The sequence below is a fragment of the Gymnoscopelus braueri genome (assembly GCF_963280865.1).
Source record: "Gymnoscopelus braueri genome assembly, chromosome: 24".
Classification (NCBI taxonomy): domain Eukaryota; kingdom Metazoa; phylum Chordata; class Actinopteri; order Myctophiformes; family Myctophidae; genus Gymnoscopelus; species Gymnoscopelus braueri.
This window is the reverse complement of record NC_137626.1, coordinates 22,472,305-22,544,393: the sequence shown is the minus strand read 5'-3', so window position 1 is coordinate 22,544,393 and position 72,089 is coordinate 22,472,305. Positions and strand designations below refer to the sequence as shown.

Sequence of the window (72,089 nt, the reverse complement as noted above, 5' to 3'; positions counted from 1 at the left end):
TCATCAAAAAGAATAAAGTATGCATGTAATCTCTTTAGCAGAACTTTTGTCAACAATGGTTGTTTAAAACGTGCTCAATAAATAAAGCTTAATTTGATTGGATTAACATGTACATTTCTTTTTGCAATAATGAGATTTTATCAAAACATTTGTTTAATACAACCTTTCCGATTTATTCCAGTATAATGCACACAAAAACAGTCTGATGGAAACAGCAACTGAATCATACAGTATATGACACATAACTATAGGCCTATATGAGTATGCAGAATGAGTTTAATTTGGCCCAAGCCCAATTCAAACAAAGTAAATTATTTGCAGAAATGAGGAGCTAAGATGGTATATACGCAACTCTGTTCTTAATGGACTATGTAGTCAATCAGAACGTACTTAGTACTTACATACGTACATATGTTTATATCACACACATTTTAACATTTAAAATATATATTTTTAAAATGACTTAAAAATATATTATATATATATATATCTGCACACACAAACATTTTCTGAATATATTACTTTCTTATGATATACAATCCACCTGATAGTGATTAAAATGGTTCAACATGCACTTTGTTTACTCAAGTCTGGACACTGATCCATTCTCCAATACATTCATCCCTCCATGCATTCATTCCTTTTTTCACAATTCTCCTTCCTTAGTGAATGGAGCACTTCACACAACCATATCTTCATATAATTGGTCCTTACTAATGCTCATTATAAGATAAGACCATTTCGGTTTGATAGGAAGCATGTAGGACGCGCCTCGCAGCGGCTCCGCCTGAATGTGACTGTAAAGTTATTTTTTTGCACTACCTAACTTTTTTGACCGACACAAATCTTCATTAGTACCTTTTTTCTCCTTTTGATACATTATTTTTCATCCAAAAACAAGCAACAATGGCTGATAAGAGCCGTAAACAGCGCACCGAGCGTGCTAAACCTCAGACGCCGTCTTCTCCAGAGGAAAGTGGGGACGCCAGGGCGGTGGCGGAGCTAAATGCTAACGAAGCTATGCTGCAGAGCATCAAAGTAATGATGGACGAACTACGTTCGGACATTATTTCCAAATTTGACTCCATCGTCGCGGAAACTGTCAAGAGAGAGCTGAGTGTGGCTCTGAAGCCGATGGAGACTAAAATAGAGGCACAAAGCCAATCCATTGTGGAACTGGAGCGCTCGGCGACGGACCAAGACGGCACGGTGACTCACCTACAGGCTACTGTGGCCATGCTAACTGAGCTGGTCCAATCTCTCTCCCAGAAATGTGAGCAGCTGGAGAGTCGTAGTCGCTGGCAGAACGTCAGGTTGGTGGGCCTGCCTGAAGGTTCGGAAGGTTCGCGACCCACTGAGACCGTGGCGAAAATCCTGAAAGATCTGCTAGCTCTGGACGACCTACCCGTCCTGGACAGATGTCATCGCAGCCTACGGGCCCGGCCTAAAGACGGCGAAAATCCTCGCCCTCTCATCATGAGAGTGAATATGTTTCAGATCCGGAACCTGATTCTACGCCGGGCCGGGGAGTGCTCGCCTCTCTCATACAACGGTAAGAAGCTGTCGATCTTCCCTGACTTCACCCAGGCTGTGCTTAAGAAGAGGGCCTTGTTTGCAGCCGTGAAAAAAGAATTACACTCATGTCCTGGCGTGAAGTTTGGGTTAATGTATCCCGCTGTGTTGCGCATCACACTAACCGACGGCCAAACACGCAGGTTCGAAGACCCAGATCAGGCGATGGACTTTGTTGCAAAGACTCTTAAAAAAGGTGTTGTTCCTGACGATGTGGAATAGCTAGTTAGCTGTTTGGCTAAGCTAACGGGCTAGGCTAATTGCTAGTTAGCCGCTAACTAGCCGTCTTGAGAAGGACTACAATTCCCAATCGTTATGTGTGTGATGTCATCGAGGTTAACTCTTAAGAACTACTTCCGGTCCAACCGGAAAGACTATGGTCGTAGACACTTCATTTCCCAAACGCCTCGGGCGTCGGAGCCACGAGTACCGGACTACATTCTTTAATCGCCAAAAAGACTACGTTTACCTGGCACCTCGGGTGCCGTGACCGGAAGGACTACATATTTACATTGACTACGTTTCCCATGTGCCTCGGGTGCATTCATCACAAGTGAGTTGCCTCGGTAACGGTTGGATGGTTGTGAGGAGGCCTGACTTCTCTCTTATGCTTTCTCTCCCCCCTTTCTTTTAGTTATGTTCTCTTTTGGCTTGTACATGCAGGTTAAATGTTTAAGGACTGGTGTATTATATACTTTTTAGGATAATATTAAGGGGGGGGGGGGTGGTATTATAATTTTTATTTTTATTTTTTATGTCTCCTTCTCAAAGACGGTTACAATAGTTTTGGTTTCGTCATTGTTGTTGTTTAAATAATATTTGATATTTAATATTAATAATTTTATTTTTTCAAAATGTTTTTTATTTTTTTCAAAATTCAAAATTTTATTTTTTTCAAAAAAAAAAAAAAAAAAAAAAATCCAAAATGTATTTTTTTTCAAAAGTTTATTTTTTATATTTTTTCAAATTTTTATTTTTTTCAAATTTTTATTTTTTTTCAAACTTCTATTTTATTCAAAGAAAAAAAAAAGAGAAAAGGATCAAAAAATCTACCTCTTTGTGGTTGCTGTGGATAGGCCATCTATGTATGGTTGTGTCGCCTATATTATTGTTTGTATGCTTATTTTATTTTTGCTTCTGACATTGCATGGATGACATTCCATAGCTGTTATTGAGTGATGCACCTGTCCTTTTATTTAGTTTGTTTTTTTATGGTTATGATGGAAATAACTTTTACTGCGGACAGTGGTTTAATGGTGTAACTCATGTGCACTTTTTGATGGTCTTGTTTCTGATGTGTTTTGGTGTTTAATACCTCTTTTGTTTTTTACACGAAAGATTTGTGTTGGTTGTACGGATTATAGGTATACTAATGTGCATTTTTATTTTGCATTTTTTCATTTATTGTCACATTCTCTTTGGAGTTTACGCTTAGGTAGCTTGAGTAAGGTGGGCTACTATGTTGTGTAACAAGGTTTTTGTAGTATTAGGGGTGGGGGGCGCGCATCTCTTTCGGGGGGTTGCTTCTGCCGTGTTTGTGGGGTGGTTTGTGGGTGGGGGGGGTGTATATGTGTTTTTGTTTTTCGTTTGTTCCTGTTTTCATCAGTCTAACATCGATCTTGTGATTCGTTGCAGTGCTGTGCCCTCGGTATACATAGCATTCCACTGGTTTAATTATGGCCCAGGTTAATTTAATGACAAGGTCTGGTGGGGGTGAAATTCGATTCACTAGCTTTAATTGTAAGGGGCTCAACAATCCTATAAAGCGCAGTAAAGTGTTGCATCATGTTAACCAGTTGGGAGCACATGTCATTTTTTTACAGGAAACCCATCTCAAGGCTTCTGACCATTTGAAACTTAAGAGGAGTTGGGTTGGGCAGATCTATCATTCCTCTTTCTCAGGCAAAGCAAGAGGTGCAGCTATTTTGTTACATAAGTCTGTTCCCTTTCAGCTTTCAAATGTTACCTCCGATCCTAATGGTAGATTTGTGATCGTTACTGGACAAATTCATAACACTCGGGTAGCCTTTGCTAATGTTTATGCTCCCAACTGTGATGATGATGCCTTCTTTAAACGCCTTTTCTCCAAGTTACCTGATATGTCCTCACACTATCTGATATTAGGTGGTGACTTCAACTGCTGGCTTTGTCCTCGGCTGGATCGTTCGTCTACTAAGGTCTGTGCACCTTCAAGGTCCTCTAGAATAATACAATCCTTCATGTCTGAATTTGCGGTGTCAGATGCCTGGCGTTTTTTCAACCCCTCTAAAAGAGAATACTCTTTTTTCTCTCATGTTCATCACACCTTCACCCGTATAGATTTCTTTCTGGTGGACGACAGGTTACTCTCAGATGTGTCTGCGTGTAAATATGATGCTATCGTTATATCTGATCATGCGCCCGTTTCCATGAATGTGTTCTTTAAGAACTTTACAACTACACGAGCACCTTGGCGTCTTAATACTCGTCTGCTCACTAGCGAGGGTTTTGTCGATTTTGTCTCCAAACAAATAGATTTTTTTCTAAGCTTCAACAGAACACCTGATGTTTCAGCCTCTTTACTATGGGAAAGCCTAAAAGCATATATTCGGGGGGAGATAATCTCATATGCTAGATTTGAGGAGAGATGTCGAAAGGATAAATTGGTTAATTTGTCTCAACGTATATCTCAGATTGATGCTGTTTACGCTGTCTCCCCTTCTCCAGAGCTTTATAGGGAGCGTCTTACCTTACAAGCAGAATACAATGTTCTCACTACAAATCGTACCACTGAACTTCTAATTCAGACAAGATCCAGGTTTTTCGAACAGGGGGATAAGGCTAGTAAACTGTTGGCACATCAACTACGGCAAATTTCGACCTCCAACCTAATCCCCCAAATTCGGTCCAATTCAGGCATTACTACCAAACCATTAGAAATCAATAACGTTTTTAAGGAGTTCTACGCCACTTTATATTCTTCAGACCAGGTCTCTGACACTGCCTTTGATGCTTTTTTTGATAATCTAGACATTCCCACCATTGAGCAACCTGTAGTTGAGGAAATGGAGAGGCCAATCACTCTGGCAGAGCTCAGTGCAGCCGCATCGAGCCTACAGAGTGGGAAGTGTCCGGGTCCTGATGGCTTTCCATCTGACTTTTATAAGAAGTTCTTTCACAAATTAGGCCCGCTACTGTTGGACATGTTTAATGAAGCGCTCGAACTTGGGTGTCTTCCCCAGACTCTTAGCCAGGCCTCCATCTCCCTTCTTTTGAAAAAAGGCAAAGATCCTCTTGAGTGTACCTCCTATCGCCCAATAAGTTTATTGAATGTGGACTTTAAATTGATATCTAAATTGCTGGCATCACGCCTGGAATCTATTCTCCCTTCAATTATCTCTCCAGATCAAACTGGATTCATTCGCAACAGGCATTCATTCTCTAACCTCAGGCAGCTGTTTAACACCATTTATAACTCCTCCCCCCCCAACACTCAAGAGGCTTTGATATCATTGGACGCCGAGAAGGCATTTGATAGAGTGGAGTGGAATTATCTATTTCATACCTTGGGGCAGTTTGGTTTTGGTGAGCGCTTTACTTCCTGGGTTAAGCTGCTCTACTCATCTCCGCTAGCTTCGGTTAAGACAAACAATGTTCAATCTGAGTATTTTCACCTTCACCGATCCACCAGACAGGGCTGTCCCCTGAGTCCATTGTTATTCGCACTCGCCATCGAACCACTTTCGATAGCACTTAGAGCTAACCCGCTCATTACTGGCATAGCTAGATATGGTTGCGAGTTGAAGGTTTCTCTCTATGCTGATGATCTTCTCTTGTATGTTTCCAACTTGCCTGTTTCGGTCCCTGCTGCCCTGGCTACTCTTAAATCTTTTGGTCAAATATCAGGGTACAAACTGAACCTGGATAAAAGTGAAATATTTCCCATTAATAATGCGGCTAGAAACTATCCACTACATAATTTTCCCTTTAGAATTGCTCAGGATGGGTTTACTTACCTTGGAATACATGTCTCGCGGGAGTATGAGGATCTCCATAAGACAAACTTTGCTCCCTTACTGACAAGAGTCAAGGCTGACTTCGACCGATGGTCTTTACTTAATCTATCCCTAGCTGCACGAATCAACTCGGTTAAGATGAATATTCTCCCTCGGTTTTCTTATCTGTTTCAATGTATTCCCCTTTTTCTCCCCCAGACCTTTTTCAGTAAGTTAGATAGCATGATCTCTGAGTTTATCTGGGATAAGAAAGTACCGAGGTTGCGTAAACAATACTTGCAGAGACCCAAATCTCTTGGAGGAATGGCTCTACCTAATTTCAGGTTTTATTATTGGTCTGCCAATATTAGAATTCTAAAATATTGGATTCAATATGAAACCTTTGATCCCCCCTCAACGTGGTTGGTCATGGAGTCAAATTCGGCTGGACCCGTGACATTGAGTGCTTTAGCACACTCCCCTATTCTTTCCTCTACCTCTCCATACACTAAGAACGTTATTGTTAAAAAATCTTTAAAAATCTGGCTCCAATTTAGACGCCACTTTGGTCTTCAGTCTTTCTCTATTCATGCCCCAGTGGCAGCTAACCATGTTTTTCATCCCTCTCTGGTGGACGGGGCTTTTTCAATATGGTCAGGCCTAGGCATTCGTACTTTTAAACATTTATACGTCAATAATGTCTTTGCATCCTTCCAGCAACTTCGGGATAAATATTCAATTTCCAGACAGCATTTTTTCAGATATTTACAGGTCCGTAGCTTTGTTCAAAGAACGTTTCCCATATTTCCCAATCTGCCTGATGACTCTGTCTTAGACACTTTTTTAACTCCACTACCATCTTTGAAGGGTGCAATTTCATGTGTTTATGAGGAGATCTGTTGTCTACGGCCTGAAACTCTGAATTCTATAAAAGCTCGTTGGGAGGGGGACTTGGGAGAGGAAATAACTGATGAGGTTTGGGATGCAATTCTGCTGCGAGTACATGGGTCCTCTATTTGCGCAAGACATGCTCTCATTCAATGTAAACTTGTACACCGTATCTACTATACCAAGGCCCGGTTGTCAAGGATTTATGATACTGTATCTCCTGATTGTGATAGATGTCAACAATCTCCAGCAGACCTCATCCATATGTTCTGGCTTTGCCCATCTATACACAAATATTGGACAGAGGTCTTTCAGTCCATATCAGGGATAGTGGGGAGAACGGTGGAGCCCACTCCTTACGGCGCGCTGTTTGGGGTGTTCCCCTCAGTGCCCTCGCTCTCTAAAATAGAAAAAGATGTTTTGGCCTTTGTCACTCTATTGGCCAGGAGACTCATTTTAATTAATTGGAAATCACCTACTTCCCCCTCTCACACTCATTGGATAAGAGACATCTTGTATTGTCTAAAACTGGAAAAGATAAGATTCTCATTAAATGGCTCCTCCAGTAAGTTTGGGAAGGTATGGGATCCATTCTTTCAATTTGTCCGGAATTTGAATCCATCTCTGATCAGGGATACGTGAGGTCTGGTGGAGCATTGATACGATGGGTTTGCTGTGGCGGGGGTGTTGTGCTGTATAGCGGATTTTAAACGTGACATTGATATGGATGGTTTGACTGATGTGTCTGTTCTAATTTTGTTTTTGTCTTGTTCGGTCTGTGTTTTCTTTATATAATTTGTTTATGTATTTATTTTATTTTTGTTTTGTACCTGTCCTGTATGTCCTGGGGTGATAATTTAATGTGATAATTGTACTTTTATATTTTATTGGTTGCATTAAGGAGCTTTTTATGCACCTGAGCATGTGTATTCAATGCTGAATCCTGCTGTGAAAAACCCAATAAACAAAGTTTAAAAAAAAAAAAGATAAGACCATTTCCGTCCTCTATCTCTGTGTCTCTTTGGTGGGCTATGGACAGTTCCCGAAATCTGCCTACCAATGTCATCGTCGATGGGGATTCTAAGCAAACAAAACTACTACCTTTCTCTTCCTGGAAAGATAGTATGCTGAAATAGAAGCCATCGTTCTTGCATTAATAAAAATAAAATAATCTTGAAATCTTGTTTGAAAATACCAAATCTGCTCACATTTATTATGTCACTGGTAGGCACTAGCCAGGTTTCTGAACTTTCCGCATCCCTCCTCTGAGACACAGACCAAATAAACAGAAATGATACCATCTTATAATGAGCACTAGTGAGGACCAATTATATGAAGATGGGTTCATATGGGAAAATGGGTTCTCGCCGCTCCAAGCTATGCAGGCGCTTACAATTTGTGCATTAACAAGATGCTCTAATCTAGTTGCACTTAAGTGCAAGATCAGAGAAGGAGTGTGTTTCCATGCATTGTAGTGCAACAGAAGATCCAAGCGTAGGGTTGGTACACTACAGTATACAGTAGTTTACATCCTAGCTCCTTCACAAGGGATAGGTAGGTATGCCGCCAGGGCTAGTATGCCCTCAGTAACACCGGTGGAAAACTCCTTCAGACTTGCTATGAGCTCTCACTCAAAATTAGCTTCCATGTCTCCAGTTTTGGACTGTGTCCACCAAAGCGTTTCTAACGTGAACGCGTAGCACAAAATAGACGCTTAGCGCCTCGTTGCGCTGCTGGGTTTCCAAAAACACGGAGCTCCCTTTGTAAACAATTAAAAAAACATACCCTGCGGCCATGAAAAAAAACATCTTGGTGGACACAGCTCCTTAGCCTATTTTGTGCACGGACCTCATAGTCATTCCATCTGGATGAGGGAAGAAGGAGGAATTACATGGAAAGTAATTACCTTTTTTTCTTTTCTTTTTTTTCCTACCATCTACCGTATTTAGACAAGTCTTAAAATATTGGATCTGTACCGCCAACGGTTAAATTGTGATTATTTTCTTCTTTGGTGTTGTTCAGCAGACAGGTGGCATGTCCTGGGATCTGTCACGGCAATGCCTCTTGTTGCAAGGGTTCTCCTGTTCAGGCTGCCTGCCATGCTTCCCAACACAGCCATCTACAAGCGTGCACGCACACACACACACACACACACACACACACACACACACACACACACACACACACACACACACACACACACACACACACACACACACACACACACACACACACACACACACACACACACACACACACACACACACACACACAAAAGATAGCATAGTCCAGAGTCAGACTCCAGAGAGTTCCAATACAATAGAATAAAGGCGAGTTTGAATGTTTGATGAGAGAAGGACAAGATGAAGAATCACTTACTTGCAAGGTAGGAGGAGGATAAACCCTTCTGCCACTGTGAAGACATGAGTTAAGTGTCAGGGACAAATATTTTCTTAAAGTTATTTAACCAGGCAATTAAGGACAAATTCTTATTTACAATGGCATTGTGACAAAAGGCAAGGCATCTTGAGGGACAGGGGTGTAGGGGCCAAAATAATTAAAACGTTTAAGTTGTGTTCTCATCTCAACCAGAATAAGCGCAACAGCGGAAGGGGCCAGCTTTCCAAAAGGTACAGTACCAGTCAACATGGTATTCCAACACAATCTATGGTAAACAAATGTCATTATACAGGAAAAGAAAGTAACCCATTTTAACTTATGGACCATTTTGCTCTTACATCACACTCGTATAACGTAAGAACAATACGGCTGCCACGTGAATATGGTCAATTATCAGCAAACGTACACTAGTACAGTTTTCACAACTTTTCAGTGTGTAATACTGTGTATTCTATCCATTCCACTACTCACTATGAACTTGCTGACTCCCTTGAGGCCGCTGAACCTCAGGTAGGAGATGTCTCCCTTGTCCTTGCCGCTGTCCTGGTCGGTGGTGTAGATGTGAGTGACGCCCGCCCCTCTGATCAGAGGAACACACTCGTCACACGGACACTTGGTCACAAACATCATGGTGGGCTCCCCTGCTTTGATCTCCCTGCTCCTGAAATGACAGTAATGAAGAATTAGACGTTAACCACTGAGCATTGATTCAACTTCCAAACCAAAATACACAGTCAGACGTTATCTACACAGCGATCCATTTGTAATGAAAATGGAGGGGGAGCGACATTTTCTAAACCACTTAAGACCTATACATCTCTGCTGTCCAGCAGCAACCAGCTAACTCCAAAATGCTCATTTTTCAGGAAATGAAAAAACTAAATATAAGTTTTTCAGGAAATTAAGAAAACCTTATATTTTTAACACATCGAGTGCCATAAACGGTCCGGACCGTTTTTGAGGATCCAAACGAGAAGTGCCGAAAACGGTCCGGTCAATTCTATTTTTATACGAGTGGCCCACGTGGGGCGCTAAAACGAAACTTTGACATCACCCAAGGAGTTTCTGAGAAGAAGAGGCTGGATGTGGCTCCATGTCAAAAATCCTTCCGGTCGGCGTTTTCAATGTTATCTCCTTGACTAAAAGCTTAATATCTCCATTTCTTTTTAACGTGGTGGAAACGAGCCGTTTTCGATCGGCGATCACGCTGCAATGGAGGATCGCGTTGGAAATATTATTGTTCCAGGCGTTAGTCGGGACCCTCCGCCGTCTCGCACGCACGCTTTGTTTACATGCACTTCCGCGTCGGGGCTTCTACAGCACGAAAAGTATAACGCAAGTGGATGAAAGAAATGCAGGCACTCAACGTATAATATTTTAATAAACCTCTGGCACCCAATGTGTTAAAACAAAGCAATACTGCCTCATCAAAGTTGGTATAGTGACTTTATATATTGTCAGATACTTGCATGTGTCATTATATTATCACCACTTTACCCAAATCCAGCTCAAGTGGAGTTAGGGGTTTTGTCCGAACAGAAATCCAGCTCAAGTGGAGTTAGGAGTCCGAACAGCTTTCAAATGGGGCTAAATTCCTAAAAGCTAACAATGGATCTCCAAGCTCACAATGCATCACAACGTGTGAATTAATGCCCTGATGCTTCATGACACTTATTATATAGGCCTACAATAATAAACAGGACTTTAAATATTACAATAACTTCTGCAAAGAGGGGTTCACAGAGTTGGAGTTTGAGTAGAACTAGCGCGACAGAAATGCTATGAACAAATTTCTTGTCACATTGCTCTCCTCATTAAACACTTCATAGATTTTAGAAATAGAATTACTCGTTTTCATAACATTAGCGTCAGTGCTAAGTTTGATAAACAGGTACACTGCATAGTTTTAACAGACTACGGGGAGAAAAACCCTGCCGTTTAGTTTGTTTATGTGCTGCTCCTCCTCTCACTGCGCAGTGTGCTCTGCGCTGTGCTGTGCAACGGCAGCAGGAGAGGAGAGGGGGGAGTTGCGTGGTTTTGACGGACAGTTTGAGGATCCAATGGAGTTGGGAGGTTTTGTTGTTGTTTTGTTGTTTTTAATACTTTTCATTGTTTCAAAAAAAATAATTTACACAGACGTGAAGGGTGTTCAATAGCGTTGATTTATGGAAAAAAAAGAATCTTACAATGGAGTTAGCTGGTTCCTGCTGGACAGCGACGATATACTTCATCATACGACAAATAAAGAAATTAGCCAATCTACAAACTCACAACGCGTGGTACCATTGAGAGCTTGTTGATCTGCTATTTTAGATATTTTTGCCTTTTTTTGGATAATATAGATATATATAACATATTATTATTTATTTATTTTAGTATGTGGTTAACATACATTTTCAAATTGTTATATCAAACAGATCAGACATATTTCCCAAAAGGAAATGTGTGTATTTAATTAATTCTGACCAGAAGCAGGAATAAAACATATCCCCCACCAGTGATAACAAAAATTAATGACCAAATGCAGAGCCATGGATTTCCCCCCATGCCCCCCAGTAAAAAGCTAGTAGTAAAAGTGCATGCATTTCCCAGTAGAGAGTGTGTGTGTGTGTGTGTGTGTGTGTGTGTGTGTGTGTGTGTGTGTGTGTGTGTGTGTGTGTGTGTGTGTGTGTGTGTGTGTGTGTGTGTGTGTGTGTGTGTGTGTGTGTGTGTGTGTGTGTGTGTGTGTGTGTGTGTGTGCACCCTGACCTAAATGTAAGTGCGTTCTGCTCTGCGTGAACCATGTATCTGTATTTGCGTCTCTGTCGGTCCTGCTGCTTGTTGTCCATCTGAGGGTACTCGGCGTACTGCGAGCCCGCTGGGTAGGCGTTGTACCCGCAACCCAGCAGATATAGGCGACCCGTACCATCACAGCCAGCCTATGGTAACAGAACAGAAGAACACGATAGAATCGCATGTTAATGTCATTGTCAGTGTACAGTCCACAGTACATTATTTGACCACTGACATCGTTTTAGACAGACAGGCAAGTGAGAATTGTTTATTTTTCCAATTGTCTTGCAAATGTACATGTATTCATGTCCATTTCCCCATGCATACTGTGGTCCATGTCACTGCAAACCCCCCACATTTGCTCTTGGGGAGGTTGTAGACAAACACACATCTCCTCTGATACACAAGGGGTCGCCAGCTGCATCTTTTTCACCTGACAGAGAGGAGTTTCACCGGGAGAACGTAACATGCGCAGAGGTTCACGCGACAGTATTTCGCACAGACTGCATTTTCCATTGTTTAGACAAGATAGTAGGGAAAAAGGTAACTGAGGGCAGAGAGAGGAGAAAGTACATGCAGGTGTCCAGCCCAGAATCTAACTGGGGACATTGCAATTACAGTATGTTGTCGAAGCACTATTCAGTAATCTACGAGGCGCCCTCAAGAGTAAATTTAGAAATGAGAAATTTAGGATGACAAGAACCTCTCTAATTTAGATTTACATTTTATTTAGTTTAGCTAAATATTGTTTGAATTTTGTTCTAGACATATGACTCAAAACCTTTCGCTCTACACCAAATCTCTTTGGCGAACATATTGCTATAGTATATACTATATTTTTGCCTAATCATAGTGTGTATAACATTAGGACAGTGGTCTAAAATGTACGTACAAACAGGCATAAACTAGTAACAAAGGCCAAGAGAAGGTAACTGAACTCACCGACTGTCCCTCTGCCCAGATGACAGCACCCACGCCCACCTTGGGGTCCTCTGGAATGAAAATCACAGTTTGTTGAAGCGGTGAGTGTTCAGATTACGATACTGACATGATACAGACCATGATACTGCCATGATACTGACCATAATACTGACCGTGATCTTGTAGATCTGCTATTTTTGCATCACAACATACATCGTACGACAAGTAAAAAATAATTAGCCAAAGCCTACCTGTCTGATAGGACAGCAGCCTTGCTTGAATGATGCAGTGGCGGGCCACTTCTTGGGACACTCCCTGGTGGGGAGACATGGAGGAGGCAGGTGGTGTGGAAAGGGGAGTCTCCGTGGTGGAAGACCGTTCACTAGGAGCCAGAAATGACACAAACAGACAGAGATGCAAGAAGAGTTAAGGAAAAAAAGGGAAGGGATTGTAGTCTGAAGTGTCAAAATGCTCTTCCTGTGACCTTGTGAAAGCAGTCGGTCTCAAACAAAGTGCCATGCATTCTCCAAAAGGTTGTCACTCATTGTTGTTTTGTTGTTTCCTAATCTCAGGTCACAAAGACCCGCCGCATTTTGGAGGAGAAGCCTTTCATGTACAGTTCACAGAACTCATTTGTGAGTTGGCTGCAACCGCACCGCACCGCTAGTTAATCACTAGCTTCATTTGCACGGTTAAACAGACAGGTCCTGGTGATAAAAAGGGCAGAAATGGCTTAGATTCCAAAGATAAAGGCCATTTGGAGGCACCTTTGTGTCTCTGCCCTCTCTTTCCTGCCCTGTCCTACTTTTTTTTGTTCTTTATTTACCCAGGGTTGCAGCTGAGCACAAGTGCTCATTTTCAGCAACGCCCTGCACTAGACACACATACTGTTACACAGCAGAATCCTGACCCGTGAGGGTGCATTTGTACGTGCTCAGAGTTCAATTAACACTCACTGTGTTTACTGTGTGTCTCATACACACAGTATTAATATATATTTTTTTATATATATATAAAAAAATGACAATACATTTGTAAGTGCAGTGTGTTGTAACCTGTAAAAGCCGTGGTGTAGCAGTGGGACTCCGGCGGCCACTGACGCCAGCACTCCCAGTAGCTCCCTCATGTTGTGCCTCAGGCTGGAGAAGTAGGGCTCCATGCAGAAGTTCTCCAGTCGCATGTGGGTGAGAACGTTGCGATGCTGCTGCTCCGTGCTGACCAGGAAGTGTCTGGAGAAGTCCTCCAGGTGTCTCCTCCGCTGTCTGGAGGACAGGAAGAGATTTGCATGGGTTAAAGCAAAAATACAATCTCACGACTGAAAATGTTTGTATGACCAAGCTAATGTGCGATTTGTGAAACATTATGAAAGGAGCCCGCCCGCACTAGTACTGATCCTAAACAATTAACACAGTATGTAAAATTATGATGTTTTATTCAAATTGTTCCTGTCGTTGTACATACTGCCAACCAGGTGGAAAAGAATCCCAGATTGAGGCTTTAACTTTTGGTTTGATATGAAATATCCGGGACTATTAAGATTTTATGGAAGATGCTTCCATACACATTGCTAGTTTGACCATTCAAATGCTCTAATCTTAAAATAATGGCCAAAAATGGCCTATCTACAAGCTCTGAATGCGTCGCTTTTGTTTTCGCTGCGCAACATACTTCCACAGAAGACATGCTGGCTTCATATGGAATCCAAATGACTGAAATCAGACTGAGAACATGGATTTGTCCCATTTTAGTTGCACAACACGCCATGCCTCTGTATGCACTGTTGTTACATGTTGTTTACAGATCCTCACTGTCAGGCAGAAACCTTGTATGTCCATATTTCAACAGTATGTTTTTTTTTGTAAATTAATGCCCTACTTCGTCATACTACAGAGTCACACAAAAGTAGCAAAAATAGCCGATCTCCAAGCTCAAGCTTGTAGGTCTGCTATTTTAGAAACATTTTGAAGATTTGTGCAAATCTTTGAATATATATACATTTTTAAAGCAAACATTTGTAACTTTGCTTCTGGGGATTCTACAAATGTCTTCTAAATCCTAACAGTTTTCTGTAAAACGTATTTTCCTTGACCCAGGAGCAAAGATTTGAGTTACAAATGCTCCCTTTAAAAGATATATATTTGCACAAACGGTCAAGATTTTTCAAAAATAGCAGATCTACAAGCTCGTAACTCTGTGCCGCGCTATGAGCTTGTAGATCTGCTTTTTTGGTTGGACCTTTTAGACAAAGTATTATAAATGTAACTGTTGTTTTACATTCTTTTGCCTAATAAAAATTTCAATCAATCAATCAATGTTATTTTTGAATAGCCAAATAAATCAAAAAATTACACAGACTCCCATTAATGGGTTAATGGGAGTCGGAAGGCAGATGAAAAAAACAAAACACCTGAAGAAGAGTTCCCCAGCGTCCACTCCTGGCTCGTCCTCGCTCAGCCGCTCCATGAAGTCGCTCCCCCTGGAGGTCTCGTCGATGAACTGCGGCAGGCCGGGCGCCAGCGGCTGCAGCAGGACGCAGATGCGGGGCTGGCTGTTGGACTTCAGCCTCTCTGCCGCCACGGCGTCCAGCGCGGCCTCCTGGGTAATGTAGTCACCGGCGTTCTGGGAATGGTCTGTGCTAGGGACCGGCGGCGACCTCAGGAGGCTGACCTCGGGGTCCCCCGGCCAAAAGGCGATCTGGCTGACCCCCGCTGGAAGAGGACAACCACAATGAGCAGTATTCAGCTAGGAAATTCATTAGTGTTATCCTAACACTCAGCCATAAACCAAACCATAATCAATCAATCAATCAATCAGACAAAATCAAGCCATAAACCAAGGCATAATTACTCAATCTATCAATCAATCTATCCATCACCATTGATTAGGCCTGTCACAGTTATTACATAATCGTCTAATCGCAATTATTTGAGATAATCTGAATTATTTTGCATAATCGTCATTAATCGTTTCCATGTTGAAAAATGTTCATACATTTTCAAATATGAAAAAAGCAGAAATAGCAGATCTACAAGCTTAAACATGTCACGGAAGTAAACAGCTGTAGATCGGGGGCTGTAGAAACATCTGTAGATCAGATATTTCTGCTTTTATAAAAAAAAATAAGTATACAATTATTAAATATGGCAGTAATTTCTTTGTATATGCAAGTTATTTGTCATATCTGCCCTGTGCAACTTGATGACGAGGCCTAAAAGGCAAACAGAAATGACATTTTTATTCATTGTTCCCATGTTCAATGCCAAAAAATCGTTAATTGCAATTATTTGTATGACAATGAACCGGCAATTTAACCCATTTAGACTGGGAAATCTGTGTCATTTTAGATTTCTTTGGCTATCATATACAAGCTCATAGCGCGGCACTCGGTGCCGCGCTATGAGCTTGTATATCTGCTATTTTTTTAAATTCGTGAAAATGTGTGCAAATCTTTGAATATATATATTTTTAAAGCGAACATTTGTAAAATATGTTGTTCCCGGGACCTCCAGAAGCAAAGATTTGAGTTAAAAATGTTGTTTCAAAAAAATATATGTATTCAAAGATTTGCACAAAATGTTCAAGATTTTTCAAAAATAGCAGATCTACATATTTTAGTATAAAATAATGGTTATAATGGTTATAGCTAACCGAAATCGAAAATGACACAGTATGCGTTCCCGTCTTAATGGGTTAAATTTTGTAATGGTGACAGCCCTACCATTGATGAGCATCTTGAGGCAGGTGGCGCAGGGTCTCCTGGAGAAGTACAGCTGACATCCAGACAGTCTGGCTGCGTGTGTGACCACGGCCACCTGGCCTGCATGGAGCTCTGGCCCCGAGCAGTGGAGGCCCACCACCTTACTGTCCCGTACCACCACCACACCTGTCCTACGCACCTGCCACACAACACACACACAAACACACTTAAAGGATCTACACCATGAATTTAAAAAAAATATTTGATATTTAATATCATATGGTGTATGTCCCTCAAACCTTTTTCAAAAGGTTTGAGCCTAAATCATCACTCAGATATACTCATCCCAAGTCAATTGTCTCTGGCTTATACAGCACTTTCAGCTGCAATACCAAAACGTCCTCTTGGGCAGGGGGGGGCTACTGAGCAATTCTGTTCAGTTAATAAATTCAGTTAATAAAAAAAATCTAAGAAAAATACAAAATCGAAAAAAAAACACTTTGAACATTTTTGAACAATTCCACCAAGTGTTTGAGGTGCCTGTTTCACCCACTTCCGGGGGGCGGAGCCAAAATCCGAGCCCGAAGTATTTGTTTGTAGACCCCCACTTAGGGGGGGTAGAAAAAGTTTCGGAGCGATTCGGGCACTTTTCATTTAACATTGGGTTTGCCATCAAAAATGTTTGTGACATCATAAACATTGCCATTCTGAGATCGCCTGTTCAGACACGCCCATTCTGGAAATCCATGAAATGAGAAGGAATGACTGAATTAAAAAGAAAACATTTTTTTTGGGTACAAGAGACACTGGGGACCCCAAAAAATACAAAAAAACCAAGAAAAAAGTGATTTTCATGGTGTAGACCCTTTAATTCTCATTTTATACTTCAAAAATAGTGAATTGTGAACTTCTAGATCGACTACTCCCAATTCACTTTTTTTTCTTTACAAGTTTACTCAACTAGTGATACACTCATTGCCATTTAGAATTGTCTGTACAGAATGTGCGTTTGAGTACCTTTGTGTGTGTGTGTGTGTGTGTGTGTGTGTGTGTGTGTGTGTGTGTGTGTGTGTGTGTGTGTGTGTGTGTGTGTGTGTGTGTGTGTGTGTGTGTGTGTGTGTGTGTGTGTGTGATAGGTGGGGTACTTACAGTCTCATTGTGGCCTGTGTCCTCTGGCTCATCTTTGGGGAAAAGCTCCATCCACAGGCTCAACAGGGTGAACAAGTTCACCTTGGGTAACCTGGGACCATAACCTGAAGGACAGACACACAGAGAAAGAGTTAAGATAACAAGTAAGGGAGAGAGGTTTTATACCAAGTTTTTTGCAGACAGACAGACACAGAATGAGAGAGAGAATGAGAGAGACAGATAGACAGACAGACAGACAGACAGACAGACAGACAGACAGACAGACAGACACACAGAAAGAGAGAGAGAGAGAGAGAGAGAGAGACAGACAGACAGACAGACAGAATGAGAGACAGATAGACAGAATGTGAGACAGACAGACAGACAGACAGACAGACAGAAAGAGACACAGACAGACAGAATAAGAGACAGACAGACAGACAGACAGACAGACAGACAGAGACACACACAGAATAAGAGAGACACAGAATAAGAGACAGACAGACAGACGATGGCAGTAAAGAGATGCCATTTAATGTCACTGTCAACCTGCACATCTAGACTCTCTCACCTTGTACTTTGCTGTCGGTTTGCGTGCTGGCATCCTGTGCTTCTGTGCGACCTCCTCGTCTGCATTGTTGACACTGTGTATGTAGACCAGTGTGGAGTGAGTCCTGGTTCATAGGGTCGCACCTTGCTGTGTCCATCCAGTCCTCCAGTCTGTAGGACGTTATTAGGGCGCAGGAAACCGGCTGAAATGGGGATAATAATGTCAACACACAGGCATAGGTTGAGCTGTGTTCCGTGAGCAACGATAACGGAGCAAAGATAAGACTTCCGGTGGACGATCTCTTCAGAATAAGAGTACCCTCTAGAGCAAAAAGGAGCCACTGAAAAACGGTTAATTTGCACATTAAAACTATAAATTAAGCATTTAAACGAAGCTATACAACACATATTATGTTTCTGTGTAACAAAAACGGTTTTTGAAACATTAATAATTTATCTAAATGGATAAATGGTCAGAAAAAGTCTGAAAAGTGCAGTTTTCAGACAACAGTGGACACTGGACAGGCGCCGGCGGACACTGCCAACACTTACGCACGCGTGCGGGGACACCTCCCCTACAACGCCACACTCTCGGATAAGCCCGAGAGGTGTAAAAAAAAGTGTGGCGGACCGTCCAGTGAGGTCAGAGGTCAGAAAAGTGCCGTTTTCAGACAATAGTGGACACTGGACAGGCGCCGGTGGACACTGCCGACACTTCTGACATACGCACGCGTGCGGGGACACCTCCCCTACTACGCCACACTCTCGGATAAGCCCGAGAGGTGTAAAAAAAGGTGTGGCGGACCGTCCAGTGAGGTCAGAGGTCAGAAAAGTGCCGTTTTCAGACAATAGTGGACACTGGACAGGCGCCGGCGGACACTGCCGACACTTCTGACATACACACGCGTGCGGGGACACCTCCCCTACAACGCCACACTCTCGGATAAGCACGAGAGGTGTAAAAGAAAGTGTGGCGGACCGTCCAGTGAGGTCAGAGGTCAGAAAAGTGCCGTTTTCAGACAATAGTGGACACTGGACAGGCGCCGGCGGACACTGCCGACACTTCTGACATACGCACACGTGCGGGGACACCTCCCCTACAACGCCACACTCTCGGATAAGCCCGAGAGGTGTAAAAAAAAGTGTGGCGGACCGTCCAGTGAGGTCAGAGGTCAGAAAAGTGCCGTTTTCAGTGCATAGCCTTTACAAATTGGACGCTGGACACGAGACAGCTATTTGCCGTGGCACTTGTGACATACGCACAAGGTTTATCATACCTGCCATTCCATCTGTACTTGAATTTTATTTCTGTTATCTATAATTTTATTTCTACTTCATTACATCAGAATAGTTACTAAGTGACTATAGCAGAACCCCAAAATGTTTAACATTCACAATTATAAAGAATATAAATAATGAATGAAAATAAACTTTTAAGTGCATACTTTTAGTGGCATGTCTATTACATCATGTGTACCTACCAGCTTAATATCAATCAGGCAATGGATGTGGAGCCATTTAAAAATGTGTGACATTTTCAAAGAGAACTCTGGAACTAATCTGAACAAGAATCAAGAGGGATTTATTTGTCACTTACTCAATACAGGTACAAGCAGTGAAATGTTGAGACCTGTTTCTACAGAGACTGTGCTAACACAACCAAACAGAATATGTCAGTAACAAGTAACAATACTGATGTAATGAAGTAGAAATAAAATTATAGATAACAGAAATAAAATTCAAGTACAGATGGAATGGCAGGTATGATAAACCTTGTGCGTATGTCACAAGTGCCACAGCAAATAGCTGTCTCGTGTCCAGCGTCCAATTTATAAAGGCTATGCACTGAAAACAGCACTTTTCTGACCTCTGACCTCACTGGACGGTCCACCACACTTTTTTTTACACCTCTCGGGCTTATCCGAGAGTGTGGCGTTGTAGGGGAGGTGTCCCCGCACGTGTGCGTATGTCAGAAGTGTCGGCAGTGTCCGCCGGCGCCTGTCCAGTGTCCACTGTTGTCTGAAAACTGCACTTTTCGGACCTCTGACCTCACTGGACGGTCCGCCACACTTTTTTCTTCACCTCTCCGGCTTATCTGAGAGTGTGGCGTTGTAGGGGAGGTGTCCCCGCACGCGTGCATATGTCAAAAGTGTTGGCATCATCAGCCGTCTCCTGTCCAGTGTCCACTATTGTCTGAAAACGGCACTTTTCTGACCTCTGGCCGCACTGGACGGCCTGCCACTTTTTTTTCCTTTTTCTTTTTACAAATTATCTCTCAATGTTCACCAACATTCTTTACTACTGGTCTGTATCAATTTTCTATCAAGTTCAGGGGCGCTTAGTTATGGAACAGTTCTCTCACACACACACACACACACACACACACACACACACACACACACACACACACACACACACACACACACACATTTTGTATACATTTTGTATCCATTCTATCTACAATTATTATTTGTAGCATATTTTGTTGTTGCTTTTATCACTGTTTATTTGCTTCTGCAATAAACAATATTATATCATGATAATTTTCCAAGAGTGACCTGGCCTAGAGGCAGCATTATTACAATAATGGACAAACAATACAAAAACAATACATTATGTAACAAACACAAATTAATATCCAGTTAAAGTGCAAAACAGGATCAGAAACTTTGCTAAGTGCACATTTAATGGGGATCAATAGCCTGTTTAAATCAGCACTTGGAAGTGATCTAGTATAAGCCATTTAAAAAGACATACATCATAAATATATTTTTAAAATAGATTTGTGTCTTTTAAAAAACATTACAAATTCGTGATCTTATTTTGAAGGCAACCGGAAACCTTATTGTTGCTAGCTCAAAAACCGGATGTCCTATCATTGCTCACGGAACGGAGCTCATAGGTTGCTTCCGACCAGCGTTGCCATATTTTGTGAGAGAAATAAGCAACCAGGTCTAGGAAAAAACAAGCCCAAAAGAAGCAACTAGGCCAGTGGTTCTCAACCTGTGGGGTCCCCAGATGACAGTAAAGTGACAATTTAAGGACTTTTAAAACCTTAAAAAAAAAAAAAAAAAAACACTGCATAAAAATTAATCAACAAACTATACTGTAAAACTGGTCAAACAATAGCCAAATTGTCAAATAATACTAAAGAGACGAAAAAAAATTGCTTGTAGATCTGCTATTTTCTAAAAATATTTTTGAAACAGTCTAACAACACAAATGCTCCCTGGCACAAAACATTTTCATGAAAATATTTGAGAACCACTGGTTTAAATAATAATTAAAACATTTGGAAACAAGCCTAAATAAGCAACTACACTTTAGTTTAGAAACAAGCCTAAAACCTGCAACCCACAAACTACCAATATTTACAAACGACTTTGCAGAAAAATAAGTCCAAAGTCGCTTATAATAAGCAGACATGGCAACACTGGGTCCAAGCTGCTTCCCTTCTCTATGGCTGCTTCAGAGTAATTTAGAAAGAGAGTAATGACAGTAGCGTCGACTCCCATTGTAAGAATGGAATGCGGAAGTTCTCTGTCTACGTCAATGAGAATGAGATAGTTCCAATGTTTGGAACTATAGCCCATAGAGGCCATAGAGGTATAATATAACTAGAGGGCGGATTGCCCCGCCCCCAGCTATCATTTCAATGAATGTGCTCACTGGCGTTTTGAAGCACCCGGAAACCTGCCGGAAGTAGAATTATTGGTTTGATTTTGTATCCCCATAGAGTTATGAGCATGCGCACTAGTGTCCTTTTTGCGTTCTACGGCAGCCCGTGTGTCAAGGATTGAACGCGATATATTTATTAAATACACTCGAGATGCCTATGTATAACTAAATGCATATGTGTTTATGTATAATATGTTTACATATTTATATCTATATCTATAAATATCTCTCAGCATGTTTTGCGCGTGCATGTATTTCTCCCCGCCTGCAGTTCCAGCTTTGGCCACTGGGGTGGCAGCTTCAATGTTTCTCAGCAACTCTGGGGGCTTGATAGAGGCCCGCTTTGCGGCGAGATCAAAGCGTGACGTTACTCTCTCTTCTACACTCTGGGCTGCTTGCGACAATATTATCTGACGTGGAAACATGGGCGGTCACTAATTTTGGCGTTGCACTGAAATTAGTGACCTATCCAACTCTGTGCCCCCAGAGGGAGTCACTATTCGTATTTGGCCCCGAAATTACATTTTTTTAGGACTTTCCTTTCCATACCACAAGTCGTTTGCTTTTTATTCTTTTAACAAATACATTTTCAATTGTAAAACAAGTTGAAAACAAGCAAAAAGTTGAAAACAGCAAGACACATAGTTCAGTAGGTCACCAATGTCGGAGTATCACATCACCGTAGCTATCCGATTATTGCTTTCAGATGCACATATAAACAGTGTATTACGTCTTAAAGCTGAACAGTACATTTGTCAGAAGCGCAGGACTGCAGTAATTTGTAATTGATGTAATTATTTTAGGCAATTAATTAGGCAACTTAAACCTCAATGACTTAAACCTCAAGCTTACTGTAAGGGCTTCCTTTAATTATTATCAATAACATATCAATATGGTAGGTTGAGGTAGGCCTAATGGATAATAATACAAAATTAATACAAATGTTGTCATGTGCCAAAGGGATATAGGTCCTATGTCAAATTTAATAACCATACAAAGACGGAAAAAGATGTGCAAAGTCTCCACCTCTCCATTTAAATTACATTTTAAGTTCACAAACTAACCCAAGTGTATTTAATAACATAACATAATTTCCCACAGCAAACACACCTCTTAGCCACCCACATAACTGTACATATATTAGTCCTCTGAAATGGTCTTCATACAGTAATCAATGTTTCCTTCTCATACATTACAAGGCCTTACGATTTATCTTCTTTAAATGCCAATTTCTCAGTGCTCATGTGACAGCGTCTTTTCTTTCAAGCCACTATGTGGATTAACTGTGACCATGCATATTATTTGATGTATTGGATTGAGGGCATTGGCAGGGCAGTGGATGTCCACATAGGTGAGGTTTCACTTGGAGTATGGGTTGACTGCGAGGTCCCTGGGTTGCCTGTGTGGTCACTGTCTGGGTTGCCTGCAGGCCTGGTCTTCAAATTTCAGAGGGAGCATGGCTGCATAGACCTGCTATTTTTGGCAAGTGTTTCCCCCAGAATAGGGATGCTGGGGTTCAAGTGGTTAAAAACCTGGGCTCAACCAACGTAATGGGGAGTGTGGAAGAGAGGTTAAGAAGAGAGCGCAGGTACTGGCAGGGTAGAACAGATGGAGAAAAGTGTCCAGAGTGATTTGTGACAGAAGTTATATCAACAAGAGTGAAGGGAAGATGAGGGAAAAGACGGTAATGAGCCATGTACGGCTTGGAAATGGTGGCACTGATGAAAAGACAGAAGGCAGAGCTGGAGGTGGAAGAATTTAGGATGCTATGATTCTCATTAGGAGTGACAAGGAGGGACAAGATCAGAAATGACTACACAGATAATCAGCCCAGGTTAGAAGGTTTGGGGATAAAGCAAGAGGTTCAGATGCTTTGGACATGTTGGGAGGAGGGATGAGGGGTACATTGGGAGAAGGATGTTGAAGATGTAGCTGCCGGGCAAGAGGAGAGGAAGACCAAAGAGGTTTTTGAATGTGGTGAGAGTGGACATGCAGGTAGCTGGTGTGACCGAGGAAGATGCAGAAAACAGAAGCACATGGAAACAGATGATCCACTGTGGCGACTACGATGGGAATTAGCTGAAAGAAGGAGACTGTCATACAATTAAGAATAAAATAGAGCTCATGTGGTTAACAAGGTTTGGGTACTAAAAATGCACTCACTTTCACCAAATGAGACACAGCTCATACAGTAGGCATGTTATATCCCCTGGCCTATAGTATAATTATGTGTATAGTGCCTATACGCAACCAGGTACAATTATGACCCTGACACCTGGCACTGTATGTGTCTGATGCTTTTGAATCCCAACACTAACAGTATTCACTCAATATGAATGCAACCAGCCAGATGGGAGTACCTAACCCACTGAGAATCAGTTGATGTGGATCAATTGCTTTCCTATTGCATCACATCCCAAAAGCCAGTGTCTTCCCTGTGGCGAAGCGGCAGATGTGTGTGCATGTGCGTCAAGTTTATTGGTGTGCTCTGTGCTGTATGAAAGAACACACGCAAGGATTCAATGGTAGGCTACTGTTTGTTAACTTTAAAACATTGCAGAACAATTCTGTCTTACGATACCACAAATAACATGTAGTGACAAGAGTGTAAGTTAAAAGTGCCACGCTACGAGCTTGTAGATCTGCAATAATTTTTTTGAAAAATTGTGAAAACGTTTGCATATCTTTGAATATGTTTTTTAAAGCGAACATTTTAACTAAAATCTTCCGTAGTCTACAACAGTGGTTCTCACACCATGTGTCGGGTATTTATCTGTGGAACCGGGTCAAACTACAATTCCAAGTGCTTGTCAGGAATCAATTTAATAATTATTTTGGGGGGTCAAGTCTGAAAAGTTTGAGAAGAGATAAATAAATGTGAATGAATACAAGAGTATATAAACAAAAAGATAAATTGCTTTTATTATTTATTACATGAATTACATATAACTTAAGATATAGTAACAGAATATCAAAAAATAAAATAAAAAATAGAACAAACAAGCAATCCGTTGCTCTTAAGTTGGTCCTGAAAGTTCAATCAACCCTACACTATCATACGCCTGTCAAGTCAAATCTCACTCCGAAATAAAAAAAAAAAAAAACCTTTTCAGCTACAATTGGCAAAAATGCCCCTCTAAATGTTCTTCTGTTTCAGTGGGCTTGTTGCGGTTTCTTTCAACAAAGCAAACCAAATTTCAGTAATCCATCACTAAACCAAAGTATCAAACAAGATTACCACAGTATATGCATACATACACTGTGCTTGCAATGCTGCAACCCTGTTTTGAAGCCATATATAACATTCTAAAATAATTACTTACTTGGTGATTTAATACACAGTTGTAGTAGATTTCAAAAACTTGTTTTGGATTTGCGGTGCGCCGTGTCCGCGAACAAGAAGAGAAAGAAACCTAAATGACAGGAAATAGAACCCTAAACAGTAAACAATTATCCTAAAGCCTGATTTAGACTTATTTGTACAACGGTGTATAAACTAAACATGTCAGCCAAACAGGACTTCTACCTTCTCTACTCTACAGTGCTACATCTTAATGCATACACACTTCCTGCATTTCCTGGATATTCTTAAGTGCTCCTGTTTCCTTACCCTACATATCCTGTCTAGCATGCATCTCGCATCATTTACTACCAACACCCAGTGATATATTAAGTCTTATCTTGTTTTATCTTATCTATGGAGCAATAAGCAACCAGTGCTCAACTTTATGGAATAGTGCATATCAAACCGACACTTAATACATTGGCCGGTGGGTCTTAACTACTATGTCCTAGAGAGAGTTCTTGTTAAAGAAAACAATTTTTACTTCTTGTCTATTAAATTGTGTGTGTGTGTGTGTGTGTGTGTGTGTGTGTGTGTGTGTGTGTGTGTGTGTGTGTGTGTGTGTGTGTGTGTGTGTGTGTGTGTTGCAGCCACAGCTCTGCAAAACATTTATAAACAACATTTTGGGTCATCTTGGGAATGTTTTTGTGACTTGGCCCCAAGGAGGTTGATAGACACAATCTTGATACAAGGTCATTGTCATAACCATTAACCATTGGTCATTTAAATGTTCCAACAGGCATTAAAGTCAACCTTTAACCCCTTGTCAACTCTTCATGCCTACTTAACACAAGGCTGAATTTTGTTTCGCTCAGCATTTAGTTAAAATAATGCAATTTTGGTTTATTAAAGTGCCGCACAAATAAAACTTAAGACGAGTTGAAGTGTGCACATTCAATCCGCAATAGCAAAAAATATATTTCATATACAGCACATTTCAAAATATTTGTATCTGTGGCTAAAAATGTGTCTGAAAATGTCATTTGGATTCTGGAGATACATTTGCCAAATATATATATGCAATATATTTGGAGATTCAAAATGTATTTTCTCCTATATAAGATTATTTTAATTCTTTGAACATTTTGAAACATGAAATATATTTTTTGAATCCTGTTTCCGCCCTGCTGAATGGTCTGTGAGACTGAGTAAGCACTGCATCCCTACCAAGCTCCAGGGGGACACCGGTCTGTGGACGACCATGCATCCAGGCCTCCACTTACTGTACAAGCCGTCAAATAACCCTCCGCAGATCAACTCAGTATTAAAAAAAAAATAGCAGCACATTCAATTGTCAAGTCAAGTCAAACCAGAAGAGGCCCATGGAAGAGCCCAGGTCACACATTCGCTGGATTTATACATCACACGACGATGCCACTTGCCGGCAAAATCAGCTCTTGTTGGGCAGGCGGCGCGTCGTACTACAGAGTATGAATTAGGCTTCATGGCTCCCCTCTCTTCTACCAAATTCCACTCAGTTCTTGAAGGCTCCACAGCGGCTGGCTCTGCAGAAGAATTCTTTGAGCATGGCACCGTCCACCTGCATGAACGCAGTGCTCTGTGTCACGTGGGTCAGGTGATTAACACAGAACCTGAAACAGAACTCCTCCAGGTCCTATGGAGAGACAAAGTGAGTCAGTTGAGCGACGGAGACAGAAAGAAAGAGGGAGACTATTATTCAAAACGCGAATAAACGAAACGAAAATGCTACGTGATTATTTCACCTTTATTTTGGTGATGGCTCATTCATACAGCTGCCTCGTTTTATTGCTTTATCGCTGCGTTGTATTCGTGTTCTGTTTGGATGTACTTGTACGCATAACAAACAGCAGTTTAAATGAATGCAAATGAATTGCACTAAATAAACACTCCCGGTGTGAACGGACCTTAAATCAACAGAATTATTGAAATCAGAATCTCAACAAATGTATTATAAAAAAGGAAAACAAGTTGCGTTGAACATTCGTGAAATTTCTTCGAAGTTGAAGTACTTGGTTTCCTTGTACATATAACTAATGCTACCTTCATTTGCAGTGGTGTAAAGTAACATTTACTCAAGTATTGTACTTAAGTAAAAAATTTTAGGTATTTTTACCTTCAATTATTTGAAAACTTTAGTTACTTTTACAGCCATTTGAAAATAGCCGATCTACAAGCTATGCGACGCATTGTGAGCTTGTAGATCAGCTATTTTCAAAAGGATTTTTATACAATTTATACATTTGAAAACTTGTGAAATCGGACATTCTGCAAAATGAGTACTTTCTACTTTTGGTACTTTAAACAATACTTTTATACTTTTACTCATGTCAATTTTGAATTCCGGGCTTTTACTTGTAACAGAGTATTTCTACATTGCGGTATTGATACTTTTACTTCAACAAATAAAAATTGTGAATACTTTTTCCACCACTGTTCATTTGTGAGCAGAGGGTGTGTGTTCGGTACCTCAGCATCATAGCGTACGGCTGCAGAGAGCAGGGTGAAGGCGTTGTCCACTGTAATGCCACTCTTAATGATCTGCTGACAGAGACTCTTCAGACGGTTCTCACAGTAGGAGGTGGCCAGGTCCAACAGACCTGAAGCATCAACACATGTTTATTACAAGAATACATCTCTAAATGTAACCTACCCCAAATTCCAATGTGCAACACTAAGACAGGGCCTTTCATCTGGTGGTCCCTGGACCGCCCGATGGAGGTCCGTAAAAGGTATTGCATGTGCTCTCTGACCATTCATTCAGTAAAGTAAAGTGATGATTCCCCCATTATTCTGTTATATTATTTAGGAGAAAGACTAACATCATTATCATTATCAGAGGTCATTTGACGAGGCTTGTGCTTCCATTCCAAAAGTGCTTCAAGCATTCTGTAACTTAGAGTGACCATACGTCCTCTTTTACCCGGACATGTCCTCTTTTGAGGTGCTGTCCGGCCTGTCCGGGGGGAGTTTATAAAATCCTTCAAATGTCTGGTGTTTTGGGATTTATTTATTTTTTTACACTGAAAGCGCTAAATATGGTCCTTCCGTAACCCTGGTTCCGCAACACGGCTGCTGACAGGCTGCTGGAGGCACACGTGACTCACGTGTGCCTCCAGCAGCCTGTCAGCAGACGTGACCAAACACACACACTCACACACACACTCACTCACTCACACAGACACACACGGAACAGTGTCGCGCTCAGCGCTGCCTATCATTGATCCCCGAAAAAGTTACACAGACAGACAGAGGCGGAGAAAATGCCGAAACGCAAATGTAACTTCACGGATGAAATGCGCAAAAAGTACCCGTGTTTTCGTCTGGGTATAATTAAATAACATAACCCTAACCTAACCCTAACCTTAAAACCGAAATAAAGTAAAAAAAAAAACAGTTACAAAATCCACCCAAAATCCACCCATTTTTGCCCAAAAAAACGGCCAAAACCGCCCAGAACCGCCCCAAAAAAACGGCCAAAACCGCCCAGAACCGCCCCAAAAAATCTCTCTCTCGCGCGCGTGCATTCGTTAGGTGTCCTCTTTTTGGGAATTCAGAATATGGTCACCCTATGTAACTAATTCAGAAGAGGATCTGCTCATTAAGATCCACAGACTCTTTCAAGAGGCACATGTATGAAATACATCCCCTTGGAAAGATCTGGATGAGCTGTCAGGCAGAATCCCCAGAGCTTACTGCAAAAGTAAAGTTTTTTTTTAATTTTTACTAAAACCACAGTACATATCTCTGTGAGACACTCACATAACTAAAGAATAAGTACAGGGCTAGGCTGGAGCCAGAAAATGATATGAGACTCCACCACTATAAAACCAAGAATCGGCAGACTCTGTGCAACTCAAGAAAAACCCTAATCTTATTCCCCCCCCCCCTTTGTGGGAATGACCGCCTTGTCTAATAATGAAAAATTTCCAACCACATACATGACTTGGTACTAAAACATGGGTGAAAACAGCAAGTAAAATTGTTTTTAAGCTTTAGTATATTCTACCTGCAACAAATGGAGACAAATGGAGTTGTCACTTTTACGAAATTGTGTGTGTGTGTGTGTGTGTGTGTGTGTGTGTGTGTGTGTGTGTGTGTGTGTGTGTGTGTGTGTGTGTGTGTGTGTGTGTGTGTGTGTGTGTGTGTGTGTGTGTGTATATTGACCTATAGCATCCTCAGGAGGCAGGTCCACAGCGTCTGTGTAGAGAAACTGTAGGAAGGAGCGATAGACGGGGTAGGAGAACTGGTCGATGGTAATGACCTCCTGCAGGTCCTCTGTCCAGTGGGACTGGAACATGGAGCGGAAATGCTCACACCTGCAACATTTAAACATACGTTTTTCAGCAGCATTAGACATGACTAAGGAAACTATAATTTACTTCTCTTAGGTTTAGATTAGCTTTCTTTGTCATTTTCCCCCCCGCAGTCTTCTTTCCATTCATATGCACACGCACAAACACAAAGAAAACCCTAACATAAAAGCGAGGATCTATAAGCTCACAATGCGTCGCGATGCGACACATTGTGAGCTTGTAGATCTGCTATTTTCAAAAGATTTTTATGCATGCTATACATTTGAAAACTTCTGCATAATGAGTACTTTCTACTTTTGGTACTTTAAGTACATTTTAATACCAATACTTTTGTACTTTTACTCAAGTACATTTTGAATTCCAGACTTTTACTTGTAACAGAGTATTTCTACATGGCAGTATTGATACTTTTACTTAAGTAAAATAAATGTAGTACTTTTTCCACCACTGGAGTGGACACACACACCTGATCTTGAGCACAGCTTTGTGAACATGGATGCATTTGCCATCGACACTGAACATGAGGTCAGCAGTCTCTGGATTGTCAAATTCTTTCCTCACAGCCTGGGCCACCGTCATGAACTCATCATGCTCTGCAGAACACGAGGAGAGGAGACTATAAATAACACTCAGTTCAGTTCATTTCATCCACCACTGTAAAATCACGAGTGCTCATTTCACTCGGAGTGTAAAGAAAGACCTGTAAGAATCCATAACTGGAGGCTTATGCAGTTAACTTGAAACAGGTTTTAAATAGCACATCTTACTTTCGAATTACAGTAAAAGGATCATTTAATTTTGGCACATATATTGCAACATGAAGTTAAAGTATGAATCCACCACTTTGAATACCATAACCCATGGAGATAAACATAAAAGTATGAATCCACCTCGTTGCATACTAACCCATGGAAATGAGGCGCCACATGACGGATGGCGTGGCAAAGCAGGCGAACACGTCATCTGTGGTGCTGAAGTGCGTGAGGTGAGGGAGGAAGATGGACTGGTGTTTACACTGACCCCACATGTACACCTGTAGGATAAAATGGAGGAAGAACTGTTATCATCATCATCTTCCATCACTGGCTGCCAGTGTGAATGCAGCAAAAGACTCCTAACAATACTACTATTAATTACAAAGTATTATTATTTTACATACACACCTGTCCTCTCTGGGTCTTGGCTGCTGACGTGTGTGTTGAGTGACAAGCAGCGATTTCTACAATCCTGTGGAGACACACGAGTGTGTGTTAATGGCAGGAACACATAATCACACATTCCAACAAATAGTACTGTGCTTCTTCCAGTTTGTACGTATAACTTTGTCTGCACACAATAAAAGGTTGTCCTCAGTGCTAATTTATCCATTTAAAAGTCAGAGCGTGTATGAATTTATCCACATTTGCCCTCTCTCAAGAGTTAAATTAACATTGAGGATTTTACTGTGCAGTGCTTTGATTTTAAGGGCTTGCGCTGTGTGTGTTGGATTTATTTTGGGCATGTTCATGCTTTATTCAGATAGTCACAGTGAGAGAGAGAGAAGCAAGGAAAGAGACATGGGGAAGGATATGCAGCAAAGAGCCGCAGGTTGGATTTCGAACGCAGGCCGGCTACAAAATGACAGCCTAATGGTATGCGCTCTAACCATAGACAGTAAAAAGGATGGACAACGTTACGCCCATTGACTCTACAGCCTATTTTTCCCCTACTACTTTATCATCAATTTAAAAAATGTTATGGGACCATAATTTACCAAAACGCATATCATGGTGATATGAAAGAAGACTTTAAACTAGCGACTGGAGGCAAATAGTATTTATGACAATGTTTATTAAGGTAATAAAATCAAGTGTAAAGTTCGGCAAAAACCCATCCGCTTGAATGGAGCTTATTTACTTCTGACACCAGCAGGACAAGACTACAGGCCATTCATATGAACGCTCTCTTCCTATATATAGCCTCAATTTACAACTCGGAAGCTGGCCCCTTGGCTCTAACCAGGTGAACCCCGTTCTTATGCTGTGTTGACACTCGCAGCAACGAAAGCAAAAAAAACGTCCGTTGAAGTGTTGCTGGAGTCACACTGCGTACATCGAAAAGGGTAGGGTTAAATAGCAAAGGGCTAACTACTGGCTAACTAACGGCAAGAATGAGTTTTCCTTCCTTTGACGAAACAGAGCATTGTGGGGAGAGAGAAGGGGAGTGGAAATTGTGAAAGAAAAACATATGATTGATTGACGCTTCACTGCGTCATTGGAGCGCTTTAAAAAGTTGAAGCCAGCTCTTTTTTTTTGCCGTGTGTCATGTTTGTAACTTCATGTCACCAGCTTCCGTTGAAAAGGACTTGTTGCTTTATCGGCGTGTGCACGCAGCATGAATTCTAATGAACACAACCAGTTCAGCTTCCTCTGTTCTCCACATACACACACATACATTATAAATTATATACACATTTGTCGCTAGGTGAATTTCAATACAGCCTTTACCTTGCTCAAATTTTGAGAATATTGGTCCCAGACAGTATTTTTTTTGGTAGCTCTTATTTCTTTGGCCACATGTAAACAAAGGGCTTTCAACCTCCGCCTACAGGAAAGCAACAGGTTCTATTCCTAGAGTGTTCCCTTGCTTCCCTTGTGTCATTCATTCAGCCTTATTGTAGGAAATGATGTTCCCATCCTTCCCTTGTGTACTTGATTCAGCCTTGGGGTAAGTAATTATGCTCACCTTCCTTTCCTTGTGTCCTTGATCCAGCCTTATGGGAGGTAATTATGTACTGTAAGTGACATGCATCCTGCTTTTACACACCACTTTCAGTAGAAGGGCATACGTCCACGATTTGATTCTTGCCTTTGGCCGCTAAAATGGCATGGCATGCAAGAAAGAATTATGAATTTAATTTAATCAAATATTTATTTCATTTTTTAAAGCTGCACTATGTTACTTTCCAGTTATATCCCGGATTTGAACCTGGGTCTACTGCGCAAGTGCTGATTTATTGTTTTTACCACTGAGCGAACAGGGCCTGCCTGCTTGCTCTGGGGAGAAATGGGTCAAGATTTGTGTCAAACCAACAACATGATCATGTTAAAAGTCGTGTCCAACCTAGACACAGGATCAAAATATCTCAATATAAGAGCAGGGAGACCAAATAAACCACCCCAATTATATAGGTTTATAAGTTATTGACTGGAGGATGTTGTCGGCCCTAAGGTAGCTTCATAATAAATATGGCCCCCTTTTAAAAAGGTTTGGACACCCCTGTCTTCAGTGGTGTGTTCTGTGCTTTTCACCATCAGAAATAAACCACTTGAAAAATAATCCTCAAAGGGATGTTCATCTGAAGGGAAAATGGCTATAATACTGAAGAGAGATACAGGCATATTGGAGGGGTGTCTGGCAGCCATGTAGGAAGCCTGTATGGTAGAACATTTTCAAGCAGTTCTCTCCTCCTGGACAGAACAATAGATAAACCCGCTGAGAACCAAGAGAGGAAGTGGTGGCACAGAGGGGTGTGGGTGTGTGTGTGTGTGTGCGCTAAGGCCAGGAAACAGGAAGTCATTCTAGCATCCCCACAATTCCAGAGAGCATACTTCGCTTCAGAGAAACATTATTTACTGCGGTAATATGAAATCTGACACTGTGTCTAGTGCTTCCAAAGTGCTTCTTTAAAATGATGTTCATACTTTTATACTAGGGGTAGTTTCTCTGGGTGGGTATAGATTTAATAAAACATTTTTTTCTGAGGTCAGAGGTGATAATTTCTTATTGGTCAGTGTTTGTGTTGTCAGGACATTCTTTAAGGCTAGTTAGTATTTTAGGCCTCACCTTGCATCACAGTGCTTTAGCAGCATAACATGCACCAACATAGACTTATCAAGACTTTTCACAACGCTACCAATTTGTCATTAGTTTCCTATTTAATCTAGTTGTTTCATTGTCTATCAAGCACTTTGAAAATGCCGTCAATATGTAATACACTGCTTTTTTCCTGCATAAAATGTTCCTCCTAGCACAATATGCCAAGATGACATGAAATGAAAAGAAAACTTCTCATACTTAAGCATTTGAATCAACAATGCCTACTAAGAATACAATAATAAACCACTGGTCTTGGTTTGGCATGGCAAGGAATGAGGAGGAGAGTTCCTTGGTAACATTCTGTGTAGACAGATAATTGTATATACTGTATATAGTATATCATTTAGTGTAGCAAATAATTTAACCCCTTCTTTCTCCCAATTTAATTGTCATGTGTAATCTATCGTTATCTGTGTTGTCACTGCTACTGGCTCACCTGCCAGTGAGGAGCCCCCACTTGGAGGCTCTGTCTCACTCCTTCGGTTCAAACCCCCCTACTGACAGATGCCACCCCAGCCTTTGGGAGTCGCTAGAGCAGCGCCAAAGATTGCGCCTTCACCACCTGGCTAATGTAGCTTCCCTTCTCTGAACACAGCCAATTGTTTTAGTATAGACACGGGCCAAGCTGGATGCACTGCGGTGGATTCGAACCCTTAAGACTCCACAGTGGTGGCCAGGTACTTTATCCTAAAGCCACCCAAGTCAAGTGCCATCATTTATTTGTCTTGGGGGAGCTGTAGCGGAGTGGGTAGTGAGAACGTCTGGTAATAAGAAGATCACCGGTTCGCCTCTCGGACCACCCATGTCTGCGTTGTCGAAGTGTCCTAAGTGAGACACTTAACCCTGAACAGCCCCCTCCCCTGCACACTCATCATGACCATCTGAGCAGCCATCAGCTGGGCGAAGCTAAAACAGAATTCCCCCGCAGGATTAATAAAGGTCAAGCTCTTCCACCCCTCTTCCACAAAAGTATTGAACAAACAGAAGTATCATCAAGTGACACCAAACAATGCCATTACAAATCTAACAATTACAATTACATTTAAACACTATTAATTAAACTCACTTAAACACACTCAGGAGACAAGAGCAAAGGATGCACCTCAGCTCAGACATAAAAGACAATTACGGTTGCGTCCTGTTCACTTCCATCCTATGACACTGAATCAAATAAGAACCAATGAGATCAATAAGAAATAAACACCCTCTAAATTCCTGACTTAAGTTTTCTGAAAACTTCAGATTTTAATAAAGAAAGATTATCTTTAGTCCAAGATTTTGGACTGAAGATAAAAGGAGGAAATGTAGAAAATGAGTTGTGGACTCAGCATGACTGAAGGAATCCAGACTAGAGCACATGTTTACCTACTATGACCTTCAGTTCAGAAGATATGATGCCAAAGCCCACATTTTGGTTGTTATAGCGTCATTATGAGCCACATTGGTTTATTATTATTTTTCTGATAAGTGGGTGAAAGTGACTTTTCTGCCAAGATTGGGAATTGTAGCTTTTATTCATGGTTTTTGAGAACCAGATAATTATAAGAAATGGTAAGAAAAGAATAACACTAATTATAACAAATCATAAGTTTCCTTACATATTTTATTCTGAAAAGGGAGAGAGCTTCATAACCAAGCTCTTACATCAAATCGCATGCACACGCACATACCTGATTGCCCTACTATTGTCCCTGTTCAAATGCCCACAGTGTATAGAGAAGGAACCAGATTTGCAGTCACAGTCTGCCAAAGCCCGGGCGAAAGTGTAAACATGCTTTCAAAAGGTGCATCCTGGCAGTGCTACAATACCGTATCTATGTACAGTACACCCAGTAAGTACAGGTACAGATGTCATGCGTTCAAATCCTGCCCATGCCGTGTTGGCACGGGCAACTCTCATGGCCATGCTCTCTTCTCAGCAAAGCAAATGATGGGCAACTATGAGATTATCTTTTCATCTTTACTCAGTGGCGGAAATGTGCTTCCATACCCTTTATAACCCTGTTCCAGTGTTGATTTCGTCGACTAAAACTATGAAGAAAAATCGTCGACTGCCTTTTTTCACTGCCGAAAACGAAATAAAAACTAAGCTATGATGACTAAAGCTAAGACTAAATATATTGATAATTTCGTCAACAAATAAATAACTAGACTAAAATGTTAGTGAGGGACTAGTAGAGAAGAGATCCAGTAGAACTAAGATTAGGGTTGTGCCAATATATCGTCCCGCGATATATACGTTTTCGGGACGATACGTATGGTTTTGGGAAACAATATATATCGTTTTGAAATTATAATTTTTTTGGCAATAATAATAATGCAAAAACAGAAGCATTTGTTTGCATTTGCTTTTTTTCTCCCCCATATATTTTCATAAGCTTTTTTCCCCCCCATATATTTTCATAATAAAAAAGTGCCATATATCGTAAAACGAAATGGAATTTTATTCAAAAGACTATGACTAAAACTAAATACAAATTTGCTGTCAAAATCAACACTGCCCTGTTCTATAGTGCCATACCTCTCCTTGTCGGTCATGATGCGGAAGGGGGCGAGCTGATTGTTCCTGTTGCCAATTCCAGTTCCCAGCTGTCCACAGCTGTTGGCCCCCCAGCCGTACAGCAGACCTTCGTCCGTCAGTGCCAGGCAGTGGCCATAGCCACACACAATCTGCAAAGGCCAGGGAGGGTTAGCCCTTTAAGGGAACATTTGTTTCAATTTGCACTATCTTTAAGTTAAATTGATTTAAAGGAGTAGTTCACCCCAAAAATTACTTATTTTCTATCAATTACACACTCCATGAAGCCTTCAATTCGTGGATTTTTTTTTTTTTTGTCGCATTCCTAAGGCAATATTTTGACAACCGGCGTCAGAGTCTCCTACTGACTGATGACCTGGTCATCAAATTATTGGGTTAGGAATGCGACAAAAATCTCCATGAAAAGGCTTCATGGGGTGTGTAATTGATAGAAAATAAGTACTTTTTGGGGTGAACTACTCCTTTAACTCCTACAAACGTTCATATGAAGATTGACCCAAATGGTTTGTACATATAATAGTTTCGGTATGGTGTATGTGTGTGTGTGTTACCTGTTGAATACACACTCCCTGGAGTCCAGCAACACGGCAGGGGGTCAAGTGGTTTCCGTTGGTTCCGACACCTAGCTGACCATTCCCATTATAGCCCCAGCTATAAACCTACGACACACACAGTATATATCCACAGTTCCAACTTTATATTGTATAACATAATATGGCAGCTTTCAAAAGCAAAGTCTGCAATGTTCTTCAATGCAGTGAAAATTCAACAAATGCTTTGTGGCGCATTGTGGCCTTGATTTTTGACCTTTATAACCCCAAATCTCTTTGGAGTAGCGTACTAATAATTTCCACCAGTTAACACACAGACAGGAATGATTAGAATACCCTACTAAGCATTGCTGTAGGCAGGGAAACAAGCAGGTAAACGCTAGCTGTGTTAGCATTAGCATACAGATACACCACACCATAGAATTTCAGGCACAGTCAACTTTGTGTGTGTGTGTGTGTCATCCTATTGTTTGCATTCTACCTCATTGTCCAACAGAGCCAGAGAGGAGGTCTGTGCACAGGCGATGCCCACCCCAGTCTTACCTCTCCATTGTCCAACAGGGCCAGAGAGGAGGTCTGTGCACAGGCGATACCCAGTGCGATCTTGCCCTGCAGGTTGCTGGCCACTCTCCTGGGACTGGGCTGGTTGGCTGTCGAGCCAGAGCCCACCTGGCCACAGTTATTATTCCCCCATGCAAACACCTGAACAGTGACACACTGGGATTCAGACATGCTGGGGAAAAACATAATACTTTGCCGTGGTTTACATTGATTTTAACACATTGTGTGCCAAAAACGGTCCGGAACGTTTTTGAAAAGCCATGCGTGGAGTGCCATAAGCGGTTATAACCGCTTTTAACTTTTTTTCCTTTTTTTTTCCCCCACGAGGGGCGGGTTAGCGCAACTTTGGGATCATCCACGGAGTCTCTAAGAAGGAGAGGACAGATGTGGATCCATGCCAAAAAATCTACCTCCCGTCCGCTCCCATTATATCTCCTTGATAAAAACCTCCGTATCTCCTTAACTTTTTACAGTGGTGAACTCGAGCCATTTTCGGTGCGCTATCACTCCGCAATGGCGGGTCGCGTGAGAGATGTTATTGTTACACGGGACCCTCCACCGTCGTGCATGCATCTATTGTTTACATCCGTGTCCTCGTAATGGCTTCTACAGCACTAGCCATGGTTCACATGACGCTTGTATACAAGCGTCATGGTGCCGAGTCCCCCTGGTCTAAAGTTGTGTTCGATTTTTTCACATTGCCATCTCTCACATAAACATAAACGTTCAGATTTCAAATATAAAGTGCTTACCACCGAGCCACGGATGTTACAAGGCGATGCGGACCGCGATGAGTACCCGTATCTCCCGTATTGTTCAATAAAAAGCATTTTAATCCCATCGCCGGCCATTTTCTCCAAATTGTCTCCGATACTTTCAACCATGCGACACTAATGGTTGGAAGGTGTATTGCACTCTGATACATTACAAAACAAAAAAAAAAGAAAAAAGAAAATGGCCGGCGATGGGATTAAAATGCTTTTTATTGAACAATACGGGAGATACGGGTACTCATCGCGGTCCGCATCGCCTTGTAACATCCGTGGCTCCGTGGTAAGCACTTTATATTTGAAATCTGAACGTTTATGTTTATGTGAGAGATGGCAATGTGAAAAAATCGAACACAACTTTAGACCAGGGGGACTCGGCACCATGACTGTCATGGTATGACAGTCATGTTTCAGGGCTACTACAGCACGCAACATATCGGCGTAGAACGGTGAGAATGCCAGCACTAGATGTACCCTGTTTTAATAAAACGCTGGCGCTTAATGTGTTAAAAACAGCTAAGGGGCGTCCTAACATACACCAAAACAAAACTCATGTACTCCACAGGCCTATTTCTTTTATAAAATGGTTACCAAATATGGCAATATGTAAATCACAAATATATTCCAATTAAAACAGTTTAAATAACAATTTCACTACAAGATTTAGAATCTCTACAAGAAGAAAGTAGTCCCTGAATGCCTGCACAAACAAGGATGTTGCTATCCCCTATAACTGCATGAAAACTCCCAAATACTGAAAAACAAACTTTTAAAGTATTCAGCTAAGGCAAATACCTTGTGTTCAAAAAGCTATTTATAAGTCTCTCTGCATCACTGAACCACATCAAACATGAGTTTTGATTTTTTATCATTTGTGAAGCAACTCATGGTATAAGGCAGTGGTTCTCAGCCTGTGGGTCAGGATTTTGTTTTGTTTTTTGGGGGGGGTCTCCAGGTGACAGTAAAGTGACAATGTAAGGACTTTTAAGACCTTTTTAATACCTAAAAAAAAGTATTAAACGAAAAAAGACCATTACGGCATCAAAAGTAACAAGTAATATTGGCCAAATTGTCATATAAGAAAGAGGCAACATTTTAGAAAATAGACGATCTACAAGCTATCAGCTATTTTCACAATATTTACATGTGGAACTGAGTCAAACTAAATGTAATGCCTCAACTCCTACAAGATACTAGATATCATCTGGGATTTTCATTATATTGTGATATGGCATCAGTACTGTCAGGGTAGAGGGTCCCCCGTTCAAATATGATTATTTTGGGGGGTCCCGTTCAAATGTGATTATTTTGGGGGGTCGCGGCCTGAAAAGGTTGAGAACCACTGGTATAAGGAACATAGGAACACAAAGTGGAACTCATTTTTTATTTAATTGATATCACAATAGTTACAATCCGATCTTCCTCTATAAACAACAACCAGTTAGGGCTAGGCAATATATTTTGATATTGTGATATGAGACTAGATATCGTCTGGGATTTTCATTATATCGTGATATGGCATCAGTACTGTCTTTTCCTGGTTTTAATCACTTGTGCCTTATTTTATACTTAAAGGAATTGCAAAAGCTTTCAGAAATAGCTAAAATAGCCAATCTACAAGCTTATGTGTCACAATTCTAGCTATTATTGACGTTTTTTTTTAATTTCAAATAAAATCAATATCATCACAATATGATATTAATGTCACAATATCAACTTTGAGGTGTTTGGTCAAATATATTGTGATATTTGATTTTGTCCATATCTCCTGGCCCTAAAGTCAGAACAACGCCTCAAGAAGGTTGGGTACAAAATGTATTCTGATATTAATATAACAATATTTGTATAACCAAGGATGTCAACAGTACTTTAATTTTGGAATGTCTTGTATGCCCCTAAGCAGGGAAATGTCAACAGTACTTTTAGTTTGGAATATATTACATCCCAATCAAATATTTCTTCTGGCTACTCTATTCTCTGACATTTCTATTAGTCTATTCCACAAAGCCACCAGGCTACCTTGCCACCTCATTTCACACTGCTCCCATCCCAGATTCTCTCGTTATAGCCAACAGGGGCAAATTTATGGAATCCCAAAAAATATCTTACTTCTCCATTTGTATTTGTGTGTGTGTGTGTGTGTGTGTGTGTGTGTGTGTGTGTGTGTGTGCGTGTGTGTGTGTGTGTGTGTGTGTGTGTGTGTGTGTGTGTGTGTGTGTGTGTGTGTGTGTGTCATCTTTACTGGCAATGGGCACAGAATGGGTTTGGAGTGCAGTCTTACACACTAGTACACACATGCATGCACACTAAATCGTATGCTACCCACAAAGACACACCAATTAGTCTTAGCACTGTGGAGCTAAAAATAGTCTGCTTATTCTTGCAGCTCCACTCAAGTGGAGGTTGAAGGAGGTAGAGATTAGTCATGGGCTTTCCCCGTCTACTCAACTACAAAGACGGTAGGAGGAGCTCTTCTGACCAGCTCAAAGATAAAACTGCAGAAAAAGTAATGAAATTAAAGTAAGTTTTATAAATCTTTTGAAAAGCATCAGTTATGAGCTTTAGAGCGCTTTTTTTTGTGATTGTCTATGTCTATGATTCGGAGTCAATGAACATTCAGAATCAGAATCAGAATCAGAATCAGAATCAGTTTTATTGTCACATCACAGGTTTACAAGGTAAAAAAGTGGGTGAAATTCTTTTTTGTACATCGTTCCCATCGCAACGTTAGTTTCCATAGAAAGAAGAGGGGGGGGGGGGGGGAGAAGAAGAGGGGGGGGAGAAGAAGAGGGTGGGGGGCAGGTGGGAAGGAGATCAAAAACAAGAGAGCAACAGAAGGCCAGACAGTTATCTACATATTTACAAATTACCTGAGATAATAAAAAAAACTAAAAACTAAACTAAGGTGCCTGAGCATAGCAGCAATGTATTGTATACTGTGCATGTTATACTTATACTGTGCATGATAGACAATGGACGTTAAGGTGCTTAGAGGAAAAGGAGCACAATAAAAAAAAAAAAGACCCAAAAAAAGTCAGTGCGTTATACAAGGGATTAAGGTGCAAAAGGTCAGTGCGTGTCCACCTAGAGTGGACTGACCCTAGTATAATCCGCATGTAGCTCCATGAGGGAGTGCAACAAAAAGTCATTTGTACCTGGTGTGGTCCACAGGTGTGTCCGAGGGGGGGCTAAAGTCCAAGTCATTGTCCCTGGTATAATCCACAGGTGTGTTCAGGAAGAGCCAGAAAAGTCTGCGCCGCCTGCTGTCAGGCTGCTGAACTCATCCAGGCTTATGCCCCATTCAGCATTCTGACAGCAGCTGGATTGAAACTACACCAAAATCTGGTGGTGCAACTCTTGATACTGCGGTAGAGCCCCTTGCCCGGTCGCGGTCGTTGTAGGGGGTTGAACAGTCTGTGACTTGGGTGGTGCTTGTCCTTGATGATGCGCTTGGCTTTGACCACGCACCGCTTTTTGTACAGTTCCTGGAGCGCTGGGAGCTCGATTCCCATTATCCGCTCTGCCGATCGCACTACTCGTTGTAGGCTGACCTTTTCTCGGGCAGTGCAGTTCCCGTACCAGGCCGTGACACAGCCTGTTAGGATGCCTTCAACAGAACTGTTGTAGTACAACCTGAGGATGCGACGTCCTACTCCGAGCTTCTTCAGGCGGCGGAGCCAGTACAGTCGCTGCTGAGCCTTTTTCCTCACGTGTGTGGAGTGCGTCTCCCATTTGAGGTCCTCCTCGATGTGTACTCCGAGGAACTTGAACTCGCTGACCCTTTCCACTGCAGCACCGTCGATGAGGATGGGCGCATGGTCTCTCCGCGGCCTCCTGAAGTCCACGATCAGTTCTTTGGTCTTGTCGACGTTAAGAGAGAGGTTGTTCTCGCGGCACCAGTGTGCCAGTGATTTGATCTCCTCTCTGTAGTCAGACTCGTCGTTGTTGTTGATTCGGCCTATCACTGTCGTGTCGTCCGCGTACTTTATGATGGTGTTGGAGACATGTGTGGCTATGCAGTCATACGTGTACAGGGAGTAGAGGAGAGGGCTCAGCACGCATCCCTGGGGTGCTCCGGTGTTGAGGGTCAGGGGGTCGGATGTGATGCTGCCCATTCTCACCACCTGATGTCGGTTGGACAAGAAGTCCTGTATCCAGTCGCACATGCTTGGGTGTAGCCCTAGGTGTCTGAGCTTTTTGTCAAGTATTGCTGGGACAATGGTGTTGAATGCTGAGCTGTAGTCCACGAACAGCATACGTACATATTTGTCCTTCAGCAGCTTGTTGTCCATGTGCGAGAGGACGGTGTGGAGAGCCATGGCAATAGCGTCGTCGGTGGATCTGTTTTTGCGGTATGCATACTGCCACGGATCCAGCGAGGCAGGTAGCGTGGAGCTGATGTATTCCCTCACCAGTTTCTCGAAACACTTGCTGACGATCGGGGTGAGAGCAACAGGTCTCCAGTCGTTCAGGCATGTCACTTTGGCCTTTTTGGGAATGGGCACAATGGTTGACATTTTGAACCCTGCAGGGACCACAGCCAGGGAGAGGGAGAGGTTAAAGATGTCAGCGAAGACACCCGCCAGCTGGTCTGCACATGTCTTAAGGACCCGGCCTGGAATCCCATCAGGTCCGGCTGCCTTGTGGATGTTGACCCGTGTGAAGGCTGTACGCACTTCTCTCTCCGAGATGGTTAGAGGAGGGTTCTCCTCTGCTGGTGCTGCTGATGGCCCCGCTTGGCTGCCGCGGTTGGAGCTGATCTCAAACCGGCCGTAGAAAGTGTTCAGTTCGTTGGGGAGGGAGGCAGGCGGGTTCACCTCGCTTCTGGTTCTTGTTTTGCAGTCTGTCAAGGTGTGTACTGCCTGCCATGTGCTCCTGATGTCGCCACTGCTGAGTTTGTCTTGCATCTTTTTTGTGTAGGCCTTTTTCGCCTTCCTGATGGCGCTGTTTAGGGCCGCGCGCGTCGTGTTGCGCGTTTCCACGTCGCCAGATTTGAAACCAGCGTCCCGTTCATGCAGATGTGCACGTACTCCGCTGTCCATCCATGGTTTCTGATTGGGATAGATCCGAACTGTCTTTTTTGGGACTATGTCATCTATGCACTTGCTGATAAAGCCAGTGACTGAGTCTGAGAGTTCGTTGATGTTATTCCCAGCGGCGTTCTTAAACATCCCCCAGTCAGTCTGGTAGAAGCAGGATTGTAGCATAGCGTCTGTGTCCTCAGACCAGATTCGGATTTCCTTCTCAACGACCGGCTCCCTTTTTAGCCTCTGTTTGTAGGCAGGTAGCAGCTGGATGGCGTCGTGGTCAGAGCTTCCTAGCGGTGGGCGGCGGAGAGCTTTGTATCCATCCTTGAAGGGCGTGTAGCAGTGGTCAAGAATATCGTCACCACGGGTACTGCAGGCGACATGCTGGTGGAATTTGGGAAAGACCTTTTTTAAGTCTGTCCGGTTGAAGTCGCCTAGGCAGATGACTGCGCAGTCCGGGTGGCGATTTTCTTGTGCACTGATCGCCTGGTGTAATTCCCTCATAGCTGTGTCCTTATTAGCTCCAGGATGAATGTAAACAACGGCTACAATCACGATGCTGAAGTCGCGTGGTAGGTAGAAAGGACGGCAGGCTATGATTAAAAGTTCAAGGTCTGGTGAGCAGTGACTGTCTAGGATTTTAACATCTTTGCACCAGTTGTTGTTGATTCAAATCAATTACACAAACAAAAAAGCTCAGAAGTTCTATAGCGGCTTTATCCAAATCACTTTTCAATGCGTGTTACATTCACACACCAACGATGGAGGCAACCACGCAGGGTTGCATTGCAACTCACCAGGGGCAGTTAGGGGTTCAGTGTCTTGTCTTGAAATCAATCGTTTTTGTTTTTTTTTTACAAAATAAGATAAGCAACTCTGGGTCATTTACTTCTCTAATCAGTACAGGTCAGTGGTGGTTTCTTTAGCTTGCATTGTAATTGAAGTTTAATCTGGGTACGTTTGCCCCATGTTTAACCACTAGCATGTTTACCACGCTAGTGGTTAAATTAGGATTTTACAGTGTATACCATGACTTTTCTGAATTGCTTAAACCCTCACCTCTCCGTCCTGTGTGAGGGCCATGGAATGATGTGCGCCACATGCCACCTCCTTCACTTTGTTGTTCTGTAAGTTGGTGGTCACCAACACTGGAGTCACTCCCGTGTTGGTAGTTCCATTCCCCAGCTGGCTGTAGCCGTTGTGCCCCCAAGCAAACAGTTCTCCTTCTGCAAAACACAGTACATACAATATTAGTACACAATGAATGAGAAGTCAATACACATAACAATCAGCATCAGAAAATGCCACAGAAATTCCAGAATGCCCCTAAAAAACATGTCCGAGAAGCAAAAGAAATCCCCTAATATCCAGATTAGATTTAGATTTGCGTGAGATTGGAGGGCTGGCCACACAAGACTAGTCTAACACACACACACACACACACACACACACACACACACACACACATATCCATGACGCACACACAACAACATTGCAGTTGCTGTTGTTGTGCAGTAAATCGTGACCTCAATAGATATACATTTTGTAAATATGTCTCAATCTCCACTGCAGTTATCTACTGTCCACCCCTCTATTATTGTATTTTTTCTATTGTCTATTTGTAAACATATGACATATTTTTGTCATCTTTTGTGATGAATACACAGTACAGTACCCTCAGTGGCCAGAAGGACATGAGGTCCGCTGCCGTAGCTGAAGCTGGCCACCTTCTTCCCCCGGAGAAAGTCCAGTTTCTTTGGCACAATGGTGCTCAGGCTCTCCCCTGTACCCAGACAGTTGCTGCAGTTTAACCCCAACACAAACACCTGAAAAACATCAACACAACCCCATTTATAGAAATATAGTATGAGAATAATATATATGGTAAATACAAGCTTGAGTGCAGATGTGATAGATAAAGATGTGCATGTACACAAACGGGCGGCAAATTAAAAGGGGTATTTCACTTTGTTTGGGGTCATTTTAACGTCTACTCTGGCTTTTGTGAGCACCCCAGACAGTTTTTAAGTTCGATCCCGGGCACCGACAACTCAGCGTATGAGTAGCACGGCTTGGGTGCGGCAAGTCGTGCGGTTAAGTACTGGGAGCTGATGGTAGGTGTTGCGCTCCACCTCAGCAATCCATCTCCCAGAGCTCTAGCGCATTGTGAAACGGGGATAGACTCCCGCAATCTGGCTGATACTGACAATAAGCCTCTCCGACCTACTTACTTACTGATTCAGTAATTAGATATTTGAATTCATTTTGTCAGACACGCCTCCTTCCTATGTAAACCCATTGTATCTTCAAACTCCATTTTAACCATGTTAGATTCATTGAAAACACCAGTCGTTGGTTCTGGTGACTGATATCGTCCTTCTAATGCGTGAGAGGGCTGTGTTTTTTAAATTACTTTTATTCATTTATTATTTTTATTTTTTTGGAAATAAAAATAAAATAAAATTAATGAATAAAGTAATTAAGAACACGGCCCCCTCACACATTTGTTAAAATGGTGTTCCATCCCTCCAGTTGAGTTCCAGAGACTTTGAAGCACATTGAAGCGGTTCTGGTGGCTCGTGGTGACCAAACACACTCTGTAGGACACTCTGTTTTTTCCTTTATTTGTCATCATATGGTGTACACACACACACACACACACACACACACACACACACCCTTGTATTAACAACTTGTGAGGGCCCTTTTATTGACAATGACTACATCAATTCCCAGCCCAGTGCATCACAGAAACTTGACTTAAAGACTTAAATATGACATTTACCTGTATTTACTGTAATATGTTATTTAAAGGCCTGCAATTCCAAAAAAGAAACCGATATTTTAAGACTTTCTGTGACAAGCCTGTAGATCGGCTATTTTTGGTGCGCGCCGCCGCCGCGCAACTACAAGTACAAATCAGGCGTTGGCGCCCCTCACCTCATCGTCGTGAGTCACGTAGATGGCCTCGGTGCCACTGGCTCCGAACACGCAGGCCTGCCTGATGGCGGCCGCCTCCTGCGGGCTGAGCAGGGCGAACAGTGGCCACTTGCTGACGTCTACCATGGCTGCCCCTCCAGCGTGCCGCGCTCTCCCACGCCGAGGCGGCGGGGTGGGTGTCGGAGCTGTGGTCGAGAGGGGCGGCGGAGGCGGAGGAGGAGGAAGAGGAGGAGGAGGGGGAGGGGAGGAGGAGGTGGTGGGGGGAGGTGCCAGGGAGCTAGTAGGTACAAAGCTGTCCCCGCAGGCACTTCAGACAGGACAAGACACACAGTAAAATCATGAGTGTTGATTTGACTCTGAGAGTGTACAAACGGTACCAGTGGAACCGAAACTTGGATTGGTTTTCAGGTGATGGACAGGCTAGGATGGCGTGTACCGAACTGAACTATGGTTTACATGATGCTGGTGCACTGTTCATTCATGGCCCCAGAAACAGGGCTGAACATACAAACACTGGCTAAGTGACTACCAAAACAACACCGGCTAAAAACTGCTATGAAAATAAATATACAGAGGTGACATTTGACTCCCTCTCTCATGCTGGATCAAAATACATCTGATTAAGTGGCTTGCAGACAGTTTAGACAAAGAAAGCTTCGATTGCTTTTATCAAAAGTGCAGTAGTCAGATTCAACCAACGACCAAATCACTAGGCCTATAAGGACAGGTCTAAACTCTATAATATTCCTCTTTTGGACAGACACAGAAACCACGATACCTTGATTGATTTACAATGACATGAGACAACGTGCATACAGTGGGCACATGTCGTCACTGTCGGGCAGAAACCTTGTATCTTCAAATTGACAATGTTTATGTTGTTTCGTACATTAATGCCCTACTTCATCATAAAAGTGTATCACAGAAAAGTAGTGAAAATAGCAGATCTATTGCCTACCTATGTTGAATGCACTTATTGTAAGTCGCTTTGGATAAAAGCGTCTGCTAAATGACTGTAATGTAATGTAATATAATCTACAAGCTCACAAGACGCGTTGTGAGGTTGTACATCGGCTATTTAAATTCGCTATCTACATTTTTTAAATAATAATTAAAGGAGGAAATTTTTTTTGGACATATGTGGTTTCCGCCCGACAACAACGATATGCATACATACTATACATAAATGCAAACATGCATGCAAAACACTCAACTTAATCCAGGAGTTCTTAAAAGGGGTTCAGAATGGGTCATGAATGATACATTTTCGGGGCGTTTCCCTCAATTGTTCCCAGGCTCAGCATACCAGTTCAGTATCAGTATGTGCTCACGGGATAAAACTTTGTTCCATGAATTTGTTTGTTTGCCAGCTGTGATTATTGAACTTTAAAAACTACTGGATCACTTCAGTGGGGAATGGAATTTAGTTGTGGCTTCAGTGGGATTCTATAAAGGTTAAGAGTATATTAAAGGCAAAGCATTCAGAGCTACAAGTTGACCGACTCTGGCAAGTTCGTTTCTCAGCCAGAACATACAATTTATTTATATCATTCAATTAAAGCCGCAATCCTTGAGTTTCATGTCCTGCCCGGGATTTGAGCACAGGTCTCCCACGAATGTCTACTTCTCTAACAAGACAGAATACATGCTTGGCCAGGGGGGATATTGCACTTACTGTAAAAGAGCTCCAGGCAGCACTATTTGTCAACTAGCAGGTGTCCTACCCGACACAACATGTCTCAATGGACACTGTAGATGTACAGAACATTGTATTAACATATGACTTTACCTACTGAGAGGCTAATATAACGTGATGTTCATTGAAATAAGTTTAGGATTGCAGCTTTAATTAAAAAATAAAGGATGCTGTGACAATTAACTTGTGAGGCGTGTGTGTGTGTGTGTGTGTGTGTGTGTGTGTGTGTGTGTGTGTGTGTGTGTGTGTGTGTGTGTGTGTGTGTGTGTGTGTGTGTGTGTGTGTGTGTGTGTGTACGTGTGAGAGAGAGAGAAAGAGACACAGAGAGAGATATAGAGATTAATTGTCCTTAGCCCATCAGTGGTGAGGTGATTAGTCAGAATAGTGTTTTATACTCAATGTCTTGACAATAAAAGGACAGGGGGAGGGGGAGGGACATAGTGAGTGGGACTAAAGAGTGCGGGAGTAAAAGCTTAAAGGACGACTTCACAGATTTTCAACCTATCTTCGTATAATTGGTCCTCACTAATTCTCATGATAAAATGGTGCCATTTCTTCCTACCCGGTCTGTGTCTCATAGGAGGGCAGTGGCCACTTTAGAATCCTGCCTACTAGTGACATCATCATTAGAAAGGTTTTCTTTTTTAAAATAAAGATTTTTGTTAACTAAAAAACAATGGCTTCCATTATATCATGCTAACTTTCAAGGAATAGAAAAAAAGTCAGTTTCTATGAGCTTGGATTCCCCATCGATGATGTCACTGGTAGGCCGGTTTCTGAACTGTCCACAGCCCTCCTCTGAGACACAAAGTGAATAGACAAAAATGTAGCCCTAGAATGTCTGTGATCTTACATACATTTCAAGTATTCCAAATACACAGTCATAGATCTCTCTCGGTCCGCCACTGTGTAGTGCCCATCTGCGCGGAATATACGTAACTTCCATAAGGACGCACAAATGTTTGGGACACACAATTGGCAGGTGATGATTCATTACCCCGCACCAATCACAAGCACCTGTCAATTGTGTGTCCCAAACATTTGTGCGTCCTTATGGAAGTTACGTATATTCAGTGCTGCAATCATTCCTGGCCCCTCGCGTCGCACAGAACTCGTCCGTGTGCAGCTCGTGAATAAGTGGAGATATTTGACTAAACACACGTTTTCTGGCAGAACTTTCACATGGATATGAAACTAGAGGACAAAATATGACTCCACGTCTTAGGAATGAATTATTGGGTGAGTACAGACGGAGTTTAGAGCACTTTTATGGCCGCGCAGATGGGCACTACACAGTGGCGGACCGAGAGAGATCTATGACTGTGTATTTGGAATACTTGAAATGTATGTAAGATCACAGACATTCTAGGGCTAACAAAAATGCTAACATATTGTAATGATGAGTATTAGTGAGGAGCTGAGGATCAATTATATGAAGATAGGTTGAAAATGGGTGAAGTCGTCCTTTAATTATATTATTTATTTATTTATTCTCTATGTAAAGCTAATAAAGAGATGAAGGTATAAGGCACAAAAAAGGAGATTTAAGTAGCGTTGTTGTCACATTAGACGTTACCTAAAGCATTGCTCCATGACATCAAGTGAACTGAGGAGAGAGAAAGCTTCATTATCGGTCAAAAGAAGAACAGACCTCCAAGCAGTGTTGCCATGTATGCTTATTATAAGTAACTTTATGCTTGTTTTTAGGTTAAGTTGCTTGTAAATATTGGTTAGTTGCAGGTTGCGTTTTTTTTTTGTGCTTGTTTCTAAAGTGTTGTTGCTAATTTTGGTTTCCTTCCTAAATGTTGTTTAAACCAACTGGTTCTCAAAAAATGTCATGGCAAGGACCCCCAAATTAATGTGTATTTGTCCCTAACGGTTAACCCCATCTGAAAATATTTGGTGCCTGGTGCCAGGGATCCCCCCATTCAAGATTTGTGTTGTTAAAATGTTTCAAAAAATATTCCAACATGACTTTTTAAAATAACCTTATTCTTAAATTAGCAGATCTACAACTTCACAACGCGTCGCATCAGAACTGGTCGCTTATTTATCTCGCAAAATCTGGCAACACTACCTACAAGTACAAGCAGCTTGTAGATCTGTTCTTTTTTGATAAGCTACGTCGTCGTACGTGCAACGTGCTGCCAAAATATGTATACTATACATTATGCTTATACACCACTTTGTCCATTCTTTTTTACAGTCTATATGTTATATACATACGGCGAGTCACACTGGTTTAAGTCGACATTTAACACATATCTTTGTTACGTGCGGTGCTGAAATTGAACAGAAATACGTGATAATAAAGTATAAAGTGTTCGTTTACCCGGTGTGAAGGTGTCAGCAGAATGATGACAAACAACAACAACAATCCACCACTTCGCTTGTCGCTTCCCTCAAAGCGGTGACCACAGACCTGTTCAAACACTTCCGGTCAGCGTTGCCAGATTCTGTGAGAGAAACCAGCAGCAACCAGGGAAACAAGCACAAAAGAAGCAACTAGAGCCAGGAGGAACGAGATTCGCGACCGACTTCGACCCAGTCAAGCTCACAACGACAAAGTGAGCTTGTAGATCTGCTATTTTCAAAAAATCTTGAAATAAAATGTGGAAAATTTGGAATATTTTTTGAAACATTTTAACAACACAAATCTGGTATGGGGCTCCCTGGCACAAAATAGTTTCAGATGGGGGTTAGCTTAGGTAGGGACTAATTTGGGGGTCCATGACAGGAAAATGCTTGAGAAACACTGGTTTAAACATTAGGAAACAAGCCCAAATAAGCAATAAACTTTAGAAACAAGCCCAAAAAAACGCAACTCCCATCTACCAATATTTACAAGTAACTTCATAGAAAAATAAGCCCAAAGTCGCTTATAATAAGCAGCATGGCAACATTTTCCGGTCTCCTTTTTTCCTTTATTTTCTTTCTTTCTTTCTTTCTTTCTTTCTTTCTTATTTAAAAATAAAAGTAACCGGTCTGTACATTTTGTATGGTACTTTTGAGGGGTCACTGTACTATTCTCTCACTCATATTTTAGTTGTTTCTCATTCTGTGGTTCTGTGTTTTTTGTTGTTGTTTTTTTCTCCATGGGATTTTATCCCGCATAAATAGTTTTGCATTGTTCTCTTGAACTGTTTATCTTCAGCTGACAACTCAAAGTTGTACAATGTAATTATGTGGCTCATTACATAAAATTACTCAGAGCATCTCTAGCAGGCAAGCAAGTCCCCTTTTGTATTAAAACCGTTATTATTTATGCACAGGTGATATCATTTATTTTCTTTCCTCCAGCAGGTGGCGTAGTTCTGCAGAGTTATGGTTATGCTTAGCCTGGTAAACCCCTCCGGAGGGGGGGGGGGGGGGGGGGGGGTTACCAGGCTATCTCATGCTGGGACTGTTGCTTTAATTCACCAGGGAACAGGGGGATGAAAATCATATAGCTCTATGGTGAAAAGAAAACAGCAAACATGTTACTGTTCAAAATACAGGGCTCATACTGCTGGAGGGTTCACATTCAGCTGTGTGTGTGTGTGTGTGTGTGTGTGTGTGTGTGTGTGTGTGTGTGTGTGTGTGTGTGTGTGTGTGTGTGTGTGTGTGTGTGTGTGTGTGTGTGTGTGTGTGTGTGTGTGTGTGTGTGTGTGTGTGTGTGTGTGTGCCTGTGTGCCTGTGTGTGTGCGTGTGTGTGTGTATGTATGTGTGTGTGTGTGTGTGTGTGTGTGTGTGTGTGTGTGTGTGTGTGTGCGGCCGTGCGCACACGTGCGTGCGTGCGACCACAGACGTTAAGGGTCTCATTACCATGCCAGATCAATCAATTCTGGGTGGACTGAAAACAGAGATCAAACTAATTGACTCATTGATCCATTTGTCACATCAGCATAATTATAGCTATCCAGTATCAATACAGGGAGATCCTGGATAGGCTATCTTGTAAAACACTGCAATGTGAGTTGTAGCCTAATGTTTTCCAGTAGATTTTCTTTTCTTCATTCCATGGTTCACAGTGTTGCTATGTATTCCCAGGATATAGTCCTTGCAAATGTTTATTCAGTGCCAAGGCCAACAGATCAATACATTGAAGAGAAGAAAAAAAACCTGGTACAATTAACCCACTTCTCAGTATCCTGGTTTGTACTACAGTGAAATAATGTGCCACAGTATCATTTATCGTAATGCCCATTCACACCAACATACATTCTTATTGCCATGTATTTTTGTACAGATGAGAAGGAAGCTGATAAACATCTAAAAGACACGCACATCCCAGACCTGCTTGGCTGGGTGCTGGATCACAAAAGTTAAACAGTATGCAAGAATAAAAATCTGCACAGTATTGCTGCTCCCAAATGCAATTTTACATTGTACATACAATTAATTTGTCTCAGTGTGGTTGGTGCATTGCACTGATCTAACAATGAATCATTTTCAATTATTCACAACGGCATACTCGAAATAAAAGTATTATCTAGTCATGATGTTAACTCAGTTACAGTAAATAAACCTCCCCTTTAGCTTTGTGCAAGAAGTCCCATTCATATCTTTGTGCAAATGCAATACAAGCCTAAACAAAGCTCTGAATAGTGTTCATACATTTACAGTGAGATTTTCAGGACCTCATTAATGACGTGAATTTCCAGTGGAGGTTGATTCAGACTGACAAAACTGTCCAAGTGTATAAACACAGCGGCTGTTTAACCAGCCTGGTGTTCAGAAACAAGCCATACATACATCCTGTAATCAGGGCAGCTGCTTGGAAATCTAGGTCCCATGACAACACATCTCATGCATGCGCATGTAACAAAGACATCTGCTGTTAATTTAACACTTACTGGTCTATTTTTCACTATCAGTTAAAGTAAGTTAATTGAACACTCCGTATTTTATACTGTGGGATCTTTGAGGTTTCGTGTCTACCCATTGAAGTCTTCTTTCTCAACAAAATTTAAGAAAGAATATTGTGTTGTTTCCCCACACTGATTCTATCTATAGCCCTTTGGATGAACATTCATTACTATTTCATCTCTACTGAACAGTTATTTATAGGATGCGCCTCCCGCTCCCCTTCCTCTTCAATCACTCCCCCGACTTTTTTCATTCATGCATCTTCTCCAACCCTCCCACCCCATCCCCCATCACATCCTTGCCAGCCTGCCTGCCAGCCAGCCAGCCAGCCTGTCTGCCTGCCTGCCTGCCTGCCTGCCTTCTTTCCATCCTTCCCTCCTCTCTCCCTCCCTTCCTATCTTCCTCCCTTCCTCCCTTCCGTCCTTCCTTCCTCCCTCCCCTTAGCTCTTTCTCTCCATCCCTTGTTAGTTTTCTTGGTTCTTTCTTTCCTTTTTTCCCCTGATCCTTCTCCTTCTTTCTTTTCCTTTACCTCCCTCCCTTCCCCTGATTCCTGTCTTATGTTTTGTTATGTATGTATGTATGTATGTATGTATGTATGTATGTATGTATGTATGTATGTATGTATGTATGTATGTATGTATGTATGTATGTATGTATGTATGTATGTATGTATGTATGTATGTATGTATAGATCTATCTATCTATCTATCTATCTATCTATCTATCTATCTATCTATCTATCTATCTATCTATCTATCTATCTATCTATCTATCTATCTACAGTACACACACACAGTTAAAGTCACAGTTGCGTGCTGACTGCCTGTTTACACAGATGATATTTTCCACGTCCCATGGTGTGGCCTTGAGCCTCATGCCAACAATACAAGTCGTGAGTGGCGTGAAAGGCCTGGCCTGTGTGTGTACAGTATGTGTAATACACACATACACAGTGTAAGAAACAATGGGAGGTATTTCTCCAAAGAGTCAGTGTGTGTGTGTGTGTGTGTGTGTGTGTGTGTGTGTGTGTGTGTGTGTGTGTGTGTGTGTGTGTGTGTGTGTGTGTGTGTGTGTGTGTGTGTGTGTGTGTGTGTGTGTGTGTGTGTGTGTGTGTGTGTGTGTGTGTGTGTGTGTGTGTGTGTGTGTGTGTGTGTGTGTGTGTGCGTGCGTGCGTGCGTGCGTGCGTGTGTGTGTGTGTGTGTGTGTGTCTGTCTGTGTGTGTGTGTGTGTGTGTGTGTGTGTCCAAGTGGGGGGTTGGGAAAAGACCCAGGGGTCAGTGATGGTATATAGGGGGCAAACTTGTAAGTGGGGGTGGCGCATGTGTATGCGTGCGTGTGTGTGATTAACCAACTTAGTGTGAACTGCACAAAGTTGCGAAACTGTGATGCAAATATTGCAAGATTTTCAACTTAAAAACATGTCACATCCGTCAAAAATAAATTCTGATGGAGAATCAGTTATTTTTGTCTTCTAACTAATGTGAAATGTCATGGAAACCAATATTAGACCTCACAGATCCATATGGCTCATGTGGACTTCAGTGGACTAATTATACTGTCAATTGATTAGTTGTGTGATTCCCTGTGTGTGTGTGTGTGTGTGTGTGTGTGTGTGTGTGTGTGTGTGTGTGTGTGTGTGTGTGTGTGTGTGTGTGTGTGTGTGTGTGTGTGTGTGTGTGTGTGTGTGTGTGTGTGTGTGTGTCTGTGTGACGAGATGTAGAGAGAGATAGGGAGTGATAATAGAAAGAGAGAGAGAGAGAGAGACAGATCAATCAACGCACAATCAATCAATGCACAAATCTCCAGAGTCTGTGCAATGAATTAAAACGTGCACTTTGCAACCCACCCAACCCTGGACCAGGAGAGCCTGTGGGACGTCGTACAAATATACAAAGCCGCACCCAGAGTACAGCACCCCACACCCAGAACACACCTCACTACACCCAGAGGCCCCCGTGCCCCACCAAGGCAACCCCCTGCCGCCCTCGGAGGTCACCCCAACACAACACACCCCAGGCCAGCCCACCCACCTAGCCAGCCCACCCAATTACATGGCCACCCCACATCAAACATACGCACCACCACCCATACACAACATACTGTACAAGCACCACACCCCCCATCAACAGCATAACCACCTGAACCAACAATTCTTTCTAAATACGACGGCACTATAGAACACACAAAAAACTATACTTACCTCGGCCCCTAAACAACAGTAGCACATGGGAAACTTCAACAAAGCAGTGAACGACCTGAGAGAAAAGGCAAGCTTTCTATGCCCTCAAAAGGAACTTTAAGCCAGACATCCCAATGCAAATCTTAAAGATATTAGACTCCGTCATAGAACCCATCTCCCTATATGGTTGCGAGATCTGGGGTCCCCTTGCCAACCAAGAATTTGAGAAATGGGACATACACCAAACTGAACTCTGCAAATCCATCCCCCGCACCCAATGGAAAACAACAAATAATGCTTGCAGGGCAGAATTAGGACGATACCCACTCATTATCAAAGTAAAGAAGAGAGCGCTTAAATTTTATTATCACCTAAAAGAAATCAACCCAGACACACTCCATATAACATAGCCCTCAACCATAGAGAAAACCTTCAGGGATGCCCTGCTGGTCCAGCCTAAGCATAACTACCAGACGGAAAACCAATTGGACTAAGAAAACAAAAAGAAAGCTACCTGACATACTGGAAAGAGACGACCCAAAACCAAAGCAAAGTGGAATGCTGCTGTTGCGATAAAAGAAGGGAAGGTTATAGCCAATGGAATACAACCACCCTATAAGGACAACTAACCATTGAGTCATCCCAAAGTGACTGCAAAAGATTGCTGCTAAGCTTTACACCCTGTGTATACAACATGTAATGATGCAATGTGACATAGCTCTCTTTACACAATGCTGTACCCCCTCCAACTGTATATACTTCCCCCATTTTCAACTGTTTTTATTATATTTTGACACTTGTTTTCTCATGCCAATAAAGCTCCTTTGAATTGAATTGAATTGAGAGAGAGAGAGAGAGAGAGAGAGAGAGAGAGAGAGAGAGAGAGAGAGAGAGAGAGAGAGAGAGAGAGAGAGAGAGAGAGAGAGAGAGAGAGAGAGAGAGAGAGAGAGCAGTGATTGATCTGAAAGGCTGATGTGGATTCAGCACCAGGGACAGCAGCCCACCGTCCGCCCCGCCCCCTCCTCTCACCACTAGCTGGGCTGCAGCATTCTCAGCTCCATCTCTAGAAAAAAACAAAACAAAAAAAACAAAAGCAGAAACGTCATAAGCTCAAACGTGTAAATTGAATGATAAATGATAATCGTGCGCATGTGAAATCTGTGTCGATATTGGTGAGAGAAACAACTGACATCACGCAAGCACTGATATACTTTCTAGAGGAGGAGGAAAAAAATAAACAATTAGATAAATGTTTGAGGTGATTATGATTTATGAATCATCAAGTAAATAAAGAATACACATGGATACAAAATAGTGTTGTGTATATATAACTTTATGGTATATATAGGCCTACTATATATATATATATATATATATATATATATATATATATATATATATATATATATATATATATATATATATATATATATATATATATGATGATATGACGGTGTGGGAGCCACGTGTCTACGTAAGCCATTCCCCCCAGAAGTCAGCGCCCACCCGTCATCATCATCATCTCTCCAGCGCAGGTGAAGTCAGGCAGCAGAGCAGAGCAGGGGACCGGACCGCCGTCACATCCCTACCCGGATTCCATCCCACTTTCTGGGGGTAGAAGAGGAGCCATAAGCCCGCCACTCATCAGCAGCAGCAAAGGTGATCGGGGAAAGAGTCAAGAGAGAGGAGAACGGGCGAGAGAAGAGGGAGAGAGCACCACAGCGGAGAAGGAGAAGAACGCAGAGACGAGGAGGAGGAGGAGAAGAAGAAGAAGAGGAGGAGAGAGACAGACAGACATTGGCGCATTGGAGCTTATGGATTATTGAGAACTGCAGGGCCGGACTGTAACAAGCACGAATGCAAACTGATCAACACTTTTCAAACACTCTGCAGAACAACAGCGAGGAGGAACTGCGGACAGAACCTTGGCTTGAGCGTTATTTACGCTGTATTTGACTTTATAGCCCACCACCAACGCGGCAGGAACAGTAGCAGCCCATTTGGTGGTTTGCGTGTGAGTGTATGCGCGTCTATATGCGGTCCATGCGTGTGCGCGTGTGTTTGGAAAGGAGCCCCCCCGCTGCAGTAGTAGCCTGCTGTTATTAGGGGTGCAACACCTGCTTGTGCTTTTGGTGACTGTCAGCCGTCCTATTCCTATATCCCCCTCCCCTAAAACACACTCACACAGACCCACACTCACACAGACCCTGTCATTGCCTGCCATCCATCCCCCCACTAATATGCAATGGTTTTTCGTGCAGAAACCCCCAGCTGCCTCGTATCGCCGACTTCATCACGCTAGCCCTGCTGCCGCATGCCTGTCTGCTGCCACACAGGTTCAACCCCCGCCGCGCGGCAGGAGACGCGATCACAAACGGAGCGTTTTGGGGCTTTTGACGTCGCGGCGGTCGGGTGGCAGTGGCAGCAGCGACCGCGACAACAACTCCTCCACCACCGCTAAGATCACGGGAAAAATCATCACAGCGGCCGCTGACTTTTTGGTGCCGCGCTGCTGCTACGACGAGGACGCCGCGGAGTGCGTGCGGCTGCTGGTCTCCGAGCTAGCGGATCAGGAGCCGAGGAGCGACGAGCCGGGCGTTCTGTTCCTATTCCTGTCTATGGTGCAGATAGTGGGACCCAAGTACCACCACCGGACTGAGGAGCCCGACAGCTGGCCGGACCTGCTGGCATGCAAACAGGGAGCCAGCTTTGCCCCCATGCGGTGGGTGAATTTTAGGCTGCTGCCGCATCCGGAGCATCTCTTCTCGTCCCCCACCTCCGCCTCCTCCTCCTCCTGCCTCATCTACTCTTCCTCCACCTCCTCCTACCCCGTCTCGGCCAAATCCATGCGGTTTATTTGGAACAACGTTTTCAGCAAAGGATCGCATATGCTGCAGTGTCTTTGTGGCAAGAGCCTCAAGAAGAACAAGAACCCAACTGGTGAGCATCTTGTTGAGCAGAGAGAGCGAGAAAGAGAGAAATGTGTGTGTGTGTGTGTGTGTGTGTGTGTGTGTGTGTGTGTGTGTGTGTGTGTGTGTGTGTGTGTGTGTGTGTGTGTGTGTGTGTGTGTGTGTGTGTGTGTGTGTGTGTGTGTGTGTCTTCCCCATGAGCCATGCACTGTTTGGCTGCTACAGGGACTGGTGTGCGCTGCAATCGCAGTTGTGCAGCAAGTGAGCGAGGGGGAGTGACTGGGGTAGATAACTTATTCACATTACTGACCACAGTGCCACTGTGAGAGTGTGTATGTCAAACTGACTGATATGGTGCTGATTGGGACTGTGGGCATGCTTTTGGTGACTTGTTTTGGCATGCTGGTTTACAGTGTGTGTGTGTGTGTGTGTGTGTGTGTGTGTGTGTGTGTGTGTGTGTGTGTGTGTGTGTGTGTGTGTGTGTGTGTGTGTGTGTGTGTGTGTGTGAAACACATAGTCACATGTGTTCCAGACATGCTGCAGAATACAGAGGATGGTGCAGTGTGCACTATGCAGACCCATGTGTGATTAAAAACACATAACATACAGCAAGCTTGGGATCCTGTATGAATTATATAGGCTACTGAAGGACGTATCAGTGTATACCAATTAGGCCTATCTTGCTGAATTAGACAGCCAGTCTTCATTTGCACACAACTCTCTGCCAAAGCCACAAGCCTCTAAACTCCAATGCCTCACAGTAAAATTCTGCCTTAGCTTAACTAAAAGTATCTAAAGTGTAAAAATGGAACCAAATGGACTCGTAAGGGTCAGATACTCCTCTACACCTTTCGACTTTGCTTTGACATCATCAATATGAGACAAGATCTCCTTTGTTCCCTTGTATTGAGACAGTGGTCAGTGGTAAATGTTCACTGTGCTGAACTGCAATAGGGTACGGGAGTGACATGGCATATGACATACACAGATATAAGATTGACATGGCATATGGCATTGACATAATGGCTGTGACATAATATGGAATATGACAGATGACACGGCATATGACAGATTTTGCATATGGCATCGGTCAAAAGTAGCATCCAATCATTGTGTACAAAGGCCGTGATGCATGTGTGCGTGAGTGAGCACACACACACGAGCGGCAAACAAACATGCAGTGAAACAAATTGAGGAGAAATGTCAGCAGCTCTCAAGATTATACCCAGTGTTGTGTTCTAGTTTTTTTATGAAGGTATACTATGTTTATTCCCTGCCTCCCACACGCACGGCATGCGCGCGTCTATAATGAATTAAATGTAAAAAACGCTGTTTTGAACAGTTTTTGAAGGTGTACGGTGGCGACGAAAAAAAATCTCAAGGTATACGGCGTACACAGCATCTGACGGTAGAACCCACCACTGATTATACCGGTGTGATAGCACCACAGACGTCATGACTTTCTCCTATTTCTTATGGCCTAACGGGTATTTCTGGAGACGGATTGAGTGATTAGTAAGGACTGTCCCTGTGGATTTGAGTCAATGTCGAAGAAAGACTATGACGCGCAATCTTAAGCACCATGGACAGAGCCCATCAATTTACACCCCCCCCCCCCCTGTCTCTCTCTCTGCGGGCCAACATCACAGCCACATGAGAAACTTTTGGACCTTTCCCGAAAAGCAGTGTAACCTCCTTTGCCGTTCAGCCTCCCTATGTATTCTGTTCAATGAGTAATGAGGGGAGAGAGAGGATTGCAGACAGACAGGTCAAGAGAGAGGTAGAGAGGTAGAGCGAGAGAGAGAGAGAGAGAGAGAGAGAGAGAGAGAGGGAGGGGAGAGAGTTGTGACAGATGCATTAGGTCAGCAGTAGCAGTGATTACAAGGCGTGTCCACAGCAAAATCCTGAGTGTTAATTTGAACACCCTGGCAGGTCCATTTTTAGATTCGCAGAGTTAAATTAACACTCAGGCTTTGCTGTAGTGTGTAGTCAACTGAAAGTGACACACTCATACTGTAGCTGACACCATTAATGAGCGTGCCTGTGTGACATCCCTGTGGGAAATAAAACAAGTATGGTCCCCTATTATCATGGACTCCCTATCCGCATGCATTGTGTGTGTGTGTGTGTGTGTGTGTGTGTGTGTGTGTGTGTGTGTGTGTGTGTGTGTGTGTGTGTGTGTGTGTGTGTGTGTGTGTGTGTGTGTGTGTGTGTGTGTGTGTGTGTGTGTGTGTGTGTGTGTGTGTGTGTGTGTGTGTGTGTGTGTGCGCGCGTGCGTGCGCGTGTGTGTGTGCGTGCGTGCGAGTGAACGTGTGTGCGTGCGCACACAGGCAATATATTATACTCTGCACTTTCTAGTGAAATGTGGACCTGTAGGCAGTGTATAGGAGGAGGATTGCTGACTTGGCACTTGTTGGGCGGTTTTCCTCTGAATTGCACTATTAGTGAAACTCCCCTAGGAACACTTACTTACGGCTTACTTTGGTGTGTGTTCCTAACTTTCTGATTGTGTTCACACATATGGGGAGGTCATTAGTATATTCATTAGTGATTCATTTAGATTTTTCACTGTCTCTTTACTGCGTTCTTTCTCTCAATCTCTGCCTGACAAATCCCTGCATTGTTGTCAGTGGGAGATTTCAGGGTGGGATGAGTGGTGATGACAGATGCTAGTGCTACTATAGGTTTGATCTTACCTGGTGTCCTGGTCGTTTTCCTTTGCACTCGACTTGACTGGGGGGTATTTTCTATCACTCATTAGCACGTCAATTCTTCAGAGGCAGCATCCCCCCCAAACCCCCACTACACTGTCACCAAAAACTCTGGCAGCAACCCCCCTCCCCCGTCCAGTTCTTATTGTTGAATTTAACAATAACCTTTTAACAATGAATCCTAAGTAGGCTACTTTACTTTCTCATCTGTTAATGCACCTGGTTGGTAACAACCAGTAATGGAAAAAGTACTGAAATGTTTTACTTAAAACGTAAAAGTATCGATACCACAATCTAGAAATACTCAGTTACAAGTATTTGTAGTATTTAAAATTTACTTGAGTAAAAGTACAAAGGTATTGACATAAAAATGTACTTAAAGTAACAAAAGTAAAAGTACTCATTATGCAGAATGTCCCATTTCACAAGTTCAATATCTGTACAAATCTTTGAAAATAGCAGATCTACAAGCTCTGTGTCGTATCGCGACGTGTTGTGAGCTTGTAGATCGGCTATTTTAAGTAAAAGAAGTAAAAGTATTTGCAAATTGGAAATACTCCAGTAAAGTAAAACATACCTCAAAATTATACTTAAGTACAGTACTTTCCACCACTGGTAACAACAACCATCTGCTAGTAAACCGCAATTCCCAGCCTCACAATCCATAAGGCATTGCCGTTTCGTGGGATTCTCTCTCCTGTCTCCACATGAGCCGAGGAGCGTCGCTTTCATTCATTATAAAAGCTGCAATCCGTAAGTTTCACCTGGAATTTGAACCTGGGTACCCCCGCGTGGGAGACCACATTTCTACCACCATTCCAATTCAAAATCCCTGCTTGGGCCAGCCGTCTATCATGCACAGTATAAGTATAACATGCACAGTATACAATACATTGCTGCTATGCTCAGGCACCTTAGTTTAGTTCTTTAGTTTTTTTATTATCTCAGGTAATTTGTAAATATGTAGATAACTTGTCTGGCCTTCTGTTGCTCTCTTGTTTTTGATCTCCTTCCCACCTGCCCCCCTCTTCTTCTCCCCCCCCCCTCTTCTTTCTATGGAAACTAACGTTGCGATGGGAACGATGTACAAAAAAGAATTTCACCCACTTTTTTACCTTGTAAACCTGTGATGTGACAATAAAACTGATTCTGAGATGTTGGGCTTCAGGTAGTACTACTTGTCAACCAGTTGGTGTCCTTCTCAAAGGACCCACCCACCTCCAGCTACTGCAGCTATACTACTTGTACTGTATTAACATACCATACAGACTCATTAAAATAGCGTTTTATTCATTGAAATAAGTGCTGGATTGCAGCTTTAAAGTGAATAAAGCTTATGGTTACTTACCGTCTCCTCTCCCATGTGCTGTGACCCAGATAGACTTTCAGCCTTTATATCGGGCACACACTAACAGTATGTGTGTACAGTGGGCTATTTGACGGTGTGAGCATGTACATCACTGTGTGCATGCAATCACACAAACACACAAGGGTAAACGTATTCCTTATTCCCTGTCTTCCATGGCTGTGTGCCTTACTACCTTCTCCGGAGAGGTGCCATTAAGGTAGGGTATGTTTTATTCAAACCCCAGGGTTTATCTGTGCTCTTTCAGATCCCTCTCACTGGGTGAAAGGCCTGCTAAACAACATGCCCCTTTACCTGCTGTGCTGTGGGGAATACACAAACTCAAAATTGCATACATGTTTCTTTACACCGCATAAAGTGTCAAACAACTGTGTCACAGTGAGTGGAGAGTATAGGACCCAAGTTAGAAACAAGCGAAAATACAAAAGTGCTTATTAAACCAGAGTCCAAAAAGGGCAGATCAAATCCGAAATCCAAAGACAGGAACAAGAACTAACATTATAAATCTGTCAGGTCAGGATTCAGAAAACTCAGAAACACAGGTACAAGGCAAAAGCCCAAACAGGCATATTCACAGTAAAGTAAAGTAAAGTTCACACCAAGCACTGTAACTACAACAATAAATACAACTATATCGATCACCTTTGTCTTTGTTATAGTTGTGGTGTGGTGTGGACTATTTTTTTAAGTCCACTTGACTTAAAATTATATCGTTATAGTTATAGTGACGTACTGTTTACACACACTACACTCCACAAGGTAACAGGACACAGGTGAAGATAATTGACAATGAATATGTGATTGACTGGAGCCAAAAGGACAAAATGAGGAAGAGTATCAATAATAAATTGTATAAAGTATAAACTGGACTAGCCATATTGTACCCTGTCCCCGGGGTATAAAAAGCCCACTTTGTAAAATACCCACCCTATCTCACTACCTCGGTCTCTGGCTCTGTCTCTCTCTCTCACACGCACAGCGCGCGCGCGCGCACACGCACACGCACACGCACACGCACACGCACACGCACACGCACACACACACACACACACACACACACACACACACACACACACACACACACCTGTACACTAATCAAACTCACACAGAAACCAACGTCATCTTAAATGATGGGAGAAGAACTTGCTACCAAGCTTTTCTTTTCTCCAGAACAGTTCTGTTCCAAATACTATACTTAAAGCAGAACATCAAAGGATCCAACCACAATAGAGACAAAAATACCACAATATAGTCTCTTTCACAGACACAGATACAAGAACTCTTTCTTTCTTTCTACTGGTTCTTTCACTATACAAGTCTGTGTATCTCTCTCTCTTTCCGTATTTCAGGCAGGCATTTTCCATCTCTTATTTTAAATTGCCCTCACACTCTCCTTGTCCCTAAGTCTGACACACTTGAGACTACTTTTTTGATAGTCCGCTTGTCCTTGTTAACCTTTAGCGTGTTGACAGCACAACCTGACGTAATAGCTATATCCACCACCCTGTATGTGAGTGTGTGCGTGTGTGCGTGCGTGCATGTTTGTGTGTGTGTGTGTGTATGTGTGTGTGTGTGTGTGTGTGTGTGTGTGTGTGTGTGTGTGTGTGTGTGTGTGTGTGTGTGTGTGTGTGTGTGTGTGTGTGTGTGTGTGTGTGTGTGTGTGCGCGCGTGCGTCCATCTGTGTGTGCGTGCGTGCGTCCATCCGTGTGTGTGTGCATGTGTGTGACCATGTTTGGGTGGAGGGTGAAGAGATTTAAGAGGTCTGAGGAGTGTGTGTGTGTGTATGCATGGGTTTTTCATGGACCTGGATGTTGTGTTGCGGGTAGCAGAAAGAAGAATACGGGCTGCTTTGGGGAAAGCTAACCCCGGTAAGGTACACCTTGCAGCCTAACTTACAATGGGAGGGATATATATATATATATATATATATATATATATATATATATATATATATATATATATATATATATATACATATATATATATACACACACACACACACACACACACACACACACACACACACACACACACACACACACACACACATACACATATGAGGGATTCACTTAAAAAACTGACCAGAAGATGCTTTTTAGTAATGTCGATGCTCAGCATAAGAACTGGTTTGTGTAGTGCAACAATTGTTTTAATTTAGTAATGTGAAAATCAACTTCACAAATACGCTATAGCAACTGGCAGAAACTGATCTCTGATGCTTTATGGTTTAGAACGATTGCATAGAGGAATGTAAAATCAAAAGATCTAGATATAAGTTATATAATGAATATGTAATAACTGACACTTTCAGGTACGAGAATACAGTAGGACATTGTTTTATGTGCAATTGTAGTAGAAAGTGCTTATAAGTGGAGTGCTGTGCACTGACTTCATTCTTAGATGTGTTATGAAAGTTGGAGTATGGATACTATTGTTAGATGGGGAACACAAATATATAAAACACATTCAACACACACAAACATATAAACATATTAACACACATATGTATACTATGCACAGTCAAAATCAATCACTCGCGCACTCACAGGAACACACGTAAGTTGACCTGACCTCTGTAGTGCATGATAAGTCAGGCGTCACATTCTAGACTGTCGGGAGGGTTGTGTGTGTGTGTGTCAGAAAGAGAGAGAGACAGGGAGAAAAGGGGTGTGTGAGGACAGATAAGTCCTGGGTGCTATCTGTCACTAGAGCTGCCTCTATAATCTTGCTGCTTGACTCCCCTCATTCCCTTCCCTTATTTCCTTCCCTAAGCTGCTTCCTGTGGCCCCCTTTCTCTTGTGCACAAGTTTTGTCATCTCGGTTCCTGTACACTTCAAAGAAAAACATGTATCGCACACTTCCAAATTCAGAGAGCAACAGTGAAAATCACATGTAGCCTTGCGTTAGGCAGAGCATATGTGTTATAAGCAGAAAATATATATAAATAATGTTTTGAATGTATCATAGACATGGGCTTTACAGGCTTTTCCCCCCAGGATTTTTATCTCTTTTATCTGCTTGGGTTGACAGGAAAGAATCCTCAGAAAATCCTTTATACCAGAAGTAACTGTTTTACCATTTGTGGCAATAAATGGTCTTGCAAGTGTCTCATACTGAACCATTTGAGGGTCAGCCTGTCAGCTCAGAGCCCCTTGGATGTTACGTACTATTTCACCACTGTTTGGTGCTGTAAGGCAAAGAAAAATGTCAGGGAGATGAAAGGGATGGTTATTTATACAAGCCGTTTCACCACACAGCACTCAGTCGATCAGAGATTAATGCTTAATTTATACTTAAAATAAAAATATGCTTAAAGGGATAGTTCACCCCCAAAATTACTTATTTTCTATCGATTACTCACGCCATGGAGCCTTGAATTCATGATTGATAGAGAATACGTTTTTTTTTTGGTGAACTGCAGTATCCCTTTAAAATAATATACAAAATATTCGTTTTTGAATATATTTCAAAAACAGCAAATCTACAAGCTTGCTGGGCGTCATGGTGCAACACATTTGTGAGCTTGTAAATCAGCTATGTTAAAAAAAAAAGTGTAGTTAAGTGGTTAATTGATTAAGTGTCAGTGTGTTCTGCCAACAGTGAGGATGTCAAACTTCCTTTATTCTCTCTCCAGTCAGTCTCCCCTGGGTTTAGTGTCAATGTCAGACATACAGTGTTATACTGTGGAGGAATTAGGATTAGATGTGGTATTATATTATGTCAGGATCTTGGGCACAGTGAAGTCTTACAAAGTACCAGTAGTGCTGACCTGTCCTAATGAAGGGAACTGCTGGGCATGCACGCATACAGATAAATGCGCACGCACACACACACACACACACACACACACACACACACACACACACACACACACACACACACACACACACACACACACACACACACACACACACACACACACACACACACACACAGACATATATCCACTTCCTTGTTCACGTTTTGCGGCAATGCTGTTGTGTCGGCAAGTGCTGCTCAAAACTCGTTGAGGAACACAAAGTGTGATGTTTCTATAGGGACCCACGCTCTTAATAGCGGGGCTGGGGGAAAAATGTCATGGGGTCATCGATAAGTACACTTCCAACCTTAGCATCAGCTGTCTTAAAGTAAGCTAAACAACATACCAAGCAGCTATCTAAATAACACCCAATTACCTTCTGTCTCAACATACAGCAGCTATCTAATTAACATGCTTAGCATCTGTCAAGTAAACAACCAAGGATCTACAGTGTACTAACTACATAATATAGAAGCAGCTAATTATCTATACTAAATAGTGAATGCTATTGTTGGTACTGTAGTGATGCAGTGGGATGGAGATTGTGGCTTTAATAGTGATTGGAGGAGCAAAGCCTCTGGTGGACCAATCAATGCTCTTTTGGCTCCAGGCCCTTTCTAACCTAGATGACACAATTGCACATTTGCAAGCGCGTGCGCACACTTGTGCACACAGTCACACAGTCACACACACACACACACACACACACACACACACACACACACACACACACACACACACACACACACACACACACACACACACACACACACACACACACACACACACACACACACACAGTACCAATCCTCAAACCGCACACATTGTAAAAGGATTAGTATTGACAGACAGATTTTGCTGACTGAGCAGAGGCCAACAGTATACTGTAGCCTACTGTTGCAACAAAATGCACGCGTACGCACGCACCCCACCACCACACACACGCACGCACGCACGCACGCACGCACGCACGCACGCACGCACGCACGCACGCACGCACGCACGCACGCACGCACGCACGCACGCACGCACGCACGCACGCACGCACGCACGCACGCACGCACGCACACACACACACACACACACACACACACACACACACACACACACACACACACACACACACACACACACACACACACACACACACAGCTGTGGTATAGATGATGACAGTTCAATGGTTAAGTTCTTCTGAACCTGGGTACATACATATCATGAAGCTAATGTAAAGTACATTGGATAACGGCTCGGGCCGAAGCGACCAAATACATATCAATTTGGGGGTCCTTGACATGAAGGAGTTTGAGAACCCCTGATCTACAGTATGGCATAACGTGTCACAGAACAGTGAAGACGGACAGATAAGCATAGCATGCAGATAAGGGGTGTCATGACAGCACATGGGCCCTATGCTGGAATCGACCTGAGCACATTATGTGGTTATGTGGTCGATGCACACGCTGCCAGAGCCAGCGCGGTGGCCCGGTAATGAAATGTTTCTAAGATGAGATGAAGTGATACCTCAGCACTTTGGAGCGCATGAGTGTATAATCTATACCGCAAAGAGGAGAAAGGGGAGGGATAGAGAGCGAGGGAGAGACATAGAGGGAGAAAGAGATGAAGGGCGTTACCTGAAGAGGTTGGAGGAGGAAGAGGAAAGATAGCAGGGAAAAACTGTTAAGAATCCAGTTACCCACTTAAACCCTATAGTATATACTTTGTTGCCCGGGGTCCACCCAAAAAAAAGGATAGACCATTTTTTTGTCTTTTTTTGGTGTGTTGAGTATTGTATTTTAATGTATTGTACCGTTTAACGTTTTTATGAATGGGTTTTCGACTATTGTTTGGACCCAATGTTTTATACAATTGTGTCAATAAAGTAACTACCTAACTAACTACACCAAATCTATTTGCCGAAAACAGCCGTTCTGCAAGCTCACAGCGTTTCTATCCTTGGCCCGCTCCTTTTTTCCATGTACGCCAAACCTCTTCGCCCCCCAAAATAGCCGATCTGCACCTGCGATCCGCTTTGTCCCAGAATAGGGATGCTATCGTTCAAGTGGTTAAAATCGGAAGATGTGGGTTGTTGAACAAGTTGCAACACAACAAAATTAATCAAAAGTGGTGCAGAAAGCTGTTGCGGGGTGACCTGCAACAGCTTTCTGCACTACTTTTGAAAAAAAATCTCTGTTTTTGGACAATAAAAACTGGAGCAGTTATGTAACAACATAGTTTCAGACGACACATTATTCTGTATGAGTCCCTTCATCTATCATCATTAGTTACCCACACTGCATAACCACTTTATGATCACTTCATGTGCATGTGTTAGTTTAATTCTGTCGCTGTCGCAACATCTGCTCATGTCATATGGGCAGGGAAACATGAGGACATTCCAAGTGAAATGACACCACTGGCATTTTGAAAATTGTTGACTATTCGCACAACAGCTAAAACACAGCAGGGTATAAGTAGTAGATAGATAGTAGTAGATAAGTAGTTATTAAAGGTAGGGTAAGTGATCTTTTACATTTTAAATTCATTTGAGTGAACATAGCTACAAGCTAGTAGATCAGCTATTTTCGCTATTTGGTACAAAGAAGCAAACTTTGAAACTGAGAACAAAATGGCTTGACAAAAGAGAAGCCTGGTATTCAGAGACCCTTTACCGGCAAGTCACAGGTTTGATCCCTGGTCCAGTCAATATGTTTGGCCTGTCGCAATGTCCTTGAGCAGGCGTTGGGCCCCTGCCTGCGCCAGGGACACTGCCAGCGGCTGATCTTGCACATATAGTGGGACTTGTACAAACCAGAGCCTGACAGTCATTACAGCACCACTTCACAGTGAATTCTTTAGCCTTCATTGAGGCCTCCAAAGGTCACTATGTTCACATAAGCAGCTAAACAGCTATTCGTAATTGCAGCAATCATAAAGATCCAATCATCCCGATGTCAATAACAAATCAGTCAGTAACAACGTGCTTTTTTAAATATTGTATCGATTCATTGAGCAGCAATACTGAGTTATCAAAGCTGAATCTAGATACCATGTTTCAAAAGTCTACTTTTCTTGTAACACGAAATACCAGACAGCAGTTATGTGATGATCTGTGATAGCTCAGTCTGTGCGGTACTAGTGAGGGCACATGGAGCTTATTGGGTTGCTGTGACTTTTAAAATGGAAGAAAAGACTGTTCTGGCTCATACAGTACTTGTTTTCAGAAATGGATGTAGTGCATAATTGCTTCTGGGTGTGTTGGTCACATTCGAGGTTGCCTGCAAGGTCAGGTTTATAATGCATGAGACTCTCCAGTTAAGTAAACCCGCCACCTCCAACTGGCAGAACGAAGAGGTCACATCCCCTAACTGGTTGATTCAGAGGACTTTTCATTTTGTATGGATAGTCTGAATCTTACCGCAGCGCCAACGGTACAAAAGTTTTCTGGCACTTAGTCATCATGAAGGTGCCAGCAGTAAGAATGTTCTGGTTTTGTGCATGTCAATCATGTTTCAAGACACAGAAAGCGTCAACAAGCCCGTTGAACACTCCTGTCAATCTAATAATTGGATTTAGTGGAACACCACTGAGTGTTGGTCCTGTTTGTCTCTCAGTGCTGTAAGATAAAGTGATGGAGGGGGAAAGAGAAAGACAGAGACAGAGCGAGGAGGCGGTGAGACACAAGACAGAGAAGAGAAGAGAAGAGAAGAGAAGAGAAGAGAAGAGAGAGAAGAGAAGAGAAGAGAAGAGAAGAGAAGAGAAGAGAGAGAAGAGAAGAGAAGAGAAGAGAGAGAAGAGAAGAGAAGAGAAGAGAAGAGAAGAGAAGGATGGGAATAAATAATTCACTCCTATCCCTACTGAGTCAGTGATGTTGCTAAGCTACATGAGGATAGGACAGGGAAAAATAGGACAAGATTAGATAAGATTGGATTGGAAAGGATTGATTAGGACATGTAGGATAGGATAGGTAAAAGGTAATCTCTCAAGAACAGATTCTGCTCTCCGCTTGAATCTGTCGGGGGGGTTCGTCATATCGCGTACGCACTGGCCTACAAGTGGGCGTGCCTTCAGATCAGGGAGCAGGGCCGCGCTTTACCCAATCAAATGGCCGGGATTTACGTGTCTGCCAATCCTTCCCCACTAGAAACAAACCGAAAACTCATTTAACAATAGCATCCTCGGAGCAGACAAAACCACGGAAAGATATTCACATTTTAAAGAGCTGGTGCATGTTTTTGCACTTTTTCTGTTTTTCATGTGTCTATGTGGTTGATAGAACTTCATTAAGCCCCCCGGTGGTGTTTTTATGGTGTTTTCTCTGACTATTTGGAGTTTCTTCCTGGAGGCTGAAACCTTGAGGGTCAAACGTGCCAATAGAGAAACAGCGCTTAGTGACATCACAAAGCCATACCCTCCCCCTCATTATCATAACACAACAGGTGTGCATGAGGAGGAGGAGGGACTAGGACAGGTGGGTGGTGCTAAGGTGGTGGAGGAGGTGCTAAGGTGAGAACCAGGTATACTTAATGAACTGGAGGCGTGTCCACATAAAAACAACATTTTAACACTTACTGTACCCTTTTTTTGTTTTGAAAAAAATCCTTACATAATAATAATACCTTATGATCAGGTTTTAGGGTTGAAAAATATCATGGCACCCCATCTTTAACTTGCTCTTTCATCATAGAAACAAGTGGGCTTATAACCAAAATGATCCATGTTCTCTGGGAGAAGTGGTGTTAGTGTTCCGTGTAGAAATATTGTTAGTGGGAATGAAAACATAGTCGCACCACCGGAAGTGAAAGGCTGAAGGCAGATCAAAAGCCCGGTTTCCTTGCGCACGTGTGCTCCATTTTGCTCCCCCCAGAGCTAAGTGAAATAGTAAAAAACAGCAGAGGGCGCTGTTTTTCCTTTTTTATTTGGCGATGGGTTCCCAGATTGGGTAAAAGGTGATGTGATATTAGAATATTAGTATTACTGACACTATTGGGTATTTGCAGATTTGACATGCAGAGACTCTGAATGTATGAATGAATGAAGTTCTCCAAAAGTATATAAAGGTACAAACGAAACAATATAGAGGCAAAATATGGACAACTGTGTGTGTGTGTGTGTGTGTGTGTGTGTGTGTGTGTGTGTGTGTGTGTGTGTGTGTGTGTGTGTGTGTGTGTGTGTGTGTGTGTGTGTGTGTGTGTGTGTGTGTGTGTGTGTGTGTGTGTGTGTGTGTGTGTGCCCAGAGGTCTGTCAGTGAGGGGCAGGGGGGATTTAAGCCTGATCTATACTTAGTTAGCGGCAAAATAGCTGAATCACTCGTTGCAGAGCAACGCGTTATGAGCTTGTAGATTGGCTATTTCCGGTGCGTGACACCTTAATTAACTCATGCTTTGGTGGTCTCAGTCCCAGAGGTGTGTCAGCGAGGGGCAGGGGGTTGTAGTTGGGGGTTGGGGGGCGGGGGGCCTGTCTGTGAAGGACAGGGGGTGTAGTGTTCCTAGTCCCAGAGGAGTGTCTGTGAGAGACAAGGGGGTATAGTGTTGATTGATTGATTGATTGAATGCTTTATTAACAGTTTGTAATTAGTACAGAGGTACGATTTACAATGATTGTTAAAAAGGATAACACAAAAAGCCCTAGGGGCTGTTTCCATTGTGGTCCTGTGTATTCAGTTCATTAAGACATTTAACCCATTAAGACCTGAGGCCGATTCTACAAATGTCTTCTAAATCCTAACAGTTTACTGAAACACTTATGTTGCTATAATATCAGTGGTTCTCAAACTTTTTCATGTCAAGGACCCCCAAAATTACATGTATTTGGCCGTGGACCCCCCCATCTCAAAATATTTAGTTCCAGGTACCCCCAGAAGCACAGATTTGAGTTACAAATGTTCGCTTTTTGCACACATTTTCATGATTTTTCAAAAATAGCAGATTTCATAGCGCGGCACAGAGAGAGCTTGCAGATCTGCTAATTCTTTATGATTAAAGTGGTTAAAATCTAAAATGACAGATGCTTTCCCGGTCTTAAAGATATACAATGATAAACACAATATAATCAACACTAGTAGCAATGAACATATGTACCGTAAACATGGGTGGGGGGGTGGGGGGGTATTTCTGGTGTTAAGCTTAGTCCTAATTAGACCTAATTTAGACCTAGTCCCAGAGGTGTGTCGGTGACGGACAAGGGGGTGTAGTGGTTCCAGAGGTGTGTCGGTGTGAGGGGTGGGTGGGGTGTAGTGTAAGGGGGGGTCTGGGCTCTTCCTGAAGACCACCACCATCTCTGCAGTCTTTATAGAGAGCATTGAGAAGCCAGGCGGCCAACCTCAGATCTGCAGCCAGACTCATCCCCATGCAGTTGAGAGAGTAGCACAGCGAGAGTTGTGTCCCCTGCAAACTTCAGAAGCTTGACAGGAATGATGCGGAAAGCTACTGTCTGTCTAGTTTATTTTGTGTGTGTGTGTGTGTGTGTGCGTGTGCTCGTGCACGTGCTCGTGTGCTTCTGCGTGTGCGTGACTGTCAGCATTCAGCTGGTGTTCTCCTTCCTCTCAGAGACCCAACCCATGTCTCTAATCGGCCGTTACCAAGGTAACAGCAGACTCCTCCAGGTTCCCCAAAGTGTGTGCGTGAGAGAGCGTGCGTGTGCATGCGTGTGTGTATGAACTATGAGTCATCCTGAGAAGTGGCTATCCTCACACCCGTGTCTGGGGAAAACCCCGCCCACCTTCGGCAACATCTGTTGCCGTCCAGGCTTTCAATCTCTCTCTGCTACCCCCCCCCCCCCACACACTCTGCGTTCCTTTCATGTCTCTGTTCTACCTCTTTTGTCCCCCACCCTGTTGCTCTCCCTCCCCCTCTTTTTCTCTCTCTGCCGCTCTTTCCTCATATCTCTTATCTCTTTACATCTCTCTCTCTCACTCATTTTTATTCATTCTCCCATCTGCTGTGTCAATCCTTTGTCCTCGTTTTACCTTCTTCTTCTGACTGTGTGCTTTTTGTCCCTACCTCTGTTGCACACAGCTCAGTGCAGACTGACTGCTTTGCAGAGATCGTTGCGTCTATGCCATGGCAACTGTCCATGGGACAGGATGAAATAAACGTAATGTCCCCTGTTCAGTGAGTCAGG

At 42.6% G+C, this 72,089-nt stretch overlaps 3 protein-coding genes across 5 annotated transcripts in view; 1 reads left to right on the top strand and 2 right to left on the bottom strand.

Moving 5' to 3' along the window:
• Positions 1 to 3,186: 3,186 nt before the first annotated feature.
• On the bottom strand, positions 3,187 to 18,139 carry cdadc1 (cytidine and dCMP deaminase domain containing 1). Its single transcript, XM_080423053.1, has 11 exons — positions 17,924 to 18,139; positions 17,374 to 17,477; positions 16,246 to 16,423; positions 14,935 to 15,235; positions 13,583 to 13,789; positions 12,779 to 12,909; positions 12,549 to 12,598; positions 11,583 to 11,752; positions 9,306 to 9,495; positions 8,814 to 8,847; positions 3,187 to 8,553 (listed from the first exon to the last, which is right to left on the bottom strand). Exons 1-11 carry the CDS (start codon positions 18,057 to 18,059, stop codon positions 8,453 to 8,455), a joined length of 1,602 nt encoding a protein of 533 aa, XP_080279179.1. The 5' UTR covers positions 18,060 to 18,139; the 3' UTR covers positions 3,187 to 8,452.
• A 7,394-nt stretch (positions 18,140 to 25,533) lies between these two features.
• LOC308080906 (RCC1 and BTB domain-containing protein 1-like) lies at positions 25,534 to 49,593 on the bottom strand. Of its 3 annotated transcripts, none has more exons than XM_080422999.1 (14): positions 49,492 to 49,593; positions 48,736 to 48,781; positions 45,464 to 45,770; positions 44,199 to 44,349; positions 43,583 to 43,749; positions 36,709 to 36,867; positions 36,166 to 36,273; positions 35,597 to 35,745; positions 30,381 to 30,444; positions 30,124 to 30,250; positions 29,684 to 29,810; positions 29,069 to 29,220; positions 27,371 to 27,501; positions 25,534 to 26,537 (listed from the first exon to the last, which is right to left on the bottom strand). In XM_080422999.1, the coding sequence occupies exons 2-14, from the start codon at positions 48,750 to 48,752 to the stop codon at positions 26,397 to 26,399; spliced, it is 1,800 nt and encodes a 599-aa protein (XP_080279125.1). In that variant the 5' UTR covers positions 48,753 to 48,781; positions 49,492 to 49,593; the 3' UTR covers positions 25,534 to 26,396. The 3 variants fall into 3 exon arrangements, with proteins under 3 accessions (XP_080279125.1, XP_080279124.1, XP_080279126.1); XM_080422998.1 differs by having other exon boundaries at positions 25,535 to 26,537; positions 48,736 to 48,765; positions 49,492 to 49,591; XM_080423000.1 differs by lacking the exon at positions 48,736 to 48,781 and having other exon boundaries at positions 25,536 to 26,537; positions 49,492 to 49,550.
• A 7,438-nt stretch (positions 49,594 to 57,031) lies between these two features.
• The window catches only part of LOC308080911 (fibroblast growth factor 14-like), a gene marked incomplete at both ends in the record, with an annotated part of 47,359 nt that continues 32,301 nt past the window's right edge, over positions 57,032 to 72,089 (top strand). The window contains one exon of the mRNA XM_080423008.1: positions 57,032 to 57,125. Within this exon, the coding sequence (XP_080279134.1) occupies positions 57,032 to 57,125 (94 nt within the window). The remainder of the gene's footprint in view (positions 57,126 to 72,089) is intronic.

Bases quoted from the DNA above. Each gene is read 5' to 3' on its own strand.
- cdadc1 (XM_080423053.1), bottom strand. From the start codon at position 18,059: ATGGACACAGCAAGGTGCGACCCTATGAACCAGGACTCACTCCACACT. The intron at 13,790-14,934 runs GTGTTTTGTTTT...CCTGTCCTCCAG, and splicing joins GCTGGGGAACTCTTCTTCAG to ACAGCGGAGGAGACACCTGG. The intron at 12,910-13,582 runs GTTACAACACAC...TCTGGCTCCTAG, and splicing joins CTACACCACGGCTTTTACAG to TGAACGGTCTTCCACCACGG.
- LOC308080906 (XM_080422999.1), bottom strand. The intron at 44,350-45,463 runs GTGAGGGGCGCC...GATGTTTTTCAG, and splicing joins ACGTGACTCACGACGATGAG to GTGTTTGTGTTGGGGTTAAA. The intron at 30,251-30,380 runs GTGTGTATGTAA...TTTATCCTACAG, and splicing joins CCAAGACCCAGAGAGGACAG to GTGTACATGTGGGGTCAGTG.